The sequence below is a fragment of the Miscanthus floridulus genome, chromosome 16 (assembly GCF_019320115.1).
Source record: "Miscanthus floridulus cultivar M001 chromosome 16, ASM1932011v1, whole genome shotgun sequence".
NCBI classification, from domain to species: domain Eukaryota; kingdom Viridiplantae; phylum Streptophyta; class Magnoliopsida; order Poales; family Poaceae; genus Miscanthus; species Miscanthus floridulus.
Window position 1 is genome coordinate 9,057,799 of NC_089595.1, and position 72,089 is coordinate 9,129,887.

Here is a 72,089-nt window from a genome sequence, read left to right on the forward strand (position 1 = left end):
CCTTTTCTCATACAATGGCTTGGTGAATATATCGGCAAGTTGATCTTCGATGCCTATACTCTCAATGCAAATGTCTCCTTTTTGTTGGTGATCTCTTATGAAATGATGGCGGACATCAATGTGCTTTGTTCTTGCATGTTGCACCGGATTGTTGGTTAGCTTGATTGCACTCTCATTGTCACATAGCAATGGCACTTTCTTGAACTTGATTCCAAAATCACTCAAAGTGGCCTTCATCCAAAGTATTTGTGCACAACAACTACCGGCGGATATGTATTCGGCTTCGGCGGTTGATAATGCAACACTATTTTGCTTCTTTGATGATCATGAAACAAGTGATCTTCCCAACAATTGACATGTGCCCGATGTGCTCTTCCTTTCAACCTTGCATCCCGCATAATCCGAGTCGGAGTAACCAACTAGCTCAAACTTTGCTTCTTTGGGATACCACAAACCAACATTCGGTGTATGCTTCAAGTACCTCAATATCCTCTTTGTAGCCTTCAAATGACTTTCTCTTGGTGAGGCTTAAAATCTTGCACACATGCATACACTAAACATGACATCCGACCTTGATGCGGTCACATAGAGTAGGCTTCCAATCATAGACCGATACAACTTTTGATCCATCATGTTTCCACTTGCATCACTATCCAAGTTGCCATTGGTTCCCATTGGTGTGCTAATGACTTTGCTATCAATCATTCCAAACTTCTTGATCATGTCCTTGATGTACTTGCCTTGACTCACAAATGTACCATTCTTCAATTGCTTGATTTGAAGGCCAAGGAAGTAACTCAACTCTCCAATTATGGACATCTCAAATTCATTAGCCATCATCTTACCAAACTCATCACAAAATTCTTGATTGGTTGATCCAAATATGATATCATCAACATATATTTGTAACACAAATAGATCTTTTCCAATCTTCTTGATGAAAAGAGTGATGTCAACCTTGCCCATGGTGAACCCTTTAGAGAGTAGGAAGTCTCTCAATCTCTCATACCATGCTCTAGGTGCTTGCTTCAAGCCATACAATGCTTTCTTCAACTTGTACACATGGTTGGGCTTCTTATCATCTTCAAAACCGGGAGGTTGCTCAACATATACTTCTTCATTGATATAACCATTGAGAAATGCACTCTTGACATCTATTTGATAGAGCTTGATGTTGTGAGCACAAGCATAGGCCCCCGATGCCGGCCCACCCCCGTGCTAGAGTTCTACTCCCCGTGCTGCCGCCTGTGCGCCTCGCTGCATGGCCTCGTGCGCGAGCTCGAGGACGGTGCCGGTGGTTCTGCCAGCCTCGTGCTCGCTGACGCTGAGGACGACTGGTGGCTCCCCGAGGTGAGTCCCCCCTTGCCATCTTCTTTGGCAAATTCAGACAATTCGTCAAATCAGCTAGATCAACTAAGTCATTGTTATAGGACCAAATAAAATTAGTCTACTGCTCTCACTGCAATGCAAAACAATACTGATGGCAAGAAGCGTTTCTTTTGGAATGCCCAACACATCAGCTAGATCATTGTTCGACTACACAGCCATTTAGCCTGTTTAAATCTATTTCACAAATCGTGCATGTTGAACTTGCATGTTTGCTAAGATCATTATACGACTACACAGCCATTTAGCCTATTTATACACAGTGTAGATGCTACAATGTAGCTTACCATATCCGTTTAATCAGCCATTTATTCTGTTTAGTCCGTTTAAATAACCATTTATAGTCTAAATAATAGTTACAGTAAACCATATGTGACCATTTAATCCGTTTTAAACTAACAATGGGTAAGATGGATAGGCATGTAGCAGGTTGTTGATTTGCATGTATATGCATCGGCACTTAAAATACAGATTGGACCTATATGCATCGGCACTTGCAATACATATTTATATTGGGCCTCCTAAAGCTAGCTGTCAGTGTCCATAACTCTACCAAATACTACCATTCTGGCATGCACGCACACATAAATTAAGACAAGACTGCTCTTCTCAGATGGAGTAGTAAAATTGAAGGGCAAACTTGCTACCACACTAAATTTACAACTGTAGATTTATGAGCCGGTGACAACATTTACGAGCCGTTTGAAGGATTCATGCCTGAAATGAGAAACAAACCTCCAACTGATTTATCTGTTCTTGCCCTGTTTTTTCTCCCCGTTTCCTGCTAAACTTCCTCTGCTTCCTTTCTCTCCTTGTAAGGCTAGCCACCGGGGTTGAGCCACCGGGGCAAGGGCCAAGGGCAATCCGTTGTACCGCACCATAGCATGAGAATATGTAGAGTACGTCAGTGCTCCTCGGCCCTCGGCCATCACGGCCTCTACCTTCCCTCCCTCCATGGCTGCAGATGGCAACAAGCCAGTAACTGACTAGGATGGAAAATTACCAATTGTTGCTTTCTAAATTATAATCCCAATTGCATTGCATGTCACAGGAGTCTAGGATGGAAAATTTTATTTGAATCTTGTTTGTGTGAATTACTATAACACTTAAAATTTTTAACCTCAATTTGGGCGTGAGACTCTTTAAATTATGCAGATGTAATATGATCTTTTAGCCATATCTTTTCTTCTGGTATCTTTTTACTCGTAAACTTGTTTTAGATGTTTCTTTAGCATTTTGAATTGGTACTGTTATTTGTGTGTTCGTTGTCTTTTAATTGTGTCATACCATTTAGTTTAGTTTAGGGCTAGTAATATTTTTAGCTTTCGTTTATCCAGCCCCTCTCTTATCTCGTTTCTAGATCTGCCACTGTTGTCTTCGATTTCTGCTTATAAATATTTCATATGTTGATGTGAACCCTCTAGTTAACTACTAACAGTAGGGCAATCTTGTACAACTGTCTACTTGCTCAATTTACATTCATTGGTTAGAAACATGTTCCGCTTATGATATTTATTGCTGTGTGTGGTCATGCCACTATTTTTTTTAATGTAGTCTTTGTGTTATCTCTTAAGTTGGTCTTGTAGATTTTATTGAAATGTTTCCATTAGCTTATAGTTATTAGTGGTTTAGTTTTAGTAGTCTTTTTTTATTTAGTTTCATTCATTTCCATTTTTGAACAAACTTGGTATTCAAAACTTTTTAATTTGAAGTCATTTAGAGTTCATAATACTAGAGTCAAAGTGTTGTTTTTTCATTTGACCAAATTTGACTTGGTTAAACTTGCTCAAATGAGACACTACATGACCTCAGATGAAAAAACTCTGAATACCAAGTTTGATCATCTCAGAAAGATCTACAATTGTTACATAGCTCATTTTCGCATTTGAAAAAGTTTTATCAAACACTAGTCACAAATTCTTGAATCTCATATAGACTTTGTGAAACTATGTCACACACTTGTGAAATTTGAACTATATTTTGTTCAAACTTTCTCAAATGAAAAAATGGACCATATAAGTATTGTATATCTTGATGAGCTGAACAAACTTGGTATTCAAAACTTTTCAATTTGAGATAATCTAGGGTTCCGAAAACTAGTTTGTAGGCGTTGAAATTTAAAAATCACAAATTTGAACTATCCAAACTTTCTCAAATGGAAAGTTGACCAAAACAACAATTGTAGATATTGATTTGTTTAACAAACTTGGTATTCAAAACTTTTCAATTTGAAGTCATTTAGAGTTCATAATACTAGAGTCAAAGTGTTGTTTTTTCATTTGACCAAATTTGACTTGGTTAAACATGCTCAAATGAGACACTACATGACCTCAGATGAAAAACTCTGACTACCAAGTTTGATCATCTCAGTAAGATCTACAATTGTTATATAGCTCATTTTCGTATTTGAGAAAGTTTTATCAAACACTAGTCACAAATTCTTGAATCTCATATAGACTTTCTCAAACAATGTCACACACTTGTGAAATTTGAACTACATTTTGTTCAAACTTTCTCAAATGAAAAAATGGACTATATAAGTATTGTAGATATTGATGAGCTGAACAAACTTGGTATTCAAAACTTTTCAATTTGAGATAACTTAGGGTTCCGAAAACTAGTTTGTAGGTGTTAAAATTTAAAAATCATAAATTTGAACCATCCAAACTTTCTCAAATGGATAGTTGACCAAAACAACAATTGTAGATATTGATTCGTTTAACAAACTTGGTATTCAAAACTTTTCAATTTGAAGTCATTTAGAGTTCATAATACTAGAGTCAAAGTGTTGTTTTTTCATTTGACCAAATTTGACTTGGTTAAACTTGCTCAAATGAGACACTACATGACCTCAGATGAAAAAACTCTGAATACCAAGTTTGATCATCTCAGAAAGATCTACAATTGTTACATAGATCATTTTCGCATTTGAGAAAGTTTTATCAAACATTAGTCACAAATTCTTGAATCTCATATAGACTTTCTGAAACTATGTCACACACTTGTGAAATTTGAACTATATTTTGTTCAAACTTTCTCAAATGAAAAAAATAGACTATATAAGTATTGTAGATCTTGATGAGCTGAACAAACTTGGTATTCAAAACTTTTCAATTTGAGATAACCTAGGGTTCCGAAAACTAGTTTGTAGGCGTTGAAATTTAAAAATCATAAATTTGAACTGTCCAAACTTTCTCAAATGGATAGTTGACCAAAACAACAATTGTAGATATTGATTCGTTTAACAAACTTGGTATTCAAAACTTTTCAATTTGAAGTCATTTAGAGTTCATAATACTAGAGTCAAAGTGTTGTTTTTTCATTTGACCAAATTTGACTTGGTTAAACTTGCTCAAATGAGACACTACATGACCTCAGATGAGAAAACTCTAAATACCAAGTTTGATCATCTCAGAAAGATCTACAATTGTTACATAGCTCATTTTCGCATTTGAGAAAGTTTTATCAAACACTAGTCACAAATTCTTGAATCTCATATAGACTTTCTGAAATTATGTCACACACTTGTGAAATTTGAACTAAATTTTGTTCAAACTTTCTCAAATGAAAAAATGGACTATATAAGTATTGTAGATATTGATGAGCTGAACAAACTTGGTATTCAAAACTTTTCAATTTGAGATAACCTAGGGTTCCGAAAACTAGTTTGTAGGCGTTGAAATTTAAAAATCACAAATTTGAACTGTCCAAACTTTCTCAAATGGAAAGTTGACCAAAACAACAATTGTAGATATTGATTCATTTAACAAACTTGGTATTCGAAACTTTTCAATTTGAAGTCATTTAGAGTTTATAATACTAGAGTCAAAGTGTTGTTTTTTCATTTGACCAAATTTGACTTGGTTAAACTTGCTCAAATGAGACACTACATGACCTCAGATGAAAAAACTCTGAATACCAAGTTTGATCATCTCAGAAAGATCTACAATTGTTACATAGCTCATTTTCGCATTTGAGAAAGTTTTATCAAACACTAGTCACAAATTCTTGAATCTCATATAGACTTTCTGAAACTATGTCACACACTTGTGAAATTTGAACTATATTTTGTTCAAACTTTCTCAAATGAAAAAATGGACTATATAAGTATTGTAGATCTTGATGAGCTGAACAAACTTGGTATTCAAAACTTTTCAATTTGAGATAACCTAGGGTTCCGAAAACTAGTTTGTAGGCGTTGAAATTTAAAAATCATAAATTTGAACCATCCAAACTTTCTCAAATGGATAGTTGACCAAAACAACAATTGTAGATATTGATTCGTTTAACAAACTTGGTATTCAAAACTTTTCAATTTGAAGTCATTTAGAGTTTATAATACTAGAGTCAAACTTAGTATTCAAAATGCATTTGTAGGGGCGGCTAGATCAGGAACCGCCCCTATAAATGGATTTGTAGGTGCGGCTAGATCAGGAACCGCCCCTACAAATAGGAGGGAGTATAAATAGGAGAACCGATGCACGGGAGTCAGTCTGGGCACTGTCTTCTTCCATCGACGCCGTCAGGCTGCCCGCGCGCCTAGGGTTTCCGCCGCCAGTCCCGTGCCCACCCCCGCGCTCTCGCCCGCCCTTGGCGCCCGGCGCTCGACGTCCCGCACCCGTCCCCCTGCGCTCGGCATCCCGCACCCGGCCCTCGGCGCCCGCCCACACCAGCCCCCGGTCCCGTGCCCGTGCCCATGCCCGCCCCCGGCGCCCGGCGCTCGGCGTCCCGCACCTGGCCCCCGGTGCCCGCCCCCACGCGCCGACCCCCGGCGTCCCGCGCCCAGCCCCCGGTGCCCTCCTGAAAGGTCCTAATGGCTAGAGGGGGGGGGGTGAATAGCCAAATAAAAATTTCTACAACAACACTTAACCAAATGGTTAGACAATTATGAGGCGAAGCGAGTGTTGCGCTAGCCTACTCAAAATGCAAGCCATCTACCACAATTCTAGTTTAGATAGTGTCAATTCACAGAAGATCAATGACACTACCCTATGTTAGTGTGCTCTCAAAGGCTAACTAAAGAGCCACACCAACTAAGCATGTAAGCTCTCACAACTAGCTACACTAAAGAGCTTGTCAACTAGTTTGCGGTAGAGTAAAGAGAGTGATCAAGAGGGTTATACCGCCGTGTAGATGAATGAACCAATCAATCACGAAGATGAATAACAATGATGACCAATCACCTCGGAATCAATGATGAAGACAATGATTTTTACCGAGGTTCACTTGCTTGCCGGCAAGCTAGTCCTCGTTGTGGCGATTCACTCACTTGGAGGTTCACGCGCTAATTGGCTTCACACGCCAAACCCTCAATAGGGTGCCGCACAACCAACACAAGATGAGGATCACACAAGCCACGAGCAATCCACTAGAGTACCTTTTGGTGCTCCACCGGGGAAAGGTTAAGAACCCCTCACAATCACCACGATCGGAGCCAGAGACAATCACCATCTCCGCTCGACGATCCTCGCTGCTCCAAGCCGTCTAGGTGGCGGCAACCACCAAGAGTAACAAGCGAAACCCGTAGCGAAACACGATCACTAAGTGCCTCTAGATGCAATCACTCAAGCAATGCACTTGGATCACTCCCAATCTCACTATGATGATGAATCAATGATGTAGATGAGTGGGAGTCCTTTGGCTAGGCTCACAAGATTGCTATGTCAATGAAAATGGCCAAAGATATGAGCCACAGCCGGCCATAGGGCTATAAATAGAGCCCTAATCAAATAGAGCCGTTATACCCCTTCACTGGGCAAAACGCGCTCTGACCGGACGCTCTGGTCATACTGACCGGACGCTGGCCCTCAGCGTCCGGTCGCCCGATGTATGCCACGCGTCACCAGCTTCAAACGCTGTTCGTCAGATTCCAACGGCTATGAGGCTGACCGGACGCTCCGGTCAAAACTGACCGGACGCTGAAGCCCCAGCGTCCGATCGTTTCCAGTAAGCTCCCCGAGGCATGTTTTTCCGACCGGACGTGTCTGGTGCTCAACCCTAGCCTACTGTGCCGTCTGACAGCTCGACCGGACGTAGCCTTTCAGCGTCCGATCGCTGAGTGACCCAGCGTCCGGTCAGTAGACCGATGCCAGCATCATTTCGACCAACTCCATTTCAACTCTAACTTCTTCACCCTTGCTCAAATGTGCCAACCACCAAGAATTTTGCATCCGGCGCAATAGAAAATAGACATTTCATTTTTCCAAAAGTGCCGAATCCATCTCAACCCTGCAAACACCTTGTGCACATGTGTTAGCATATTTTCACAAATATTTTCAAGGGTGTTAGCACTCCACTAGATCCTAAATGCATATGCAATGAGTTAGAGCATCTAGTGACACTTTGATAACCGCATTTCGATACGAGTTTCACCCTCTTAATAGTACGGCTATCAAACCTAAATGTGATCACACTCTCTAAGTGTCTTGATCACTTAAAACAAAATAGCTCCTATGGTTTATACCTTTGCCTTGAGCTTTTTGTTTTTCTCTTTCTTCATTTCAAGTTTAAGCCCTTGATCATCGCCATGCCATCACCATTGTCATGCTATGATCTTCATTAGCTTCTTCTACTTGAAGTGTGCTACCTATGTCATGATCACTTGATAAACTAGGTTAGCACTTAGGGTTTTATCAATTCACCAAAACCAAATTAGAGCTTTCAATCTCCCCCTTTTTGGTAATTGATGACAACCCTTATACAAAGATATGAATTGAAATTCAATTGAATCCATGTTGCTTGGCCAAGCATATTTACTATGTGTAAAAGGATATGGACAAGTTTCATGAACCCTAAGTGGTAGCAATTGCTCCCCCTACATATGTGCTAAGAGTTTGGATTGAAGCTTGCACATATGCTTAGATAGGAAATGTAGGAGTCAATGTCTACCATATGATGCTAAGGTATAAAAGATGGACCTTTGAAGCGTGATACCAATCGGAGTGCACCAATATACCATCCTTAGCATCATGGTTAGCTCAATATCACTTAGAAATATTTGGAAGTGAAAGCACTAGATATCCTATACATGCTAGTTTGCATTTCATCATTCAAATCTACAACTAGCATACATCACACAAGCATGGATATTATAAATATGGAACTTATGCCATGCAAGCAAACATATGAAATGCACGTTCAAATGCACCATACAAGTTCATGAGCTTGCTCCCCCTACTTGTGTGCTCAAAATTTTAGTTGATCCCTTTCCTTTGTTTCTCTTATCCCCTTTATTTTTGTTTCTCTCATCCCCTTTATCTTTGTTTCTCTCCCCCTTTGTCATCAATGACCACAAAGGTTCTAAATAGAATTACTTGTAGGGTCGAGATTATCAATGTCAATCAATGGGGTGAGGGTCATTTTCCCAAATTTGGTTCAATTCTAGATTATTTCCCAAAGATATTTAACTCGGTTTGATCCAAGAACAAGCTTCTTCACACCTCCAAATAAGGGTTATCTTGTACCATGTTGAGTTAAACACTTATAGTTCATTTTCTAGATTAAACACTAGGTTTACAAGCCCATAAACATGTCATATGCCATCATTAGATCAAGTCAAGCATAGAAGCAATAGTGATACCATATCGACATCAAAATCATTTGATTTTCATGAATGAGCCTAATAAGATAGAACCACTTGCAAGGTCCTAATGAGATTGAAAATATGACTAAATGCACTAAACATGTCCTTAGCAAGGATGTATGTCATGCCAATCAACTTTTACCTTAGATTGCTCGAAGGAGAGGCATGTCATATGAGTGGGGGTGCATCAACACATATTTGAGAAATCCAATATGTTCAACTCATTCCTTAGCTTGCAAAACCTTTTCTCATACAATGGCTTGGTGAATATATCGGCAAGTTGATCTTCGATGCCTATACTCTCAATGCAAATGTCTCCTTTTTGTTGGTGATCTCTTATGAAATGATGGCGGACATCAATGTGCTTTGTTCTTGCATGTTGCACCGGATTGTTGGTTAGCTTGATTGCACTCTCATTGTCACATAGCAATGGCACTTTCTTGAACTTGATTCCAAAATCACTCAAAGTGGCCTTCATCCAAAGTATTTGTGCACAACAACTACCGGCGGATATGTATTCGGCTTCGGCGGTTGATAATGCAACACTATTTTGCTTCTTTGATGATCATGAAACAAGTGATCTTCCCAACAATTGACATGTGCCCGATGTGCTCTTCCTTTCAACCTTGCATCCCGCATAATCCGAGTCGGAGTAACCAACTAGCTCAAACTTTGCTTCTTTGGGATACCACAAACCAACATTCGGTGTATGCTTCAAGTACCTCAATATCCTCTTTGTAGCCTTCAAATGACTTTCTCTTGGTGAGGCTTAAAATCTTGCACACATGCATACACTAAACATGACATCCGACCTTGATGCGGTCACATAGAGTAGGCTTCCAATCATAGACCGATACAACTTTTGATCCATCATGTTTCCACTTGCATCACTATCCAAGTTGCCATTGGTTCCCATTGGTGTGCTAATGACTTTGCTATCAATCATTCCAAACTTCTTGATCATGTCCTTGATGTACTTGCCTTGACTCACAAATGTACCATTCTTCAATTGCTTGATTTGAAGGCCAAGGAAGTAACTCAACTCTCCAATTATGGACATCTCAAATTCATTAGCCATCATCTTACCAAACTCATCACAAAATTCTTGATTGGTTGATCCAAATATGATATCATCAACATATATTTGTAACACAAATAGATCTTTTCCAATCTTCTTGATGAAAAGAGTGATGTCAACCTTGCCCATGGTGAACCCTTTAGAGAGTAGGAAGTCTCTCAATCTCTCATACCATGCTCTAGGTGCTTGCTTCAAGCCATACAATGCTTTCTTCAACTTGTACACATGGTTGGGCTTCTTATCATCTTCAAAACCGGGAGGTTGCTCAACATATACTTCTTCATTGATATAACCATTGAGAAATGCACTCTTGACATCTATTTGATAGAGCTTGATGTTGTGAGCACAAGCATAGGCCCCCGATGCCGGCCCACCCCCGTGCTAGAGTTCTACTCCCCGTGCTGCCGCCTGTGCGCCTCGCTGCATGGCCTCGTGCGCGAGCTCGAGGACGGTGCCGGTGGTTCTGCCAGCCTCGTGCTCGCTGACGCTGAGGACGACTGGTGGCTCCCCGAGGTGAGTCCCCCCTTGCCATCTTCTTTGGCAAATTCAGACAATTCGTCAAATCAGCTAGATCAACTAAGTCATTGTTATAGGACCAAATAAAATTAGTCTACTGCTCTCACTGCAATGCAAAACAATACTGATGGCAAGAAGCGTTTCTTTTGGAATGCCCAACACATCAGCTAGATCATTGTTCGACTACACAGCCATTTAGCCTGTTTAAATCTATTTCACAAATCGTGCATGTTGAACTTGCATGTTTGCTAAGATCATTATACGACTACACAGCCATTTAGCCTATTTATACACAGTGTAGATGCTACAATGTAGCTTACCATATCCGTTTAATCAGCCATTTATTCTGTTTAGTCCGTTTAAATAACCATTTATAGTCTAAATAATAGTTACAGTAAACCATATGTGACCATTTAATCCGTTTTAAACTAACAATGGGTAAGATGGATAGGCATGTAGCAGGTTGTTGATTTGCATGTATATGCATCGGCACTTAAAATACAGATTGGACCTATATGCATCGGCACTTGCAATACATATTTATATTGGGCCTCCTAAAGCTAGCTGTCAGTGTCCATAACTCTACCAAATACTACCATTCTGGCATGCACGCACACATAAATTAAGACAAGACTGCTCTTCTCAGATGGAGTAGTAAAATTGAAGGGCAAACTTGCTACCACACTAAATTTACAACTGTAGATTTATGAGCCGGTGACAACATTTACGAGCCGTTTGAAGGATTCATGCCTGAAATGAGAAACAAACCTCCAACTGATTTATCTGTTCTTGCCCTGTTTTTTCTCCCCGTTTCCTGCTAAACTTCCTCTGCTTCCTTTCTCTCCTTGTAAGGCTAGCCACCGGGGTTGAGCCACCGGGGCAAGGGCCAAGGGCAATCCGTTGTACCGCACCATAGCATGAGAATATGTAGAGTACGTCAGTGCTCCTCGGCCCTCGGCCATCACGGCCTCTACCTTCCCTCCCTCCATGGCTGCAGATGGCAACAAGCCAGTAACTGACTAGGATGGAAAATTACCAATTGTTGCTTTCTAAATTATAATCCCAATTGCATTGCATGTCACAGGAGTCTAGGATGGAAAATTTTATTTGAATCTTGTTTGTGTGAATTACTATAACACTTAAAATTTTTAACCTCAATTTGGGCGTGAGACTCTTTAAATTATGCAGATGTAATATGATCTTTTAGCCATATCTTTTCTTCTGGTATCTTTTTACTCGTAAACTTGTTTTAGATGTTTCTTTAGCATTTTGAATTGGTACTGTTATTTGTGTGTTCGTTGTCTTTTAATTGTGTCATACCATTTAGTTTAGTTTAGGGCTAGTAATATTTTTAGCTTTCGTTTATCCAGCCCCTCTCTTATCTCGTTTCTAGATCTGCCACTGTTGTCTTCGATTTCTGCTTATAAATATTTCATATGTTGATGTGAACCCTCTAGTTAACTACTAACAGTAGGGCAATCTTGTACAACTGTCTACTTGCTCAATTTACATTCATTGGTTAGAAACATGTTCCGCTTATGATATTTATTGCTGTGTGTGGTCATGCCACTATTTTTTTTAATGTAGTCTTTGTGTTATCTCTTAAGTTGGTCTTGTAGATTTTATTGAAATGTTTCCATTAGCTTATAGTTATTAGTGGTTTAGTTTTAGTAGTCTTTTTTTATTTAGTTTCATTCATTTCCATTTTTGATGTGGCTGTGTGTGTTGACTGTGCTAACAGTAGGGCAATCTTGTACCTCTGTCTCCATTTGATTTCGTTGAAGGACCTGCTTGGATAGGGTCTTATTTGTTCTGTTATTTCAGTTTTTCAGAACATGGCTATTTTATTGATTTATTTGTTCCATTTGTTTGTTATGCCATGAGACCATGGTTGTGCTTCCTTGATTCTTAAGCTGGTAATTGAAATGTGAAAATCTGGTTGATAGACAAAGTCCTCTCTAGCTGCTGGCTCAACTTGGCTCAACTGTTGGCTGCTACTTCTATACTACTAAGTGGCTCCTGCTATACTACTATCCTACTACTCCTCTACTACTACTACTACTCTACTTCTACTACTAGCTACTCCTACTACTAGTAGTTGGCTGCTACTCTACTCTCTTCCCTAGCTGCTGGCTGCTACTCTACTCACTTCTCTATACTACTAAGTGGCTGCTACTAAGTGGCTCACTTCTACTACTCTATCTATGACTACTACTGTATCTAAGTGGTTGTTTCTCTTAACTACTGGCTGCTACACTTCTCTACTCCTCTACTCTACTCCTCTACTATTACTCTATCTACTATTACTCCTCATCTACTCTAATCCATTATTTACCATATCTAAATTACCAGATTTTGATCTACAGGGGTCTTCCAACCATGTGGCAGCAGTCAACTATTTTTTGGCTAATTTTCCTATCCTCTATGTTTGGGAAGCAGCAGCTGCTTGTTTTTATACCTTTTCCTCTCTATGTTTGTTAAGCAGCTATTGCTTTTTTTTTGCCAAATCTCCCCTCTCCTCTCCTTTGTTTTGCCGATGATGAAATTGTCTAAGTCCATACATTATATGGAATATGAGCTGATGATCAAGAACTTGTGAGGAACTTGGCATCATTAGCAGCCGCCCCTACATTACCTTCTCCTCTCTTCTCTGTTATGATGCCTTGATGCTCCAAGTTCAAGATCAGATGATGATTGACATGTTTCTGAGGCCTCTACCACTGCTACTTCTCGTTTTTTTATATTGTTGTTTTATAGGACTACTTTGGTTTATAGACCTTTTTGATTTCTTATACCTTCTCGCGTACCTAAAGCACACTTTCTTGCATCTTTTAGAACAAAGCGCGAAATAATGTCGTGGACAACAGACCGTGCAGCTCGATGCCCCGAGCATGATGAGCAGCCAACCCTTGAGGAGCAAGCACTAGAGGACCAGCTTACTTAGGAACAGTTCGATAATGAGGTAGAAAAGGATCTAGAAGTGATGCTTACTCAGGAGGAGTGTGACGAGGAGGAAGGCCCCGAAGAAGAGGCTGCTGAAGGCAAAGAAGAAGAGGATGATGAGTCAGAAGAGGGATATGAAAGTCTCGAGGATCCTTTCCCACCTGAAGCAAGAAGGAGGCCAACGGAGGAGGATTTGGACAAGGATTTTGACCCGAACGAGGAGGTAGGGAAGAAGCCTTAGCTTGTAAATTTTGCTAAAGCTTTGGCTATGTTACCTCTGCTAACACTTTGACTTGTCCTATATACAGGTCCCTCCTGAAACTCAGAAAAGACGACGTCGACATCCACGACATCTTGCTGGACAAGACGGAGTAGAGGAAAGGAGAGCAGAGGCAACAACCACATAGATGGATCACGATGCCTCTGCTCCACAAACTCAAGACACAACCACGACTACCAAGCCTAAGAGGAAACAAGGGGATAGAAAAGGAAATCTATATCCAGATAAGGTTTGCTATGTGATAACAGAGGTTGGGCCAGCAGGGGAGATCCTTGAGCCAAAGGAATTAAGAGGACGATTCTGTAATGCGATCGAGGCCCTAGTAAGAGATAAATTGAACCCAGCAATCCCTAACTGGAAAGAGGTACCAGAGAACATAAAGAATGCACTATGGGATAGGTAGCTGAAGGTCAATTTTAGATTTCCAGAGGGTAAGCATGAATTGGTAAAAAAAATGCTATCAGGATAATGGGAGAGTCATTTCGACGTTGGAGGTCGGAGCTTAACATGAAGTATATCCAAAAGGGGTTAACTCCCTTCAACGAGTTTGGCAAAATAACTCCTAGTCAATGGGAGGAGCTCGTGGCTCAGAAGATTTCAGCGGAGGCATTGGAGCTTAGTGCTCGTAACACCGAGCTAGCGAAGAGGAACAAACACCACCATCATCTAGGCCCCAGTGGCTACTATGCCAAGGAAGAGAAGTTTAGGAAGATGGATGAAGAGGCCGCAGCTGCTGGAAATATCGATGTGACAAAGTTGAAGGTATGCTCAAGGAACTGGATATATGCGAGGAGTACAGAACCATCCGACAGTAATCTTAAGTTTGATAAGCCGGAGACCCAAGAGGCGGTATCAAGGATACTGAAATATGCTGAAGACAAAGAGACGGGCTCATTCAATCCTTCCAGAGAGAGGGACGAGCTTAGCCTTGGCTTAGGAAACAAGGAGCACACAGGCCGCACCAGGGGGCTAGGGAAAAGGATGACTTGGAAGCAAGGATTTGAAGAGGACAGACACATGTACAAGAAACATGGCCGAGACCGGGAGACTAGTCTTGAGCTCCAAGTGAAGGCTCTAGTTGCGAAGGCGCTGGACGAGCAAGGAATGTCTATGGAGCCACGTATATTAGTGACGCCACCGAGAGAAGTGGCATTAGTTACCAGCCCTCCGAAAGTTCCTAGCAGCCAAGGTTCCACTGCAGCCACAACCTCAGTCGATCTCATATGGGAACCTACTAGTTGCACCTTGGTGTTTCTCAGCGGCCGGCAAAACACTGTGATTGAGGTGGCAACGGGTGTTGCACATCCTCCCGGTGGCTTACACCACAATAATAAGATACCGCCGGACTACACTAGGGTCGAGGTGCATACAGTGAAGCCCGAGTTCATGCAGTGGAGGATAGACTACGCAACTCCCGAGGGGCTAGTGTTACTCGGAGACGTTATGGGGCAGTTCATCCTCTAGCACAAACGGGACATTATATTGACTGCTTCTTCGCCGCCTCCCTCTCTCCCAAATTTGGAGCGAGTTGTTGAGGCCGGGGAGATATTTTCACCATCTCGTGACCCCCACATTCCTGAGATGCCACATTCTTCCCCGCCTTCTATCGAGCATGTGCCTGATGAGATGTCACAACCTTCTCTAGCTCGTACCGGGCAAGTGCATCATGAGATGCCACAGTCTTCTCAACAAGCACAACCGATACATGAACAACGAGTGCCTCCTAAAGAAGGTGATGCACAAGAAGATGAGGACGTGCCTGAATGGGAACTCTGAAAGAAGATTCCAATCCACATAAGGCCAGTTTATGTTCCAATCAAAGACGTCTCATCGGTGTCCAAGTGATATTCCCATGATCAGTTCAAGCCTGAAAACCAAGTTAAAAAAGTCCCATCACGGGGTTCTGAGGAGGCCGTCAGTAGCAAACTTTACCAAATTGCAAAGCAGTATCTAAATATTGATGCCATCGAATGGTCAAAGGATTGCCCGAAAAAATATGAAAGAGGCAAGCCCTTCCTACCAAACCGGGACATCCAGCGCCTACCACTTGGAATGAGAAGGTTCCATGATTGGTACTTGTGTGTTCTCCCAACGAGCATAGATATCATACAAGCATGCTTTCCCACCGGCACATTTGGAAGCCCAGCCGGGAAAATTGTCTTTGACTTCAATGACATGCACACATGCTTTCACCTGGGAGAAATGGAGATGAATCTAATTCGCACGTGGTGCCTGTAAGTCCTTGTCCTCCTGATATGATATGAATATAATCTTTGAATTTTGTTGTAACTAACCCACGCCGTGATTTGTAGAATGCAAGTGCACATTGTCAAACAAATGCCAAGTGTGAAAGCCGGGTATATAGACCCTCAAGCTATAGCCCAAAGAAATTTTAATTACCCTAAACGGTGGACACTCGATGCCAAAGAGCTAGCAGCTGCAAAGACTCTTCGGGAGAAAGAGCGCATTCGTAGTGCGAAGCTAAGGAAAGAGTCCCATAAGGTTGCGGCATACATTGCCTTGGCTTTCAAAAATCTCCAACACCACTCTACTATATGGCTACCATACAACTTCGAGTAAGCTCAACTCTATACTTAAAGCTTTGTTCGATATATTTCATTCGATGCAAAAGGGCTTATCTAGTTCTATGATTAAATCCATGCAGCAACCACTGGATTTGTATAGCCGTCGACGTCGGGAGGAGCCTGGCATGGGTCTTTGATTCATTAGATAAGAACACGGTGACATACAAAGACTTCATATCGATTCTCAAGACGTACACATATCGACAATCCTCATTAGCTTATATGTTTGTATACATACTTGTAACGTTCACTTTTGGATACTAACAAGTTGTATTTGCTAAAATAATCCAAACAGGGCATTTAGGTTCTATGTCACTAATCATCATGGAAGGCATGATCCAGCAAGGAAGGAAAAGCAGGCTATAAAAACACTATATGCGGTAAGTGTAACTTACTTCTTCAGTACTCCGTTACATGGCTGTCAAAAGCATTACTTAATATTTTCATATGTAAAACACACAGTGCCCCAAGCAGAAGCCTGGGAGTGTACATTGTGGATACTATATATGTTCTATGATGGGTAACACCGGTGCCTACAGGAGACACCCCTTAAGGGTAAGTTTGAACCTCTTCACCCGTAGTATAAAAACTTCGTAAATGGTATGAAATACTAAACTGAAACTTGTTTTCTTGTAGTGGAGAGAAGAGAAAGGAATGAAAAGAGACCCATACAAGGATGACCTTTGCAACTTCACATTGGACCAGATTGTACACGTCAGAGGCGCCTACCATGACTGAGAGTCTGACTTAGGTACAAATCCTCAGCACCAACACCTTCGTGAGACTGAAAGGCTAGCTCTAGGACATTGATAACAATGTGTATGGAATTTATATATTTAATGATGGATTGTATATATTCATGTGAATTGGACTTGTAATTGTAGTTTATAGAATACTTTTATGCTTGTAGTCGCGGTCGTGGGGTGTTCGGCAATGCGAACGTTGGTCACGGGACGTTCGGCAACGCGAACGCGGTTCGGAATGTTGGTTGTGGGGCGTTCAGCAACGCGAACGCTGTTCGGAATGTTGTTATGGGACGTTCGGCAAAGTGATTTTGAATTGAAAATTTGATTTTTTTTTACGGAAAAATGTACTGTAGGGGCGGTTCTAGATTGAACCGACCCTACAAATACCTGTTTGTAGGGGCGACTGGTACTACAGCCGCCCCTACAAATCTATTTGTAGGGGCGGCTGGTAATAAGAGCCGCCCCTACAAATATATTTATAGGGGCGGCTGGAAACACTAGCCGCCCCTACAAATCGATTTATAGGGGCGGCCTGAGAACCGCCCCTACAAATACATGATTTGTAGAGACCCTTGCGTAGGGGCGGCTGGGCAAACCGCCCCTACAAATAGTCTACAACCGCCCCTAGAAATGCTTTTTGACGTAGTGATAGCGCCTTCAATGGCCTAGGGCAACCAGATGCTTCGTCCGGAGCGTTGCCATCGTTGATGCGCCAACGTGTGTTGCTTGCATCCCCAATTCAAGAGCCCCTGCTCCTCCATCACCGCTGCCACGTCCTCCTCCACTAGACCACCCTCACTCCTCTCCGTACAAAACATTCCCAAATAACCAACGTTCATTTGCGGCTCGGTGATGAAGATCGACGTGATGGCGGCGGCGAGCAAAAAGCTTAGCATATTAAGGAAATATAATCCTAAGAGTGGGGCCAAACCTTCCTCTAATGCATGGAACGCTGGCATACAACCGGCGAGGTGAAGCACGCCAACATATACCCCATCTACGGCGGCGGTGACATCGCTATAGTAGGTTGCTCCACATCGGCGGCGCTCCAGTGACGGAAAGACAAGCGGCTTGAATCGTCCACTAGCTAGGATACAAAAGAACCCCTTCAACAGTTCAACTCATCTTTATCTTTATCTTTATCATGCTTGTGCATTGCAACGGGGAAAGAAGCTATCAAACATTCGATCTATGCGCGAGGCAATAGTCGGATGCAGGGGCGCCAGAGTCATAGTCACCGTACGTTGATACCGTCGTCGCCACACGCCAAGGAATTGCTCGCCGGCACCGACCGCCCAATCACCGGATCTTCCAGCGAGTTCGAACTTGTGATGCGCTAAACGCATCCGATCCGGCCAGAACTACAGCCACGTCGAGCGCGCGGCCACAATGGGTCGCGGTGCAGGATCACCGCGAGTGGACGCTGTGCGGCAACACAACAGTGGTGTTGGTGCAGGGCCAACTGCGAGACCATTGGTCCAGTATGTGCAGCATGTCAGTAACGCGCTAGAGTTGGGTAACCATCACCATACGCTTAAACTCTAACTAACTCAGTTCCATCATTTGAGCCAAGTCCTTAATACAAACATGAAATATTTGATATATTAAAAGATATATGCTTATTCGACTTCACTTATTTTTCTATTTTTTTTCCTTTTGTGCGAAAATTTAGATAGTAGTAGAAGAGTGTTAGGGAGCATTTGTTGTCTTATCAGTTTTCAAATTTCAAAGGCACATCCCAAGGATCAGGGAAAGCAGCTATATGTTTTTTAGATGGATACTATATGTTTGTTATCTGTACTAAGAAAAAAAAATATGATATGGGCTACGAAAATCAACTGGCTAGCTCCAGCATGGCACGACAAGCGCATGAAGGTTAGTGTCACCGTCCCTCACCTGGGCCGTCCCCAAGAGGCCCAATAGCCAAAGAGGAGTAACCGGGCTCGTCGTAAGAGTGCCAAGTTCCAGGGACCAGAATGGGCGTGTAACTGTTGTGTTGCCCTGAAGGGGGAGTAGTTGAGCGTAGAGTAGATAAGGGAAGGAAGAAGGGAGACGCAGGGCATCATCCAATTTGTAAGAACGTATTTGAGATTTGAGAAGGAACCGGGACCTCGTTGGTCCGCAGCGGCAGAGTTGCCGGAGTGAATTGAGTTGTAGTCGCCGGAGAGAGTTGGTTGTTAACATACCTGGTATCAGAGACAGGGCTCCTTGCGCTGCGGCGTCCTGGATTCTGCGCCGCCCACCCATTCCCACTTCACCCGCCTCCAGCGCTCGAGAGAAGTGATGGATCCCCTTTGCAAGTCGGCGTTCGAAGATCTGATCTCGCGATTCGAGGCGATGGATGCGCGCTCCGCCAACCGCTAGGAACGGATCGACCGCTGCCTTCAGGACGCAGCCTCCGCGCTCGAGCAGCGCGACCTCGTCGTCGAGTCCCGCCTAGAGTCGCTGGAGGAGTTTGCCTCCTCTCAGTATACCGCCGCCGTGGTAGCGGACAACTGGGGAGGCCACTTCGAGTCGCGCATCTCTGATCTCGAGCACCGGATGTTCGACCTCGAGTGCATCCGCATCGTCGAGTGCGGCGACAAACTCAACGAGCGAGTGGCCGACCTCGAGAAGGTGGTGGAGGAGCTCAAAGCCGGCCAGCCCGAGATCTACGCCCACCTCGACGATGTGCGCTTCGACCTCCGCGCCCTGAAGCACCACGGTAACCAGCGCCCGCCGCCTCCTTGGATGGCGGCGCCCCACGAGTTGACCGCCGCGCGCCCACTTGCCGGATCCACGATCGACTGGCCCAGCGGGCACCACGTCGAGATGACTACACGGGTGAGGAACTATGGTTCGGCAACGACCGTAGCTCCGACCCCGGCCAATGGTATGTTTGCCGCTCCTAACCATGATCCCCATTATTCTCTGCATTTTCCGCCTCCCAATCCACCCCCGCCAGCCCCAAACCCACACAATTCCAATTCAAATCACCCAGATCTCGGCCATCTATCGAAAATGCATTTCCCCAATTCAACGGCGAAGATCCTCAATATTGGATGACCTGTGCACAAAATTATTTCGATATGTATGGTGTTCACCCATCTATGTGGATCAAGTGTTCCACTATGCAGTTTACCGGTCCTGCGCGTCGCTGGCAGTCCGTTGAGCGCAATCTCGTCGGAGTGGACTGGCCCTCCTTCTGTCGTATGATCCATGAGCGCTTCTGCCGTGATCAGCACGAGCTTCTCCTCCGCACTTATCTCCACATTCGCCAAACCACCATAGTTCAGGACTATGTGGATCGTTTCGTCGACCTCATAGAACAACTCTCTACTTACACACCAAACCCGGATCATATTGCATATGTCACTCACTTTGTCGATGGGCTACGTGATGATATCCGCGCTGTTGTATTCGTTCAACGCCCCAAGGATTTGGACTCTGCCTGCATTTTGGCTTTGTTGCAGGAGGAGGCGATAGAACCGCGTTGGCGTTGAAAGCATCTAGGCCCCTAGTTGGATTTCGGTGATTAATGACAATACAAGATTACTATGACTAACGTGTGTTTTGCAGAGGCAAATAAAGTTAGGTCATGGTAACGGAGATCGATTGGGCAATCGAGGTTGTCATGCCCCTACGATGGAAATCGTTTCGGTTTTCAAAGGATTGGATGACAAGGTTAAGGATGACTAGTTCTAAGTGTCGAGTGGAGTTGGAAAGACACTTAGAGTAGTTTAGGACTTTGTTTTTCCTTTGGCCGTACTATTAAGGGGGGTATGGACGGGTAGCTTGACCTAGTTGAGTCTAGTGAGTTAGGTGTGGTGCACACTTGTTAAAACTAGCTCTAGGTAGCTCCTATGAATGCCTAAGATCCTTTGGAGCAAACTTCATTCACATATGATCGAGAGTTGGAAGTGAATGGAGGGTCAAATACTGACCGGACGCTGGCTCCTGTGCGACCGGACGCTGGCCGCAGGGTCCGGTCAGTTCATTTGACCGAGGAGAACAAGTCTGGTGTGACCGGATGCTGGAAGGTCAATGTGACCGGACGCTGAGGGCCAGCGTCCGGTCGACTCCAGTAAGGGTCCAGACTTGAGAAAGTGTGACCGGACGCGTCCGGTCAGTGGTGACCGGACCCTAAGTATCCAACGTTCGGTCGATTATAGTAAGCATCCAAGAGCGACCGGACGCGTCCGGCCTGTACTGACCGGATCCTGATAGCGTCCGGTCATCACATGAAAACTGTTGCACGGGTTGAACTGACCAGAGCGTTCGGTCAAAACGATCGGAGCGTCCGGTCACCCCGCAGAAGCTCATAACGGTTCATTTTTCAGGCTGCCTTATAAATAGAAGCTCCACTCGTGAGTGGAGTCACTTTTGCTCATTCCAATAGCTGAGAAACACGTTTGTGAGTGCCAAGAAGAGCAAGGTCCTAGTGAGGTATTTGTGATTTGAGAATCCAAGAGTGAAACCTCATTAGTGAATCAAGAGTAGACAAGTGTGCATCCATCTTCTCATTAGGCTTCGCATGGTCAAATGAGAGTTCGTGCTTGTTACTCTTGGTGATTGCCATCACCTAGACGGCTTGGTGGTGATTGGGAGCTTGGTGATCACCTGGCGGAGCTTGTGGGTGACCCAACTCAAGTTGTGAGCGGCTTTGGGTGATTCGCCACGACGGAGTGTTGAAGAATCAACCCGTAGAGAGCACTTGATCCTTGCGCAGATCAAGAGGGAGCTACACCCTTGTGCGGGTGCTCCAACAAGGACTAGTGGAGAGTGGCGACTCTCCGATACCTCGGCAAAACATCGCCGCGTTCCTCTCTCCATTTACTTTGAGCATTTACTTTGAGTATTTACTTTGAGCAATTCAATACTTGTCTTTACATTCATAGAATTGCTATGCTAAAATAAGTTTGGAACATAGGTTGCAAGTCTTTTGTGCGTTAATTTGATAGAAACACTTTTCTAGGCACAAGGAGTTAATTGGGCTATCCGTAGGATTTGATTATTGCAAGAAAATTTAGAATTAGCCCAATTCACCCCCCCTCTTGGGCATCTTGATCCTTTCAATTGGTATCAGAGCATCGTGCTCACGTTTTTAAGCCTAACCGCTTAGAGCAAGATGTCTCACGGGGATGGACCTCCTCCTATCTTCGAGGGGGATGATTTTCCATATTGGAAAATTCGCATGGAGGCTTACCTAGAAGCTCTAGATGTTGGAATTCTTAGAGCCGCCTCTCAAGGGTTCCCAACACCTAAGAATGCCACACAACTTCAAGGCAATGAAGTAAACTATGAAAAATGGATTGCAAAGGCTCGGAACACCATCTTTAGAGGCCTTTGCAAAGATGTGTTCAATCGTATAAGGAACCACAAAGACGCCCATGCACTATGGTCGGACGTTTGTGCGCTCCATGAGGGAACCAAGAGTGAGCGTGAGGAACGCTATCATCTTGTGATTAAAAAGCTAAATTCTTTTGAGATGCTTCCTAAAGAAAGTGCTAATGAAATGTATTCTCGTTTAAATATTCTTGTAGAGGAAGTCAATGGGCTTGGACTTACTCAAATGTCACCATCCGACGTTGTGAGAAAGATCTTGAGTGTCCTCCCCATTGACAAATATGGGCACATTGTGACCGTGCTACATCAAGGTGATCTTTCTGCCGCTACACCGACACAAATCTTGGGAAAGATCAATGCTCATGAGATGTACATGCACATCATGCCACAAGATGGCTCATCCTCTACAAAGAAGAAAGAGAAGGACTTAGCATTCAAAGCTAGCCAAGATAAGGGCAAGGCAAGACTTGAGTATGAGAGCTCAAGTGATGAAGATGATGAAGAAAGTCTTGCTCTCATGGTGAAGAAGACCGCCAAGATGCTAAAGAAGCTAAACAAGAGTGGCATCAAGTTTGACGGCAAGAAGAAGAAGTTCTTCACTAGCTCAAGAAGAAAGACAATCTCCGAGATGGATTGCTACAATTGTGGCGAACTTGGCCACCTAGCTCATCAATGCACAAAGCCCAAAAAAGATAAGTTCAAGAACAAGGGCAAGAAAGATGATTCAAGTGATGAAGATGAAAAGAAAAAGAACAAGCCATACAAGAAGAGAGATGGCAAAAAGAGAGACTTCTACAAGAAGAAGAAGAGTGGCAAGGCCTATATTATCGGTGATTGGCTCACGGACATTGATTCATCAAGTGGATCATCCGATGATGAGAGTGACAATGAGAAGGTGGCCGCCATTGCTATTGATCTTGCATCCTCACCGCCACCATCGCCATCATCTTCTACACACCTATGCCTTATGGCCAAGGGTGAATGCAAGGTAACTAAGAGTGATGATAGTAGTGATGATGAGCAAGCTAGTGATGATGATAGTGATAGCGATGATGATTCACCCACATATGATGATCTTGTCAAAATATTAAGAAAATACACTAAGATCATTAGAAAGAGTAGAGCTACAAATGAAAAACTTGATGCTAAAAATGATTCACTCTTAGCTAAGTGTGATACATTGGAAAAGGCTAATGATGAGCTCAAAGAAACAAATGACTCTATATCATCTAAACTCAAGGAGCTCAAATCTTCTAAGAAAGAGCTTAAAGATAAACATGATAAACTTGAGTGGGTGCACAATGAGCTTATCATTAGTCACAACAAGCTAAAAGATGAATATACAACTCTAAAGATCAATTATGATACCCTTGTTATTGCACAAGAATTCTTACCAAATGAGCCACATGTTGCTACTAACTATGTTGTTAAGATTGATATAGCTACCTCATGTAATGATTTAATTGATGAGAGCATTGAGCATAGATCTAGTAGCAAAGGCAAGCAAGTGGTTGAGTGCAATGACTATGATGAGTATGTCAAGCTCAAGAGTGACCACGAGAAGCTCATGAAAGATCTTGAAGAGATGAAAAGTCACAACACTATTGTGCTAGAAACTCTTGATCATGACAAAGAGTTGATCCTTGAGAATGAGAAGCTCAAAGAAGAAAACAAGAAACTCAAGGAAGAGAAGAACAATGATATTCTCAAGGAAGAGAACAAGAAGCTCAAGATGGAGAAAGAGCATCTCAAGGTGGGATTGAGCAAGTTTGCTAGAGGCAAGCATCTCCAAAGTGAGCTACTCATGAATACTGTCATGAAGATGGATAGAAGTGGCATTAGATATATGGCAAGTGTAGAGAAGAAGAAGGCTCAAGCTCAACACCAATAATCAAAGCCAAAGCTAAAGCCAAAGAGATGTTTTGAGTGTGGACAAGAAGGCCACTTTGCTCATGAGTGTCAAACTCCACCACCACAACCCTTGCCCAAGCATGCTAGACCCTTTGCTTTCAATGCTCACTACATGCTTAGAAAAGATTCTAGTGGAAAGATGAAAGTCATGTTCTTAGGACCCCCCAACAAGAGTAGGCCTAAGAAGATTTGGGTGGCTAAGTCACTTGTTGAAAAGGTGAAGGGCCCTCAACAAGTTTGGATCCCTAAAGCTTGAATCTCTTGTGTGTAGGTGAACTATAAGACCGGTGGAAGTTATTGGGTTATTGATAGTGGTTGCACTCAACATATGACCGGTGATCCTCGTATGTTCACCTCACTAGATGAAGAGGTAGATGGACAAGAGAAAATAACATTTGGAGATAATTCAAAGGGCAAGGTTAAAGGATTGGGCAAAGTGGCAATATCAAATGATCATTCCATCTCCAATGTGCTCTATGTTGCCTCATTGAGTTTCAACTTGCTATCCGTTGGACAATTGTGTGATCTTGGCTTCCAATGCTTATTCACCGAGAAGAAGGTTGTTGTGTCCAAAGTAGATGACAAACAAGTGATATTCAATGGATTTAGATACAACAACTTATATCTAGTTGACTTCACCTCCAAAGATGCAAACTTGAAGACTTGCCTATTCATCAAAACAACACTTGGGTGGCTATGGCATAGAAGACTTGCTCATGTTGGGATGAGCTCACTCAAGAAGCTTATGAAGAATAATTTGGTGAGAGGGTTGAAAGATGTGAAGTTTGAGAAGGACAAGCTTTGTAGTGCATGTCAAGCCAGCAAGCAAGTTGCAAACACTCATCTAACCAAAGCTTTCATGTCAACCACAAGAGTGCTAGAACTCCTACACATGGATTTATTTGGACCAACAACATATAAGAGTTTAGGAGAAAATCTCTATTGTCTTATGATTGTGGATGACTATTCAAGGTATACATGGGTGTTCTTCCTTCATGACAAATCCGAAGTTGCATCTTGTTTCAAGAAGTTTGCCAAGAGAGCTCAAAATGAATTTGAAGTAAAGCTCAAGAAGATAAGAAGTGACAATGGCAAAGAGTTTGACAACACAAATATTGAATCCTATTGTGATGAAGTTGGAATCAAACATGAAGTCTCCGCAACCTATACTCCTCAACAAAATGGTGTAGTTGAGAGAAAGAATCGGACTTTGATCACCCTTGCAAGGACAATGCTAGATGAGTACAACACCCCCGAAGCTCTATGGGCGGAAGCAATCAACACCGCATGTTTTGCATCCAACCGCCTATTTCTTTAAAAGTTCCTTGTCAAGACACCGTATGAGTTGCTCAATGGGAAGAAGCCGGACATCTCCTTCTTTAGGGTGTTTGGTTGCAAGTGCTACATCTACAAGAAGTGGCAACACTTAGGAAAGTTTCAAAGACATTGTGATATAGGGTTTCTTGTTGGTTACTCATTGAAGTCCAAAGCATATAGAGTATTTAATCATGCCACCGGCTTGGTTGAAGAAACATATGATGTGGAATTTAATGAATCTAACGGCTCCCAAGGAGTACATGAGAATCTTGATGATGTAGGTGATGGACCATTGAGGGAGGCTATGAAGAACATTCCGGTGGGAGACATCAAGCCAAAAGATGATGAAGATGATGTACAAGTCATTAACCAACCTTCTTCATCAAATGTACCACAAGATGGTGAAAAAGATGGGAGAGTGGAAAATGAAGATACTCATATCTCTCATGAGCAAATGGTGGTACAAGCACAAGATGTTGATGCTCCACAACCTCCTCCTCAAGTGGTCAATAGAAGAAACACACCTCTCCTACAAGATCATCCACAAGATCTCATCATAGGGAGTCCATCAAAGGGTGTGATGACTCAATCTCAAAAACTTACTTCATTTATTGCTCATCACTCTTTTGTCTCTTGCTATGAGCCTACCAAGGTAGAAGAAGCTCTTAAAGATCCGGATTGGATCAATGCCATGCATGAAGAGTTGAACAACTTCACTCGCAATGAAGTTTGGACTCTTGAAGAGCGACCAAAAGGTGCAAGAGTCATAGGAACGAAGTGAGTGTTCCACAACAAGCAAGATGATCAAGGTGTTGTTGTGAGGAACAAGGCAAGACTAGTTGCAAAGGGGTTCTCTCAAGTTGAAGGTTTGGATTTTGGAGAGACCTTTGCACCGGTTGCAATATTAGAAGCCATCCGTATCCTTCTTGCATATGCATCACATCATGAAATGAAACTATATCAAATGGATGTGAAAAGTGCATTTTTAAATGGCTTTATAAATGAACTAGTCTATGTTGATCAACCTCCTGGGTTTGAAGACCCTAGATATCCTAATCATGTTTATAGGTTGTCCAAGGCACTATATGGGCTTAAGCAAGCCCCAAGAGCTTGGTATGAGCGCCTTTGGGACTTCCTCATTGAGAAGGGCTTCACCATTGGGAAGGTCGACACCATACTATTCACCAAGAAGCTTGATGGGCATATCTTCATTTGTCAAGTATATGTTGATGATATCATCTTTGGATCATCAAATGAAGACTCATGCAAAGAATTTGGTGAATTGATGTCAAAGGAGTTCAAGATGTCAATGATTGGTGAGCTTACATTCTTTCTTGGTTTTCAAGTCAAGCAAATGAAAGAAGGCATCTTCATCTCTCAAGAGAAATACACAAAAGATCTTCTCAAGAGATTCAAGATGGAAGAATGTAAGCCAATCAAGACACCAATGCCTACAAATGGACATCTCAACCTAGATGAGGGAGGTAACCCGGTTGATCAAACTCTCTACCGCTCTATGATTGGTAGCTTGTTAAATTTAACCGTATCTAGGCCCAACATCATGTTTAGTGTGTGTATGTGTGCTAGATTTTAAGCTAGTTCTAAGGAAACTCATTTAATTGCCGTAAAAAGAATCCTTAGGTATCTTAAGCACACACCAAGCATTGGCCTTTGGTATCCCAAAGGAGCTTTATTTGAATTAATTGGCTATTCCAATTCGGATTACGCCGGATGCAAAGTTGATAGAAAGAGCATATCCGGAGGGTGCCATTTGCTTGGTAGATCACTTGTGTCTTGGTCCTCCAAGAAACAAAATAGTGTGGCTTTGTCGACCGCCGAAGCGGAATACATTGCCGCGGGTGCTTGTTGTGCACAAATATTATACATGAAACAAACTTTGCTAGACTATGGAGTAGTTTTAGAGAAAGTACCTCTTTTGTGCGACAATGAAAGTGTGGTAAAACTTGCAAATAATCCGGTTCAACACTCTCGCACCAAGCATATAGATATCCGCCATCACTTTCTAAGAGATCATGTGGCTAAAAATGATATATCACTAGAAGGTGTAAGATCCGAAGATCAATTAGCGGATATCTTCACTAAACCGCTAGATGAGGCTTCATTTTGTAGATTGCGGAATGAGCTCAATGTACTTGATTTTAGTAACTTCACTAAAAATTGAGCTTGTGTTGTCCCTTGCATTCATTGTAATATACAACATGTTTAATTTGTGGCAATGCATATAGGGCTTGTCTAACATGGTTAAGATAACCGCCCAAAAGCGTGTGAAGAAGCTTAACCTTGGATCAAACTTGACAGGTAACTAGATTTACTTACAAGTATTGCATATGCATGAATGTTGTTTTGTCGTTTTGTTCCATTTGCCCTCTTCTTGCCTATTTTCTTAAAAAGAATTATAGCCTAAGGCAAAATATTTTGAAAAATATGAGGGTTTGAGAGAGGTCACTCACATCAGTCCCAATTGGTGTTTATTTGGATCTTATTCAAGTTGGGACTTGATTGGGAACAGGCAGCGAGAAGGATGTTTGAAGATTTGCTGGAAAAGGTGCACCGGACGCTGCACCGGACGCTGTTGTCCAGCGTCCGATCAGTTCACAGGAGGTGAACTGCTGGTGAAGGAGTGACCGGACGCTGCATCTATGCGTCCGGTCAGGAAGGGTTCAGCATCCAGTCGATCGAAGGAAGACCAAGTTGTACTGACCGGACCCTGCCTGCGTCCGGTCATGGACCACCGGACGCGTCCAGTCCTAATTCTAGAGGATTTGGACCTCTCTGGAATCAACCGGACGCTGGGTGGTAGCGTCCGGTTGCTACCACCGGAGCGTCCGGTCAGTGGATCTCGTGCGGCTTCAGGACTCCTTTCTCCGTTTCCTTTTCTGTCGCGTTTTGGGGGATTATTTAACCATACCACCGCATCCTTTTTCTGCATCCCGCCGTGCCCTAGCCCGAGCCACCACCAAGTCGCGCTGCCTTTGCCCTAGCCAGCGCCGCCGCCTCCTGCGCCTCCACTGCTTGCCAGCCGTGCGCCGCTGTGCTACTGCCTCGCCGAGCCACTGCAACACCGCGCCGGCCACCTTGCGCCCACGCCGCCATGCTCCAGCCTTGCCGCGCCACTGCGTCCGAGCCTTCCCGCATGCCACCACGCTAGCACAACCCATGCCGCCGTCCAGCTAGCTCCACCATAGCTCGTCGGAGTTGCCTTGTTCACGCCCCTGCTCTGCCTCCTGCCGGAGTCATCTAGCCATAACCCTTGGTAAGCCTTTCTTTTTCTGATTCATCAGGCTACTCATCTTTTGCGCTGCAACCCGAACTTCGTCATTGTCACTGATCCACAGCCAATTCCTCATAGTGTTTCGATTACCCTAACCCTAGCTCGGTTCCGAGGATCCCCCACGTGATATCTTATCTTTTCTTGGATCGCTGATCGTCAGGTAGAAAGCCATTCGATTCAAGTTCACATCTACATTGCTTTCTCTATTAGGGTTTCACATCTATTAGACATATGGTATTTATTTGTATATCCATCTATTCTATTATGCAGCAAGTCGGTTCCGTTGTGGTTCTTATGGCAGTTGGCAGTCAACTCGGAGCCAAGCTCACGAGTAAGGATCGAGGCCAAGCCTCGAAAGCGGCAGTTTGACAGTTGATCTTCATCAGCGGCAGTTCACCATCTTGTCAGTTCAGATGGCTCATACCAAGAACGTTGGTGGTGGCCCAGGTGATGATGATCGGAGACCCCTGCCTCACCAGCCAGCTAGATCTAAGGGCAAGTCAACCAAGCAGGTGACATCCAAGAAGCGGAAGTACCTCGATGCAGAGACAGCGAGAGCAGCAGCTGTTGCAGAGGCCACAGAGCGTGCCGAGAGAGGTGGTGCCCGTAGCAGAGTTGTCATTGTAGATCAGCCGGTTTCTCCAGCAGTCAGAGCTGTGATTGAGGAGGTTGAGCGTCGTCACGGTAGTCCAGCTGGGACTGCCATGTTTGCAGGACGACGGGTTGCCATTGAGGAGGGTCCGTCAGCATAGTAGCAGCCCCCACCAGCAGAGCCTGAGCCAGTTCAGCAGACTTAGGAGGGCGAGCAGGCCCAGCAGACTTAGCAGGCCAAGGAGACAGAGCTGGCACCCCAGCTTCACCGCTCTAGACGGACCCGTGTACCAGTCTCGCCGAGGCCACCGACACAGCGGAGGGGATCACGTCCTCCACCTAGACCATAGGGTCCACCTCCAGTGGTACACCTCGACTTGAGGGCCGCTACCGCCAGGCAGGTTCAGCAGCTATGTTTTGTTGAGTTTGAGGTTTGGTTTCCTCCGAGGAGGGATGAGAGAGCAGCTAAGGGTTTCTACACGCCACTGCAGGAGGATTTCTACAATGCTTATCTCAACAGTGGGGCAGTGTTCAAATCTTAGAGAGTCTGTCAGATAGAGTCTATTGTGGCAGCAGCCAGAGAGAGTATTCGGCCATACTTATCATATTTGCCAGGACTGACAGATTTGATTGGACGGACGGAGATATATGTACCATCTTGGGTTCATCAGTTTTATGCTTCACTCTTCATCGATCCACATCACAGGTTTATTCACTTTGCTTTCAGAGGCAAAGACTATAGAGTGATGAGTGGTAGGGCTAGAGAGATACTGAGGCTACAGGAGCAGCCTATCAAGATGCATGAGGTTTGTTATGGACAGCAGGGACCTCTTAGGCGTCCTCATGGAGGGCTGGTGCCCCCTATAGATTTAGTGCGCCATTGCTTCAAGGAGCCCTTTGGTGAGGGGTCGAGCAGGAACACCAGTGACTTGACTCCTACAGTGAGAGTTCTAGAGGCCATCATCAGGAGGACACTGCTTCCCAGGTTGGGATACAGGGAGGGCCTGACTCGCTTACAGCTCTAGCTTCTCAATGCCATCATGCAGCAGATAGTATTTGATATTTAGGATCTCCTGCTTTCAGAGATGGAGGACACAATAGCTGAGGGATTCAAGGGTCGTAGGCAGCTTCCCTATGCTCACTGGATCACGTTCCTCATCCGCAGAGTTGTGCTTGATAAACCCCCTAGTATGATGGATGAGTATACAGGTGCCACCACAGAGTTCCCAGCTTACAACCTATCACAGAGGATCAGACACACCACTCCTTAGGCACCCAGACAGCCTAGCCGTCATCCTAACGTGCCAGAGTCCATAGCTCAGCAGGATGAGATCATTAGAGGGATTACAGCCACTGAGGAGGAGGAGCTAGAGGCACCGCAGGAGGTGAGCGAGTACAGTGACAGCTCTGACGATGACTACTAGTCTATACCTCAGATGCCTCCACGCAGACACGATGCAGAGGCTGGTAGCTCCAGTTTTGCTCCACCTGCTTCGCAGACAGACCCCGCTCTCATTGCTATTTTTGAGCGGATGCAGCAGGATCAGACACGATAGGCACAAGAGACAGCTGCCAACTTCGCATAGTTTTAGGCTTGTCAGGACAAGTTCTAGCGGCAGCAGCAGCTCCTTCAGCACCAGCAGTTACTTATGCAGCAGCAGCTCATGGGATTCATGCAGCATGTAGTGATAGCCATTGGGGTCCCACTGCCACAGCCTTCGCCCTAGCTTGCACAGCCTCCTACCACTTCGATGACTCCAGCAGTACAGCCTAGTGGGCTCCAGAGTCAGGGATAGCCTCCAGCTCAGTTTGCTTCACCTCTTGTACAGGTGTCCTAGTGGTTAGCCTCACCCGTGGTAGCCCCGCAGTTCACTCCACTTCAGACGGGCTTCACACCAGAGCAGTTTCCTCGCTATTCGTGCCTAAGACGTCAGTCTCTAGGAGTCTTGGAGCATCCTTCAGCGAGTTGATCGGCATGCCTACTCCACCTCATATGCATACCGCCGGTCCATCTACAGCAGCTCCAGTCGCAGTGACTACTCAGAGGCTCCCCTCGTCTGTCGCCTCGTCCGATCCTACGATAGACATACTTGCAGCTTCACAGGCAGCACCAGCCCCAGCTCAGACCCAGACCGCTTCAGCGACACTTCCTACCACAGAGGGTCAGTCAGTTCAGAGCTCAGGGTCAGATGATGATGGTGCCCAGTTCCAGCTTGCCCCACGTTCTTCAGCGCCCGGCTCGTCCGCTGCAGCTCCGCCGACCGATCCTTAGGTTTTGGTGTTTGACGCCAAAGGGGGAGAGGGAGTTCGAGTATGTAGTCTCAGGGGGAGCTACATTTAGGGGGAGCTAGTTATATAGTATTAGCTTATTATATATATTTGGAGTTTTATTTGTGTGATACACTATTACTTATACATTCGTGTGTTTACTTTCATGCATACTATTATATATATGTGATAGTACTATCTACGTGATTGTGATATATGACATGTGTGATTTCTACTTTGCATTATCTATATGTCATATCACTTGTGTTATGCTCATTTGCTTTTGCTTCCGCGTTTATACTTTGAAGCAAATGAGCTTTGTTACTTGTACTCATGCTTAATTCATATCCTTTGAGTACATTGTGTTGGCTTGGGTCATATAAGCTTGCCTAACTCTTTTGTTCTTATCGACAAAAGCTTATATGAACCAAGCCCATCAAAAACCTCACTCTTTAACATACTCAAGGTGGTATTGTCATCAATCACCAAAAAGGGGGAGATTGAAAGCATCTAGGCCCCTAGTTGGATTTCGGTGATTAATGACAATACAAGATTACTATGACTAACGTGTGTTTTGCAGAGGCAAATAAAGTTAGGTCATGGTAACGGAGATCGATTGGGCAATCGAGGTTGTCATGCCCCTACGATGGAAATCATTTTGGTTTTCAAAGGATTGGACGACAAGGTTAAGGATGACTAGTTCTAAGTGTCAAGTGGAGTTGAAAAGACACTTAGAGTAGTTTAGGACTTTGTTTTTCCTTTGGCCGTACTATTAAGGGGGGTATGGACGGGTAGCTTGACCTAGTTGAGTCTAGTAAGTTAGGTGTGGTGCACACTTGTTAAAACTAGCTCTAGGTAGCTCCTATGAATGCCTAAGATCCTTTGGAGCAAACTTCATTCACATATGATCGAGAGTTGGAAGTGAATGGAGGGTCAAATACTGACCGGACGCTGGCTCCTGTGCGACCGGACGCTGGCCGTAGGGTCCGGTCAGTTCATTTGACCGAGGAGAACAAGTCTGGTGTGACCGGACGCTGGAAGGTCAATGTGACCGGACGCTGAGGGCCAGCGTCCGGTCGACTCCAGTAAGGGTCCAGACTTGAGAAAGTGTGACCGGACGCGTCCGGTCAGTGGTGACCGGACCCTAAGTATCCAACATCCGGTCGATTACAGTAAGCATCCAAGAGCGACCGGACGCGTCCGGTCTGTACTGACCGGACCCTGATAGCGTCCGGTCATCATGTGAAAACTGTTGCGCGGGTTGAACTGACCGGAGCGTCCGGTCAAAACGATCGGAGCGTCCGATCACCCCGCAGAAGCTCATAACGGTTCGTTTTTTAGGCTGCCTTATAAATAGAAGCTCTACTCATGAGTGGAGTTACTTTTGCTCATTCCAACAGCTGAGAAACACGTTTGTGAGTGCCAAGAAGAGCAAGGTCCAAGTGAGGTGTTTGTGATTTGAGAATCCAAGAGTGAAACCTCATTAGTGAATCAAGAGTAGACAAGTGTGCATCCATCTTCTCATTAGGCTTCACATGGTCAAGTGAGAGTTCGTGCTTGTTACTCTTAGTGATCGCCATCACCTAGACAGCTTGGTGGTGATTGGGAGCTTGGTGATCACCCGGCGGAGCTTGTGGGTGACCCAACTCAAGTTGTGAGTGGCTTTGGGTGATTCGCCGCGATGGAGTGTCGAAGAATCAACCCGTAGAGAGCACTTGATCCTTGCACGGATCAAGGGGGAGCTACACCCTTGCGCGGGTGCTCCAACGAGGACTAGTGGAGAGTGGCGACTCTCCGATACCTCTACAAAACATCGCCGCGTTCCTCTCTCCATTTACTTTGACCATTTACTTTGAGTATTTACTTTGAGCAATTCAATACTTGTCTTTACATTCATAGAATTGCTATGCTAAAGTAAGTTTGGAACATAGGTTGTAAGTCTTTTGTGCGTTAATTTGATAGAAACACTTTTCTAGGCACAAGGGGTTAATTGGGCTATCCGTAGGATTTGATTATTGCAAGAAAATTTAGAATTAGCCCAATTCACCTCCCCTCTTGGGCATCTTGATCCTTTCAGGCGTCGTGAGGGGCGCCAGCTACATGCTCCGCCGTTCGTCAAGCCGCAAGTGCAGAGGGGCGCCCTCCCACTGCCCCCTCCACCTGGTCGTGCCGGTCCTCCACCTTAGGGTACTACGGGGCTGCTGGTCGAGCCTCATCGTCCTCAAGATGATCACAAGCCCCCTACTCGGCCGGTCAAAGAGCGTTTCTAGTCTCTTCGTGACTATCGCAAATCAAGAGGCCTCTGTGTTCGTTGCGGGGAGCGTTGGCAGCCGGGCCACAGATGTGCCCCTCAAGTTCAACTTCATGCCTTGCAGGAACTCTGGGATGTTTGTCAGGATGAGTTCGAGGTGCCTGGATGCTCAGCAACTACTGATGTTACAGAACCAATAGATGCAGTTCCAGCTCAGGCCTTCATGTTGTCTATAGCAGTTCATTCTAGGGCCGCTTCTGGGAAAACAATGCAGTTCCAAGGCTCTATTCAGGGTCATCCGATCTTGATTTTGCTGGATTCAGGCAGTACAAACTCATTCGTTAGTTCTTCTCTGTCTGATAGGCTGCATGGTATTTCTGATCTGTTGAACCCAATCACTATACATGTTGCTGATGGTAATTCTGTTATGGTCGGTACAGGGCTACGAGTTCCATTCTAATCTCAAGGTTCTCTCTCTCTCTGGGATCCTATGATATGATTATAGGCATGGATTGGTTAGAGGCCTTCTCTCCTATGAAAGTTCACTGGCTGTAGAAATGGATTTGCATCCCATATGGCTCCATTCAGGTCTTGCTCAGGGGTCAGCATCCTCATTCGACAGCAGATTCTTTAGTCCAAGTATATCACATTACAAGTAATGCATCTGACAGTCCTAAGTCTGACATTATGCCAGAAGTGCAGCTCATATTGGATGACTTTGCTTCTGTGTTCGCTGAACCGTCTGGACTGCCTCCACGCAGAGCTTGCGATCACAAGATACCACTTGTTCCAGGGGCTCAACCAGTGTCAGTTCGCCCTTATCACTATGCTCCTGCACTTAAGTCTGAAATCGAGCGGCAAGTAACTGAGATGCTAAATTCTGGTCTGATTCGCCCCAGTACAAGTGCATTTTCCTCTCCAGTCCTTCTGGTGCGTAAAAAAGATGGGGATTGGTGACTCTGTGTCAATTACCGTATGCTCAACGCCCTGACAGTAAAGTCTAAGTTTCCCATACCGGTCATTGATGAATTGCTCGATGAACTAGATCATGCCAAGTGGTTTTCTATGCTGGGTTTGAGAGCTGGTTTCAATCAGATCAGGCTGGCGCTCGGAGAAGAGTACAAAACGGCATTCCAGACTCATTGGGGTCAATTTGAATACTCTGTCATGTCATTTGGTCTCACCGGCGCACCAAACACCCGGAGTCAGCGTGGGTGCGGGTCGGAGTTGTGGCGATGAGGTTGAGGGCAGGAAGCAGGTGGAATCCTAGGAGCTCTACGTGAGCAGAAGCATAGGCGGTGGCGGCATTGCCTAACCCGAACGGGTATGGGGATGACGCCGCTGCTGAGCTCCGCTCCGCGAGAGTCGGCTCCTCTAGAGGTGGCGGGGTAGAGCTTGATGATGGGGCGTCGCTGCGCGCCGTCGGTGTCGATCCCCTGCCCAGGCTTAAGCCAGACAAGTCCCGGACCAGCGACTCTGTGCCAATAGCCGGATGTGGGATACTGGCGGATCGTGGGGCGTCGTCCTGAGCTCGTGTGATGTTGAGGTGGTTCCGGCCACGTCGTGCCTGGCGGGCGCGGCGAGAGCGGCGGCCTGGGCGTCGCCTGCACCTGGGCTGCTGGTGCGTGACGTCGTCATCGGTTGATGGGGCTCTAGGTGGAAGGAGTACCATGTTGTACTCGTATCCTAGAAACATGAACTCTAGGCTCCCGAACCAGATCACCGTGCCAAGACATAAAGGTCGCACGGGGTTTGCCATCCAGAACTTGTTGGGATGACTAAGCTGACACGCAGTAGATCCCCTACCTAGCGCGCCAACTGTCGGTGTTTTGGACTGGCGGGCCCTCAACCAACTAGTGAATATGTACTGCGTGTTCCCTAGTCCCGGATGGTGATGCAAAGAGACACAAGGTTTTATACTGGTTCAGGCAATAGATGCCCTACGTCCAGTTTGCGAGTGCGTGTTCTTGTATTTCTTGCATCGAGGTGCTCGTAGTAGGGGTTTACAAGCACGACGAGAGAGAGGGGTAGCCCTAGGTCTCTGTGTGGGGGTGGTGTGGATTGCTTGAGATGTTGATATCTAGCAATGTGGGAGCATGTGTGTTACAGAATGTCGTTCGTCACTTGCACAGGCGTGAGTACCCTACTAGTCCCATGTGTGGATCCCCTAGAGGCGGCCTGGTCGCTCCCTTTTATAGCCGAAGGGAGGTACAGGAGGTACATGTGTTCTGCTACATGGCGTTATGGGAGTAGAGGCGGTACGGCTGAGCCTGGTGGCTTGACACAATGGCGGCGTGGTCGGTGGAGCGGTCTTGTCTGGGCCATGCAGCTCGTCACTGTGGCGAGGTGGTCGGTGGAGCGGTCTTGTCCCCGGCGCACTGGAGCGATGCGCTGGTCATGTCCTATCCCGTGCGTCGCGGGAGCTTCCATGATGGCAGGAGTGCCTTTCTCCTATTGGTGGCATGCTTATCACTGCACGGTTGACCGACGAGAAGTGTCGAGGCTGGGTTGACGCGACTGCGCGAGCATGCTGGTTACGAGGTTACAGGAGCTTGGCCTTGTATACGACATGGGAGCTCTGCAGCCTGACGCAGGGCATGGGGTGTACTGCGGGTGACGCGCCGGTCCCAGCGTGTTGACGACGTAGAGTGCCGAGGCCTAGTTGATGCAGAGGCTGAGCCGTCGTGGGAGGCTTGGCGGATGCAAGTCCCGAGGCTACAGGAGCCCGTGAGTGGTTAGCCGAGGCTCGGAGGGAGCAGTTGGCACGTGCTCATTGATTTCGTGGTACAGGGACCCGAACGTGACCTCCCACGCCCTGCTGTACTTGGAGCAGGAGTTAGGCAGCACAGTGCGGCGCGGATATCAGTCGAGGGCACAGTGCCGAGCATAGTGGCCGGTAGCCCCTGCCCCGTCCTGTCCCGGATGGCAGGGCGTCGATGTGACCCCTGTCCCGTCGGCCACTCCGCTGTATCGGGCCGTCGTGCGGCTGACGTTGCGGGAGTGGTTGACGCTTTATTTGGATGTGGTGTCCTGTTAGAGAAGTCGATCAAGGTGGCGAGGTTGGTGCCGAGCCAGCCTCGAGCGAGTCGGTAACTGGGTGGTTATCCGAGGCCTTGCGTCAGGGGGCCTCGGACGAGTCGGAGAGTTGATGCTTCGGCCGAGGTCTCGGACGAGTCGGAGAATTGGTACTTCGGCCGAGGCCTCATGCGAGGGGCCTCGGACGAGTCGGAGGGTTGGTGCCCCGTCCGAAGCCTCGGGTGAGGAGCCTCGGACGAGTCGGAGAATCGGTACCTTGTCCGAGGCCTTGCGTCGTCATTTCTGGGCCGAGCCTGCGTCGGGTTAGCTTGGTCACCGTGCGTGGTGGGCTGTGCGGCCCAGCTGGGCCTCGGATGAGGTGGGAATTTACCTGTGGTTGTCTTTTGGCGCCGTCATTCACTAGGCAAAGTAATTTCTTCGATTTTTGCTAGGGGTACCCCTTTTTCTGGTAACCGATAAATTTGATGTGATGGAGATTTTTTTTTTTCATAGTGCAGCTTGCTCCGTCCGGTTAGGCAGCTAGCTAAAGCTACCCATCGGGAGTAGCTGCTGCAGCCTGCAAGACCACATGGCGCGCGGGCAGCAGGCGGTGGGCATGCAGGGCTGGCGCGCGCTACGCACTACAGGGACTAGCTGGCAGGTCCTGACGTCACGTCACGGCGCATTCCCCTTCATCCCTTCCCGCAGGGGCTGCATGCATGCACGCAGTCGCCGAGGCGCGCGCGGCAGGGAAAGCCTTTTTTGCCGGCAGCCGATGGCTAGCAGCATTAGCGTCGTCCATGGGGCAGCAGCAGCTAGTGCTTCGATCGCATTTCCATACGCGCATTGTTGGGAGAAAAAGCACGTACTACGTGCTCTCTCCACCATGCACTTGCAGTTGCAGACGTCGACCCCACCAGAGCGAGCGAGCGAGCGCTCTCATCTCGTGTCTGTCCTCTCCCCTCCTCGCAGACCGCTCTCTCTTCCCGTTTGAGTATGCGATAAAGCAGCGGGTGGCTTGTCTGTACATGGCGATCGACATGTTGGCTTGTGGAGCGAGAGAAAGCATGCAGCAGTCAAACGAGATTTTCCGTTTTGGAGAAAAAGTGTGTGGGTGTGCACTGGCCTTGTTGCTAGCTGCGATTTGAACCGAATTGTTGATGAATCGGCTAGACCTAGCTACTTTATTTATATGTATATATCGATTCGTCCCATCATGCATGCATGTTTCATGTTTGAGGCAGCTAGGTTCAGGAGGATACAGATCCGGCGGCCGGCCCGGCTCCCCTCCTCACCTTCTCACGCTTGGTGGATCGCATGCATGCAGAAGATGATGGTTTTGTATGTGTAGCTGTGTATCTCCTGAGTAGCCAGCCGGGATCACCACGGTACCTTAGCAAATACAGGAGTCGTCAGGGCCCTTTTCCTTTTTCCATTTTGCGTGATACTAGTACACGCGTATAGTACTACGCAGCGTAGCAGGCCAGTCCATCGTTCCCTGGTTCCATGGATTTGAATACTACTAGTACTAGCTACTTGTGTGAGTGCCACTCCGATCCAATCGAACATCAAATACATGTAATCATCACTAGTTGCACAACTGTAGTCATATATATAGCGGTCTCTTCCATCTTTCTGTCAGCTGTAGCACTTCTTTTTTGTTACTGCTCTCAGAGGGCATGTAACACGTACTCCTGTTTAGAGGTCCGGCTCTCTTCTATGGCCTGGTCAGATCGAAGCGCTTCTCCACTGTTTCGCCGTTTATTTGGTGCCCTAAATGACATGCGATAATGGGACCAAGCGTAGGCCTAATCTAACTAACTAGCTCGTATTACATATATAGGTCGAGATCGAGAAACTGGAGCATAAAAAACAATCTAAAGATTTGAAGTTTCTAAGCATGCAGCTCGCACTTAGAAGGTACAACTGTACGTTTTTAATTATACCTTCAAACTTTTCACAAACTATATATATTTACCACTGACATTGTATTGACAAACTTCATGATATTCATTCTTTCTTATAATTCTCAGCAATTTACATCTGCTACAGTGGATCGGACGGAACTAAACTTGGACGAGGACACGAGGACCGGCTCAAGCAAACCGCCGCGCCTGTACGTGTGCTAAGATGCATGGCCTTCTCGAACTTTCTTGGGCATGGCATATATATGTGTCTGCTATACTCATGTTCAATTTGCCAAGCCGGCCCCACCTGTCATAAGCTGACACTAGTGCCTTAGCTTAGGCACGGCATCCTCGAGAACACACGTTGGGGGGGAGAGTAGTTGCAGGGCTGCAGCCAGCGGCGAGCTTTCTTCTTCTCGCTTTATTACCCCCTCTCCGCTCCCATCTCTCTCTCACCACCAAACGACACAAACAAACTAGCACAAACACAGAAGAGGGATAGAGAGACTGGCGGGATGAACCCTACCTCCGTACCGGCTAAGGAGGTCGGGCAGGTGGTGGCGGAGGCCGCCGAAGAGGCAGGACTGCTGGCGGCGGACGAGGACATGGCGGGGGAGGAGGTGGTGGAAGCGGGGCAGGTGGCGGCGATCCAGCAGGACACGGCGGGGAACGTGGTGGTGGAAGCGGTCGAGGAGGCAGGGCAAGTGCCGGCGATCGATGCCATCATGGAGGTGGAGGAGGTGGTAGCAGCAGGGCAGGTGCCGGCGATCGAGGCCATGGAGGTCGAGGAGGCAGTAGCAGGAGGAGGCGGCGGCGGCGGGAGGAAAAGGAGGAGGACGGACGAGGAGGCGGCGATGATCGCCGAGGGGAAGAAGGTGGTAGCAGGAGGAGGAAGAGGAAGACGGACTGGTGCTGGTGATGGAAGCAGAGATTTGTGGCGGAGCTCCTGGCGCTCGTGGATGAGCCAGTGGGGGAGAGGTGGTGGCGCTCTGGGAGCGGGTGGCGGTACTGGAGGAGATGCGGCGGACGCAAACCCTGCTGCAAGGTAATTTTCTGATCTCAAATAACATGTGTGTTTTTGCCGTTGTGTCTTCACTCTGGAGAAATACGAGGGCGACGGAGCAGCGCCGCCGTAGCAGATACTTAATTAGGTGTTAGAAGGGAGGCGCCGTCGGCCGCACAACCGGTGGGCCGGGGCTAGACGAAGATGAACGGTCGAAGAGATTACCGCAATCCGGCAGAGACTTTTGGAGAGCGATACAAGGTAGCTATGTTATTATTCTTGATCCATCTCTACTCAGTTTTTTTAATGAGCATAACATCATTCATCTAATTTTATACAGCACTGATTGGCCTCAAGATGTGGAAATCTTTACAGAAGATATTCTTGATTATATTCGATTATACTTCCCTCGAAGCATCGGGTAATAACTATAATCACAACTGACCTCTATAAATCGTTGTCTGTCGTGATGTGTATAATTTTGTTTAGCTTGTTGAGCACATTAAAAAATACAATCTAGGCGGTAATAAATCACTTAATATGATAGTTAAGCCTGTGCTTGTATCCTAATTTCTGCATTTAATTTACATTTGGCTAATAAGTCTAGTTTTAGAATATGCTCAGCATATGCTTGTAGGCAGTTAGTAAAGTGTTGTACCTGGTAAGGGGAGGAGAGGCCACATGCTCTATAAAGCAGTGGCAAAGACCACTTGTATCTCAGATATTGCATTTTCAATTCAATCCCAGCGGCCAAGGGCCAAACCTCTGGCATTTGATCCCCTATTGTTCAATTTGGGACAACACTTAAATTTTTTGTCACGGTAGATATGATGAAACAGGTGATCTATTATGCAATAAGTCACCTAATTTTTTTTTGCTTAGGAACATTTTCTCAAAAAATTAACTAATCCACCATTCTATAAGGGTCACCATATGTGACAGTGGTAATCATCATCCTTATTTTGCGATAACCTCCATTCATGCGTTACATGATAATGGTTATCACAACACTTAGTTATATGTTCATCTGAAGCACCAAACTTAGTTTTGTGCAAACAACCTTGCATGAGTGGTAGCTCTTTTTTTAGAGGTGCTATGTAATTTGATGATTATTGTTAGTACACAGTTTTTACGGACGAGTGTTTTGTATTTTATTGTCCAAACATGACCAAGCTGAGGGTAGAAGGACAAGGAATCGTGTTTGGAACACAACACTTATACTCACAAATCAAGATGGAAGCGTCAGGAAACACAGTAACAAGATATGTTACACATGCCTCGCTTGCGGGGTGGGATAAGGGTTCTACAAGTGGTATCAAAGCTCAGTATACTCATGCTGTTGGAAGTGAGGGTCGCAAATCCTGTAACATGACCACTCCACGGGGTTTTGAGTTATTGGGAGTGCCAGAACTATTGGATGAAGCTCGGGTCTCGTGGTTGAGAGTGCCCATAGAGTGACAAGTAGTCTGGTGTTATACTCGTCGGCGCCAAATTCAGTCAGATGCTCTTGTTGCTGGCGACCAAGTGGACCACCCTCAGCTGACAGACTCCGGCCACCGAGAGGAGCACCCAGCGCTGCCAGACTCCAGCCAGCAAGAGAACTTGTCGTCGCTGCTATGTGTAGATGAGAGAGATGAGGACATGTCGTCGCTAGAGCCTGTTGCTGACTCAGGCCACCGAGAGGAGAACCCAGCGCTGCCAGGCTCCGAGCACCGAGAGGAGCGCCCAGCGCTTCTGGACTCCGGCCACCGAGAGGATCACTCACTGCTGCCAGACTCTAAGCACCCACCGTCGTCAGACTATGGCCGTCGAGAGCAACAGTCGTAGTTTTGTGTAGTCCTGTCGTCCCAAATTAACTTTGACATAGTTCCTGAGGCAATGTTGCTGGATTTCGGCCACCGTGAGGACGACCCACCACTACCAGACACTGGACGCTCAGAGCAGCCACTGCTATTTGACTCCTGCTGGCAAGACGATCTGTCACTACAAGACTTCGAATTCAGTCTAAATGTAGATGACTTGTTGGTTGACCAGGACGTGCCACAGCCATTTGTGGAGGAGCCGCAGCCATTTGTGGAGGAGCCGCAGCCAAATGTGGAGGAGGCACATGCTTCGGTGCTGCCAGGTGCAGAAGAGCAGCAGGATTTGGTGCAGCCAGTTGTGGATGAGCAGACTCTCACTGACGATCAGTTTTAGTTTCTGATGGCTAATGGATTTGTTGAGCCACCACCAACTTACTTGGATATTACTACAGTTCTGACTTGGAGAGGTGGAGTCGGAAGACTTATGGATAGATTTGTGCGACTGGTTCCGATTTCAGATCATGTGACCACATTGAGAAGTTCTTTACAAGAGATCTTTAGCTGCTGTACTACGGCTGCTATCTCGGGGGGGCAAGAATGATTCGCATGACCCTGATTCAAGCACAGGTACATTTTCTATCATTCAATTGCATGTATGTGGAAAATGAGAGATGCTTTCGGAATTAATACTTTTATTGTTTGTTCTTAAAGCTATGGAAAATGAGAGATGCGTTTGGAACAATGGTTCAAATAGCAGGCTATGATATTTAGCGGCGACCTTCTCCAAAAGCTATAAAAAGCTATAGCGGGATATAGCAGAAGCTATTCATTTAGCGGTTTTATAGAAAACATAAAATTTCTTAATAAACTATGCGTGGAAATATTTAACTAAACAAAAAAATTTATGAACACAAATACTCAAATACATGTAGAATATCTAAGAGAATATTTTTTTAAGTCCATTATATTGAAACCAGCGGCACATGTAGGATATCTAGGAGAATATGTTTTTAAGTCCATTATATTGGAATCGGTTATTCTGAACAGTTGGGAGAGGGTGGAGAGAGCACGGCTTTGGAGAGGGGACACACCGGGGTTTCAACAAGTGGAAATGAGTGGGAGGCTAGTTCCCTTGCCTTCATGCCCTTGGGGCACTTATATGAGCAATGACTATTTACATGTGGCCCTTTGGTGGAGTTGGATTTCACATGACACCACTCTGGCTACTAGTTGGGTCTCTTCTAGGGGAGGTCTCCCCCAACATCACCCCAGCAAACACTTCAGTGGGAGGGGCTTCTCCAACACTTCAGCTTATACAATGACTCACTCACACCAACACTTCGACGTGAGGGGCCTCAATATCATCTCCAACCCCACCAAGGGAGCACTTGTAAATAGCCATTACCTATATAAGTGTCCAAGGGCATGAGGGAAGGGGCCTCACCTCCCACTCACTCATTTCCACTTGTCTCAAATCCTAGTTTGTCCCCTCTCCATCACTGAGCTCTCACCTCCCTCCCTCCTCCCCCTCTCGGCATTCAACATGCTATTATGATAAATGTTAAGTAAATCATCAGTTCCAACACACTACCTAACATTTATCATATGAATCAACATGCTATTGTGATCAGCACTCGACATTCAACAATTCAATAATCATTTAGTGGTTTATTACATCATTTAATGAGTAGAGAACATAAAGCAGAGAGAGAGGCATAGATTATAGTCCACCTCAGTCAGGATTAACGGTGCTAAAAATATATCACGGCGAAACCAAATAGTGGTGTTTAGTGGAGCTAAAATGTCATTAGCGGCAATAGCAGAATAATTAGCAATAGCGTAGCGGTAGATAGTCTGAAAAGCTATAGCGAAGCTATAACGGAGCTATAGCGGGCTATTTAAAACCATGGTTTGGAACGATGGATGATCAGCCGTTCGTGGAGAGAATGTTGGAGAACCCTCTTATTCTCGAAGTCTTTAGTTCGATTAATCGTCAACTGGATTCATTGGAGCTGTTGTGTTCGAGTGCAACACCATTAGGTATGTCATTTTAGTTAAACTTTGTTTTTTTTAATAAAAGAAATAACTTACAAAATCAATTAACACCTCTAGCACCAGTGGCACCTTCAGCAGCAGCTCTAGCTCCGGCATCTCTAGCAGCACCCGCACCAGCTCCGGCGACGGCACCTCCAGCAGCGCAGGCACCAGCTCCAGCGACGGCACCTCCATCAGCACCGGCAGCAGCTCCGGTGGCACCAGGAGAGGACCTACCCTCCACAAGGTAATTAATACTATCATGCTGCATCTGCTGCTCGATCGATCTCTTGATTTATATAATTGCGTGAAGAAATAAAGAATCGCTTGGTCTATCTGGTGCTGACAGATTCGTTTTATTTTTTGTTGATTTACAAAAAGGTTACTACCAGGGGGAGCTGGTGATGGCGCTGCTGCAGTAGGCCGCACCAACACCCAGGAGGGAGCCGAGCTTCCTTGAAGGCTGGTTCGCACGCACACTCTTTTGAACTTCTGCCACAAGCTTAGCTCTGTCTGTCACTTTATGGTTTCAACTTTCAACTGACGCTCACTTCTGCGCCATCTAATCTGCAGCCTGGTTGCGCTTTGCTGCTGCTTCATCGACGAGTGTTGTCTCAACGTCAGTGCAAGTGCCTGAGCCAGGACAGTAACCAGAACCAGTAGCAATGTGTGCTGCTGTGATAGCAGTATGTCTGGGACGATACCTGAACTTTTGCTCGACCGCATGTGGTCGTGATGAGAACTATCTTTTAATAATAACTGAATTCTTATGTTAGGTCTGTCTCGGTAGGCCCTTACAAACTGGGTGATCGTTAGCATGTTTCTGACTAGAGGAACAGTTCAGAACTGCCTAGTAGCTTCGTTCTCTGCTTGCTCTCTTGTCCCCCAATCTAAACATGATCATGTATTTCCGTTTGGTTTAAATGGAAATGGGGCTTGCCTTCGTCTAGAAAAAAAAATCGATGAGTGCTGTGGCGACCCCCCTATCATCGTCATCAGCTAGAATCCAATAAGAGAGGATCCGAAGAAGTCCATGTCTGAAATCGAAAAGAATTGCCTGCCACTGAGTTCTTGGTCCAGTGAAGTGCAGCGGTTGGGAAGGGAACCTATTCTCCACCTTGTTAACCACTGCAGTTGAGCATTTTGAAAAGGCGAGGTAATGGATGGGTAGAGAATAGTGATTAGTGAACCGGACAATAGGAGCAAAAGTGACGAAGCAGACGGATGATCCGGGCAAGAAAAGCCCCGGATGCGTGATGCATGCCTCTCATCTTTTGCTTCCAGTGGCAAACCACAACTGAAAGCCCGGCGGCGGCGGATAGAGACACTCCGATTATTTATCTAAAACGAATTACTGTTCCCATCATCAATAGGAGCACTTACATTAAACACGGATCAAAAATAAATGTATACCAAAAACGCCAATGTTACTCTCCCTGCAGAATATATAATAATATAGCATAACATCTCTTACAAGATTCCAAAATCTATATAACCCAAACTGGAGCATTATACATTATAAACCTAAATCATTGTGTGCCTGGTCCACAGTGGATAAGACAACAATATATATGTAAACCTCTTGACTTAAATTCCTATGAAGCTAAGATCCACTAGCACAACCTCGTGAAGCCTCCGTTTCCGTTCCCCAACCTGGGCATACGAACTGAACTACTGAAGAGCCATTCATTTTCCGTTGGTGATTTGTCTCCCTCTATCATATCTACTCTGATGATTCCCCATGCGCTGCACGGCAAACCAAAGGTCGTCATAGTCACAGGACGTCGCTGCAATCCCAAGACGAAAGGTCGTCGCTGCAGTAGTTTAAATAACTCCGGCACTTCGCTTCACAGCCATCCCGGATACGGTGGAAGACGAACTGAGTAGATGAGAGGCGTCCACGTCCGCGCTTGAGGTAATGTTGCGCTGCTTTCTCTTCTTTTTTACAGGACGGCAGCTTTTTTCGCCATGAGATAAAAGGCATTTTTTTTCTGTATTTATATAACAGATATAGAAGGCAGTTTTGACGACAGGGGAAGAAAAATGGAGATATGACGAGTGCTCCAATACGGAAGAGGAGTCCTTTAAAAAGTAGACCTTGTTACCTTTATCCTACGCTCACACTATTAAAAATTGTATACCAGATTTATATTTATCCCTTAAAATCTAACGTCAGCACACTATGGTGTTATTAGAATATTAGATGGTGCTGTCCATTCTCCCTGGTATTTTTTCTCATACCGTACAAAATAATTCTCACAACAACACGATAACATAAGATAACTTTTGTATTTTCTTTAATTCCTCTATGTATTGTGCAAGTGACCCACGCAAACCCGCGGGGTATTCATCCTTTTTGCTGAGCTTCGGACCTATATGGGCTTATTAACAATGAACATTGCCAGAATGCTAAATCCTGAAAACCATGAGATAGAAGGGCGAGCAGTTCAGCATCCAGCACAACACACCAGTGTTCATTCTTCCCTCCTAAATCCCCAAATTCTCCTTTTCTAGCCTTATCCTCAAGCAACCTGAAATAAAAGGAAATTTGTGATGAAAGTTTAAAGGTTTTAAATCCTGAGGAAAGTGTCTGATGTTATATAGAAACCCTTCCTTTTACTATATTTGATAACCTTAAGACCTATGAGCATAATAGTTAGCTTATAGCTTATTAAGGTAACATATTAATCTTAAGTGTGAACAAGATACAACCAGAAATAGATGCAGCTCAAACGCGCAATAATTTGACCAAATAGCACTTCACAAAGGCAACAACATGTTTCCTCTCTCAGAGACAAAGACATTGGAACCTGAAGCTACAAAACTCATTGAGGATACTAAAATATTATGCCCAAAAGTACAATGTACCTCTTATCAAAGGCCGGTGGAGCGGCAACATTAGATGTGTAAATCTAGTGCTCTTAAAATCTTATTATCATCTTATTATGATTCATTACTGTATGATCATAATTTCAAAAATAATGCACAATGCTCTTAGAGACTTCACCCCATTGTGAGCAAACCATTGTTAGATGTCAAAACCTTGATCTTACAAAAAAAAATATAACCTGGTCCTGAAACTCCATTTATGTTTTTCCCCCTTTTGCATCAGTGTAGGCAAAAGGGGCAGATTGTTTTTTTTTTTTTTTGACCGAAAAAAGGGGCAGATTGTGTGGTGCCCAAAATTACAACTTGTACTACTGTCCATACTAACACAAAACTAGATACTGTAGCAAATAGAATCATAAGGAAAACCATAAAATGCACTCATATGCATGAGTTTGCACAAGATAGACAATTCGATGGCCTTAATTCTAAGATCTCTGATTCTCATTGCCGCCTGGGAAATATGGAAGATGAGGAACTGGAGAATTTTTTACAATGAGAACTTTAATGTCCACAGATGGTTTGTGAACTTTAAGTTCCCGTGTCCAATCTGTCTGCTTCAAGGATGATGCTAGATCCTCCTTTTTGTGTATGGTTAGATGCATTTAGTTAATTTCCTTGTTGGAACCGTGTAAGAACCCTGTATGTTTCCCTAAATTTTTATGAATGAAAGTCATTGGGGATCTCCCCCACAGATTTTGCCCTCAAGAAAAAAAAGGATCTCCAATAAGTTAGCATGCAAGATATCAGGATCACCCAGTGCTCCCACAAAGGTATGACCCAAAACCTAGTAGCAAAAACACATGAATAGATATGTTCTGAGAAAGGCATCTTTGTTTTTCCTTTTTGACCTACCTGCAACAAGTGTATTACTGAGTTACACCCATTTGCATCTATGGAAAATGATCTATGAAGATTGACATTCATAATAGGCATGAAGTCAAGTCAAAATTCATCATCCAGATTCTCCTTAAACGGTGTGTGGAATGTTAAGGAGCCTTTGTTTTTGGCCTATAAACTGACTAGAGCAAGTGTTGTGCAGAGTTACACCCGTGTGCAGCTCTGAAAAATGATTAACGAGTATCGAACATTCAAAATGGACAGCTGAACCAACACTTGTACATTTCCTAATGTAAGCAACAAATTCCAACATATTGTGCCAATTACTAACTCAATCAAATCGTTCGAACATGCCAACGTCACATAAATTTCACCAGTGATTGAACAAGAAATTTCACCAGAGTCAGAGTACAAGTCATTTTTTGCTCAACTGTGGTGGTCATATTGCCAAATATCATGCTCTAAACAGCGATCGCCAACATATGAAACTAGAACAGATTTATTTGATGCTATTCAATTGAAGCTGACAACGCAATGGAATGTTACATTCCTCCTCTCAAAGAGAAAAGGAAACTCCATTCCATTTCAATGAAGTAGTCTGATACCGATCTGTGTACATTTAGATGAACATCCGGACTCCAGCCACAAACCAGGACCACAAAACAACACAAAATCGTACGAGGGCAACCCCGCAACCGCGTACCTCAATCGACGTGTTGGTGGATGCCGTCCCCGTCGTCGTCCTCCTCATCCGACGAAGAACATGAGGAGGACGAGTAAGCGAAAGGTTGCGGCGCAAGCTCGGGGGGCCGGAGGACGAGGAAGCGGCGGCTGCGGCGGAGGCGGAGGCGGAGCGGGACGCGTGCGGGCCCGGGGAGGAAAGGGACGCAGAGGAAGGCGGCGAGGCGCGCGAGGAGGTGGAGCGGCGCGCAGCAGATGAGCGCGAGGAGGGAGCGTCTCCGGGTTGCACGCCACGCGCTGCCACGCCGCCGCCGAGCCCCGCGCCACCCACACCACCCACCCCGGCCGCACCGTCATGAATTGGAAACCCCACCCCAATTCAGCAATCCGCCTTCGCGTGCGCGGGGAGCGAGGGAGAACGGAAGGGAGGGGAGGCGCGCACGGCACGAAGGCTGGCGGCTGCCCCCGTCCGCCTGCCGCGTGGATCTCGCCGCCGGGTTTGGGTTTGCTGCTGTGAATTCGCTGGTTGCCGTTTGCCGCGACGGCGACGGCGACGGCGACCGCGATTCGCAGTTGGATTCATAGCCCGGCTCTAGCTTTATCTACTCGGCTGTATACGTGGACATGGCAGCTGACTCAGCGCCTCAGCGGCTGCCAGGTGGAGCCCGCCTCTCAGTGGAACATTTCTGCTGCGAATTGAACGCTCGGGCTCGCTCTAGGATCGCATCTCCGCATCGGACTTCGGACCCGATGATTCGCATCTGTGTAGGCAATTCAGAGATCAACCCCGGCAACCTCTACATCGCGCGGGTCGTGGGTGGATGGATACAAGCAACCAAACAAAAGGTTGGGCCTGTATGGCTGTTCGCTGTGAAAGACAGGCTGTATAGGGGGGAAGGTCGGAAGGAAATCAATCACGCCCGTACGGTGATACAAAAATTCGTGATTAAAGAACATTACGATAGTCACCCAGCAGCTGAAAAATTCACAAGTTAATAATGGTTGAATAAAAGTTTGCTCCCAATAATTAGTCATGAGATTGGGAGGAGGGAAGAAGCATGGCCGCATGTGGATTGCCGACGGTGTCATCGACTCGACCGTTGTGCCCGCCCTCTCCATGATCCGAGCACGGAGCACGAGCGAGAGCCCCGACCATACGCCCACAGCCGACCGTTGCACAGCAGCAGGTGGATGTCCTTGAGGTAATTTCTGTTTTACTCGTCGTATATTGACCTTTACATACCGTAATTAGCTATGCATTACTGAAACATTGGACTGAAATGTTGCAGGCCCGGCTGGAAGAAGAAGCAAGGCAACGTCAACAGCTGGAGGCGCAGCTGATGTCCCAGCGAGAGACCTATGAGAATAGGTTGACGAACATCACGGAGTTTCTACAAAGCCTTGGGCAACATACGGGTCTAGCTGTACCACCTGCGCTGCTCGCTCCACCTCCACGTCCTCCTGTACCCTCACCCTGGGCTGGACATACACCTGTGAGTATGAAAGTTAATTGCAGTCTCTTACATGCAAGTAATTCCTAATTAGCTAGCCAAGTAATCATGTCTAACACATGCAATATATTCTCCTTTGTGCAGCCTCAGTCGGCGGGTTCGAATAATCCGCCTAATCCTCATGATCCTTATCAGTCACCACAATCTCAATGACGTCCTTGGTAATGAATTTGAACTTGTGAATGTTGATGGAATTGTGGTAATGAACTTGATGTTTGTCGATGCACTACTTTTGAACTTGTGAATTTGGTTGTGATATTTGATGTTTGTGACTTATAAATGGTGTTTGTGATATATAAGTGATGGATGTGATGATTGTGATGTGATGTTTGGGAGTTCCCATGCAAATTTACTATAGGAGACTGTTGGAGAAAAACAAAATTTAAATTTGCTATTCCTTCTATTAATTTACTAGATCTATTAGTTTACCAAGTAAATTATACTCCCTCCGTTCCTTAATATAAGCCATATAGTTTTTAGCACCAATATTAACGCACGACTCGTAGAAGGATGTGAGACCGAGGAAAAAAAGGAAAATCAGGCCATCTTCTCTCTTCCAATCAGATTGCTTCCTAAATCTAAAGGATTGGTTGGGGCATTTGCTTTGTACGGTGGAAAGGTTTCCAAACTAATTGACGTGGGAGTTGATACGTACCTATATTTTGGAATTTTCTTTAAAAATCTATATGGCTTATATTAAGGAACGGAGGGAGTATCAAACTTCTAGGGATGCTCTCGCTTCCACTTAGCCTGTTTTCTAGATAAACCCTTCTAGAATCACCAAAACTCGTGAAAATACTTAGTTTAAACTACACTAGACCTATGTTGGTGGTTGATTTTGAGAATAAATATAAACCATATTGACGGTTTATAGTTGACTTTAACAACCATCAACAATAAGTTCACATTCAAAAAAAAGTCCACTCCACCCTATAAATATTAAGGGTCGTGGATTATTATCTACCCTACTAATGCACCAATATTTTCTTTCCTACATCCACACCATAAAACGTCCCCCCCACCACCCGCTGAGGAGCCTTCTATTTATACACCAGAAAAATGTACCAAAGAAAAACGACACCTAATAAAAATTATTTTCATTTAATTCCGCAAAAAAATATGATTTGATATGATTAATATATCTTAGAAAAATTATATTATTTTTTTTGCGGAATTAAATGAAAAAAAATTATATGAAAATTATAGATCTCGACGAGATCTACAACTTTCTAGTTTTGAGTTTTTTCATTTGAAGTCGTTAAGATGCTAAAAAAAATTAATAACATATTTAAACTTAAGGGCATTTTCGTCTTTTCACACCTGCAGTTTGACGGCGTTAGAGCCTAAACTGACGGAAGTGGCATGGAGGACACGAAAAAGTTGGAGTAGTGGCGCTGAAGACCGCTGAATTTTTTCAGGGGCACACAGGGGATTACGATCTTTTATAATGGCACACAGGGAAAAGTCTCTATGTCAATTTGGTCCATCAAGTTTGAAAGTGTATTTTTTTTATCCACAAACTTGATCAATGGTGCATAAAGAGTCCATAACTCTTCGTTTTTTGTTTATATTTATAAAAACCCCCATATATTTATCTTTCTTGCGCAAGATTACCCTTCAGAAAGGAGAAAGGAGTCAGGTGGGCGACAAAGTAGCGCGAGGTGGCGAGCGTAGCGCGGAGGCGTGTGGGCGAGCCGCGATCGCGAGCGAGATGAAGGCGGACCTGAGATGGCTCCGCCACAACGCTGCCCAGCCCAGGTTGGCCGTCCGCTCCTTGTCCGCCGCCCGCCGGCCTTGTCACCTACATGCGGTGCAGCCCGGAGTCGTCGGACCGCTCAGGTAGATGCTGAACACGGCTGGGTTCGCCGGGTCGTGACGGTTCTACGAGAACGCGATCGGGCTCCCGTCCGGGGACCAGCTCGGCATCGTGTCGATCCCGCTCGCCATCCGTCAGCCGCCAGACACCCCGTCCTCACCGCGCGTTGTATCGACGACGTACAGGTTCTCGTGCCTCGCCCAGCCCGACCGGAACACCTGCCACCGCCGGCACAGCGACACCGCTGGGAACGCGTCGTTGTCGGCCTCCGGCCTCACCTTGGCACCACCCACCTCCACGCGGTCGTCGTCCGTAAGGTCGGCCAGGTTGAACTCGACGCGCGATCCGTGACCGTGAGGTCAGCCCCGGCATGCAATGTGTCCCCGGCCAATACAATATATATACGTGTGTGTGTATATATATATATATATATAGAACTACTATCTTGTAGCTGGCTACAGAATAACTTATTCTGTAGCCACTTTGAGTTACGATAATTACTATGTTATTTTACGAGATTATAGTAACTCCTTACTAAGTGGTTTAATATAACGTTATGGTAAATATCCCCATGTGTTATAGTAACCCAACTATCGTAAATATGTATTTATATTATGGTAAATTAGTATATAAAATTATAGTAAATGGAGGTGGCTACGCGAAAAGGCTAACGAAGAATGGACGATCGATGGGCGAGCGGACTTGCAGCCTTTCCAGTTTCCACTGCCACGGACGTGAACACCACCCCACGATCCGTCGGGCACTCGGGCTCCAGGTGCCAGTACGCCTCTCAGTCGGCGTCGGCGTAGATCCTGACGTGGACGCGCTCGAAGATCCCTTGTCCAGCGCGCCGCAGGTAGCCGGCGGCCGGCGGGAACTCGCTGCGCGGCGTCAGGTGCAATGGCTTCCCTGGCCCGCCGCGGATGTTGTGCTTGGCGAGCTCAAGCGCCAGCGCGTCGTACCGGTCCGCCACGGCCGTGCTCCAGGAGCAGGTCGATCAATGCCGTCCCAGCCATGCGTCGCCGAACGGGACAGGTCGAAGGCACTAAGTGGCGGCACAGGTCGCGACGGGGGCACGGGGCGAGTGCGGCGGCATGGGTCAGCCGTGGCGAGCGCCACCGAGCCCGACGCGTGCATGCGGGCAGCGACTGCGGGCGGCAGTTAGCGACGGCCAAGAGCACACCGAACGCAAGTGGTCGTCGGCGGACGCGCCAAACGCCACGCGGCGCATGGGCACGAGCGCCGCCAACTGCCAGGTTGCGTGTGTGACCGCCACACGTTCGGCACCGCGCGCTACGCCGTCGCTCACCTGAGACGGCGGCGGCTCAACATACGAATTGCCGCTGGACGCTGTAAACGATGGTTAAATATATATATATATATATATATATATATATATATATATATATATATATATATATATAGGGAGAGGCTATTCAGTAGCCGGCTACAGAATAAGTTATTATGTAGCCACCTCCATTTACCATAATTTTATATACTAATTTACCGTAATGTCAATACATATTTACGATAGTTGGGTTACTATAACACACGGGGATATTTACCATAACGTTATATTAAACCACTTAGTAAGGAGTTACTATAATCTCGTAAATTAACATAGTAATTATCGTAACTCAAAGTGGCTACAGAATAAGTTATTCTGTAGCCAGCTACAGGATAGTAGTTATATATATATATATATATATATATATATATATATATATATATATATATATATATATATATATATATATATAGTATAGGATGGATATACTTCCGTGCGATGAAGCCTTTTAGTTTGGATGCTTCTATTTCTATTATGTAACCGTGTAATACTCCCTCTATCCTAAAATATAACATATACTAAATCCATTCCAAATTATAAGACGTCTGACTTTTTTGACCCCAAATTTGACCACTCCTCTTATTCAAAAAATCATACAAAATATCATATCTTTTGTTGTAGCTTGCATTATTAATAAAAGTTTTACAAAAATACTTAAATTTGGCTATGTTTGCACAAATTTCTTGAATAAGACGAGCGGTCAAACTTTGGGTTAAAAAACTCAAACGTATTATAATTTGGAACTGAGGGAGTATATCATACGAATTTTTAACAAACTATAGGATAATAAAGAAAATGGTGCATGTAACCCTCCCTTAATCATGGGGAGATCTTGTGCTTAGCATAGTGGCCCCACTACATAAATGATTTTGCAAGACGGGACCCTTGGATTTTTGCTGGTGGCCACAACGGTCTTGGCTTATCCTAAAATATGCAGTGATTTTCATAGGCGTTTTCGGAGTGTCGTAGAGATGGCGGATGTCGATGCGGGACCCATAGGATACCCCGCAAAGGACAGAGAAGATCTAGTCCAACTAGGATTCTTCCCCTGTAATCTTAGTAGTATAACTATTAAGCAATCCTACTATGATATCTCATTATAAACCGACTAGGACTCTGGCCTCCTGACTATATAAAGGAGGGCAGGGCTCCTAAGACAACGACAATTGTACAACACAACACTGGACAATCAATCCAACGCAAAGGCTAAGGCCGACTGGACGTAAGGTTATTACTCGATCTACGATCGAGGGCCTGAACCAGGATAAATCGACTGTGTCTTGCGTTAACCATCGAGTTCAGCATACGCCGAAGCCCGAACATACTGCCCCGGGTACCCCCGTGGCAGGCTATCGGTGGTAAAACATCGACAGCTGGCGCGCCAGGTAGGGGCGTTCGGCGACTTTGCATCCAAGAATTCGATGGACCTCGACAACATAATCTTCCCAACGGAATCAACTTTCATCTTCGGCTCATGGATCTGCGAGGCGGACAACAACGGCAAGCTTCAGGGCCATCTCCTCAAAGATCCAGATCATCATAAAGAATTTCATACTTCACCAAATACAACGGATCAGCTCACCAGAAGATTCGCACAGCTCACAGTATCCGATTCAAATCAGATTTCGCGACCACTCGTATCCGATTCGAGTTCAAACATCAAGGCGAAGTTTTATCCGAGTGCTTTCAAGAATCCGCGTTCTTTTTTGGCAAGATTCCAGAGCACATCCCAAAACAACTCGGATTGCCCTCAGAATTCTTCCAAAAAGACGAGTTCTTTTCCATTTGAGCTCGACAACATGGCAAAATCCTATCAAGGACAGTTCGAAAGATCTTTCAATCCAAGATGCGGGATACCACTGACAGGAGCTCAGGAGGGCCTCGTGCTAACAATAACATCCCAAGACTGCATCATTCATTGGCCAGGTTCTATTCCTGAGGACAGCAGTACCCAACTAGTCGGCACGACGACGACAGCAATTCTACCCTACCAAGAAGGAGACTCGATCTACGACACCGAGGCATCCACTAAAGTCATTAGCAACTCTGACAGCATGAAAGCTAACGCCAATAACAGAGCGACTCATGCGCGAGAAGTGCTCATGGTCCGACGACCGCGGTCACCACTAAATCCCCCAGAAGCACCCGATGTCAGATCATCAGATGAATCAGAATCCAACATATCACCTTTTGCCCAAGGCTACGACGGAGAAACAGATAGTCAGAAACACGCTAGAGAAAGAAAAAACAAGTTAAAGCAAGGGCGTCAGCACCGTGCTAGGCAGCGCAAGGAAGCTTGGATCAGATACGAGTCAGAATTGGCTGAGTACGACAAAAGAAAATCGCAACGAGAAGTAGAGGGGAGACGCACGGCGAATACACCTTACGATAAGATTCGAGAAGCATTAGAAGAACTCGGAAAAACTTCACACCCCAGTGAGAAGTATGAACAGCTCCAGGACTTGCTCCGATCGACGATCCCGAAAACGCATGGAGAGAGAGTTCGATCAAGACTACCCGCAAGATCAACAACCCGCAGGCAAGAAGATCAAAATCAAAGGAAATCCGCTTTCGAAAGACTTGGGCCGAGTGGAAGCCGTGACGAAGGAAGTAGGAAGGAACATAATCAGAGCCACCGATTTGAACAACCAAGGAAGAATAGGAGTAGGGTACCTACCCAGACAATCTCGCAAGATTATTCCCGTCAAAACGACAGCTGGCCAGAAGAAGGTGCCGAATCCGAATTCAGAGAAACCAAGACACACGACAGATTCCCCTGCTTCGCAAACAGGCTTGCAATGGCACGATTACCTCACAAATTCAAACCATCTAACCACTCCAAGTATGATGGCAAAACTGAACCAAGGCAATGGCTCAGAATATATTCACAATCAATCGAACTAGCCGGAGGAGATGACGATATCAAAACCCTGTTCTTTCCCATGGCACTGGAAGCCATGCCTCTCCAATGGTTCGACAAACTGAACCCAGGATCTATCAGAAATTGGGAGGATTTGCAAAGAGCTTTTTGTGAGAATTTTGCAGGAATCATTACACATCCAATCACCCATGCGGAATTAAAAGGACTCAAGCAAAAGGGAGGTGAAAGTCTCAGAAATTATTATCGACGATTCGGCGAACTACGAGCCCAAGTGCATGACATAACCGAACGAGAAGTAATTGAAGCTTTCTCTCACGGAATCATGGCTAGGTGGCAATTTCAAGACTTCTGCAAAGAAAATCCGAGAAACAATGAGGAATTCAGACGAACAGTAGAAAAAATGATTACCGCAGAAGAAAAAACCCGAGAAAGATTCCCGGACAGAAACAACCAGGACAACTCGGACAGGCAAAATCATCGAAATAGCAGACATCAAGAAAGAAAACGTAGACCAGACAATATTGTGGCAATGGCCGACAAATCAAAGAAGTTTACCAAACCCAGAAGATATGATGACATTGAAAACATACGTTGCCCATTGCACCCTAATGGGAGACACACCATTGGAAATTGCTATACTTTCAAAGATCAATACACAAGAAAAAATAGTAAGGAAGACACCAAAGAAGACAATCAGAAAAGAGAAGGAGACGACCACGAGGACAAAGGATTCCAAAAACCTAGGGGAACGGTAGCAGTGATTTTCTCAGGGGCTCCGGATTGCAGAAGCAAACATCAAGAAAAACTAGCACTACAGACCATTATGACAGCAGAACCGGCTACACCAAGATACCTCAATTGGTCACAGTATCCTATCCAATTCACCAGGGAAGACCAGTGGACTAGCGTGGGAAACGCAGGCCATTATCCATTGGTTCTGGATCCAACTATAGCTGGTATGACTGTCACCAAAGTACTAATCGATGGAGGAGCTGGGCTTAACATCATCTTTTCAGAAACACTGAGAAAAATGGGACTACAACTCGCCGGGATGATTACACCAACAAGCACACCTTTTTACGGAATAGTACCCAGCAAAGCAGCCATGCCACTCGGACAAATTACTTTACCTGTTACCTTCGGAACTCCTTCAAACTACCGAACAGAGTTTATCAAATTCGAAGTCGCCGACTTCGATTCATCATATCATGCAATCCTAGGACGTCCGGCACTGGCCAAATTCATGGCAATACCACATTATCCATACTTACTACTTAAGATGCCAGGACCCCACGGTATCCTTTCTCTTCGAAGCGATTTAAAGCGCGCTTTTGACTGCGACGTTCAGGCAATCCAAATTGCAGCCAAAGCACAAGCTGACAATGGAAGAAAAGAAATAGCCACAATCGCGGCAGAAACAAACCAAGAAGAATTAGAAATACCAGCTAAAAGACCCAGTATCATCGCACCACCAAAAGAAGCCGACGTCAAGCAAATCGACTTAGGCACGGGCGACACCTCCAAGACAGCAACCATCAGTGCTCACCTCTCGGAAAAATAGGAACTCGCGCTCACCAACTTTCTTCGGGACAACAAAGACATCTTCGCTTGGAAGCCAGCCGACATGCCAGGAGTCCCAAGAGAGTTGGCTGAGCACAGAATTGATGTCAACAAAAGCTCCAAACCTGTAAAACAGCGGCTACGACGATTCTCACCCGACAAGAAGGCGGCAATTAAAAAGGAAATAACAAAACTGATGGCAGCCGGGTTCATCAAGGAGATCCTACATCCAGACTGGCTAGCAAACCCGGTCCTTGTACAGAAGAAAAACACGGACGAGTGGCGTATGTGCGTCGATTACACAGATCTCAACAAACATTGCCCAAAAGATCCGTTCGGGCTACCACGCATTGACCAGATAGTTGACTCGACAGCAGGATCTGCGTTATTATCTTTTCTCGATTGCTATTCAGGATATCACCAGATCGCACTAAAAGAAGAAGACCAGAGCAAGACATCTTTCATCACCCCGTTTGGTGCCTACTGCTACAAGACCATGTCGTTTGGACTAAAAAACGCTGGCGCCACGTACCAAAGAGCTATCCAGACTTGCCTTGGGAATCAAATCGGTAAAAATGTGGAGGCATACGTGGACGATGTGGTAGTGAAAACAAAAAACCCAGACACTCTAATTGAAGATCTAAAGCAAACTTTCGAAAACTTGAAGAAATGGAGATGGAAATTGAATCCAAACAAATGTGTATTTGGAGTTCCCTCAGGACAACTACTCGGATTCTTGGTCAGTCAGCGCGGGATTGAAGCCAGCACCAAGCAAATTCGAGCTATAACAGAAATGGGCCCACCTAGAAGTGTCAAAGATGTGCAGAAACTAACAGGATGCATGGCGGCCCTCAACCGTTTCATATCAAGACTCGGCGAAAAGGGGTTACCTTTCTTTAAACTACTAAAGAAGACAGACAAGTTCGAGTGGACAACAGAAGCCGACGAAGCTTTCAAAAAACTTAAAGAATACCTCACTTCATCGCCTATCCTGACACCTCCAAAGAAAGATGAAGATATGATGCTATATATCGCGGCAACTCCCACCGTAATCAGCACAGCAATAGTCATAGAAAGAGAAGAACAAGGGCGCGCGTATAAAGTGCAACGTCCAGTATACTACATCAGCGAAGTACTGTCAGAATCCAAAATCCGGTACCCACATGTACAAAAACTACTCTACGCTTTACTCATTACCTCTCGGAAGCTTCGCCACTATTTTGAAAGCCACAAGATTACCGTAGCGACAGATTTTCCACTCGGAGATATCCTACACAATAAAGACGCCACAGGGCGCATATCCAAATGGGCAGTTGAAATTGGAGCTCTGGACATCAATTTCACCCCACGGAAAGCAATCAAATCTCAAGCCCTCGCCGATTTCGTGGCCGAATGGACAGAGATTCAACAGCCCTTATCAGATACCATCCTCGACCATTGGAAGATGTACTTTGATGGATCACTCAAACTAGGCGGGGCCGGTGCAGGCGTTCTCCTCATTTCTCCAGAAGGAAAACAACTCAAGTACGTCCTTCAGATATTATGGCAAGCTACAAATAACGAAGCAGAATATGAAGCCCTCATCCACGGGCTACGAGTCGCGATTACCCTCGGAATAAAAAGATTACTCGTATACGGCGACTCAGCAGTGGTCATCAACCAAGTCAACAAAGATTGGGACTGCACCAAAGAAAACATGGGTGCTTATTGTGCTGAAATACGAAAACTTGAAAAACACTTCCAAGGATTAGAAATTTTACACGTTTTACGCGATTCCAACATTGCAGCGGATGTCCTTGCCAAACTCGGATCAGACAGGGCAAAGGTTCCACCCGGCGTGTTCATAGAAGAGCTATCAGTTCCTTCTATCAAACAACCCGGTGAAACAACACATGAAATTCAGGCTAAAGGCGTTCAGATATTGATAATCAACACTTCATGGACTCAAGTTTTCATCGACTATATCAAAGAAAACAAATTACCAGCAGATAAGGCAGAAGCCACCCAAGTTGTTCGCAGAAGCAAAAACTACGTTCTAGTAGGAGATAAACTTTACAGAAGAGCAGCATCATCAGGAGTACTCCTAAAATGTGTTTCGTTTCAAGAAGGAAAAGAGATCCTAGACGAAATACACTCAGGTTGCTGCGGAAATCATGCCGCTTCAAGGACACTGGTTGGCAAAGCATTTCGCACCGGATTCTACTGGCCAACCGCTTTGAAAGACGCAGAAGAGCTTGTCAGAAAATGCAAAGGTTGCCAAATGTTTGCAAGACAAGCCCATGTACCAGCTCACAATCTTATCTGCATACCACCCGCTTGGCCTTTTTCCTGCTGGGGGCTAGATCAAGTAGGACCCTTGAAAAAGGCAAAAGGCGGTTTCGAGTACATCTTTGTGGCAGTTGACAAGTTTACTAAGTGGATTGAATACAAACCGCTCGCGAAATACAGCGCAACCAAAGCAGTCGAGTTCATCCAAGACATTATGCACCGTTTCGGCATGCCAAATCGAATCATCACAGATCTAGGCTCCCCCTTCACAGCTACAGAATTTAAAAGCTGGGCACGAGACTGTGGTTTCAGCATAGACTATGCGTCTGTTGCACATCCAGAAGCCAACGGACAAGTAGAAAGAGCTAATGGACTCATACTAGCCGGATTAAAACCAAGGTTATACGAAGAACTAATGGACTATGGGTCCAAATGGATTGATGAACTACCGAAAGTAGTATGGGGGCTACGAACTCAAATAAGCAGAGCAACAGGCCACTCACCTTTTTTCCTAGTTTACGGGTCAGAGGCCGTACTACCCGCCGATTTGATCTGGACATCCCCAAAAATAGAACAATATGATGAAGGAGAAGCAGAACACACAAGGAGATTAGAACTCGACAGTTCAGAAGAAATCAGAATAAACGCTACCCTCCAATCAGCTAGATACCTACAAGGTTTAAGACGGCACTACAACAAGAGTACCCAACCTCGATCACTACAAGTTGGAGACTTAGTGCTAAGAAGGATACAAAAGACTGATGGACGACATAAGCTACTCAGTCCTTGGGAAGGCCCGTTCATTGTCACAAAAATCACCGGACCTGGCACATACAAGTTAATGACCGAAGATGGAAAAGAAGTCAGCAATACATGGCACATCAGCCAGCTAAGAAAATTCCATGCGTAAAAACAACTCAGGGAAAAGCAGACATGCAAGCCACAAAGGACCTACGTTCACAATCAACGAAAGACAATACTATTCAAAAACATATGTATTAGTTTATACTCATGATCAATAAAGATGATATTCATCCACAGCATGTCTTGTCATGACTTCCAACGAGTTGTTCTCCCGAAACAAAAAGCAAAATGGCTGAAAACATGCCTGAGCATCCCGGCCGAGAGCAAAATAGCTGAAAAGATGCTTGAGCCCGCCGATGAGGGTAGCTAAAAGCTAACACCCGAAACAAAAAGCAAAATGGCTGAAAACATGCCTGAGCATCCCGGCCGAGAGCAAAATAGCTGAAAAGATGCTTGAGCCCGCCGATGAGGGTAGCTAAAAGCTAACACCCGAAACAAAAAGCAAAATGGCTGAAAACATGCCTGAGCATCCCGGCCGAGAGCAAAATAGCTGAAAAGATGCTTGAGCCCGCCGATGAGGGTAGCTAAAAGCTAACACCCGAAACAAAAAGCAAAATGGCTGAAAACATGCCTGAGCATCCCGGCCGAGAGCAAAATAGCTGAAAAGATGCTTGAGCCCGCCGATGAGGGTAGCTAAAAGCTAACACCCGAAACAAAAAGCAAAATGGCTGAAAACATGCCTGAGCATCCCGGCCGAGAGCAAAATAGCTGAAAAGACGCTTGAGCCCGCCGATGAGGGTAGCTAAAAGCTAACACCCGAAACAAAAAGCAAAATGGCTGAAAACATGCCTGAGCATTCCGGCCGAGAGCAAAATAGCTGAAAAGACGCTTGAGCTCGCCGATGAGGGTAGCTAAAAGCTAACACCCGAAACAAAAAGCAAAATGGCTGAAAACATGCCTGAGCATTCCGGCCGAAAGCAAAATAGCCGAAAAGACGCTTGAGCTCGCCGATGAAGATAGCTAAAAAGCTAACACCTGAAACAAAAAGCAAATCAACCAAGTCAACCGAAATCTATCTTCAAAAGACCCTCCAGCACTTCGTTCCGAAAAGCAAGAGGCTCGGGGGCTACAACCAGATGGATGTACTTCTTCTTCAAAAGAGCACAAGCACCATTCAAGAAAGCACTCGGACGCCGAAGTTTATCAAAGCTGCATTCTATACCGAGTCGTTTTACATAGTGCAGGCGAAAGGTTGCTAACGCGAAGATCTACATCTAACAAAGTCATCACACGGACAAAGCACTCGACGAATCACAGAGGAACGATAAAAGAAAAGTACCCGACAAATCAAGGGGCCCCGTAAGAATAACACATAGAGCCGTTTCGCGGAGCAGAGACGGAAACAGAACAAGGTACTCAACAAGTCAAATAACTTCAACAAGAATAAAGAATCTTCATTTAGAAAAGGAGTGTAATATTACAAGGGGATGCTCAAGCGAGTCAGGCATTGTCATCAGAGAGGGAAAGGTCAATATTTAGACCATCTACAATCCTACTGGCTAGATCTTCGACCTCAGGCTCCATCTTTTCAACGGCGTCAAGATATTCTTGGCTTTCAGCTTCTTCCGCTATCTTGGAGAGAGGCGCCTCCGGAGCAAGGACCCGGACCTGGGCCAGCACATTTTTGGTACATACTTGGGCGCACCTCTTCGCGAACTCTTGGAAACGAGTCGGAATCCGAGGAATGAACTGCGCCCAAGATTGCCCGTCATCCGCCGAAGTCCGGAGGGCGTCGGCTACCGAACGAAAAGATTTCCACAGGGCATTCCAATTCTCGGTAGCCGTCACCAGCTTCCCAGATAGGCCTTCAATAGTTTTTTGAGCCTGCACAAGATCTCTGTCAGCTCCACGCCTAATCAGCCTAGCAAGGGCGAGTTCTTCCTCAGCATGAGCATTTACCTCCTCAGCTCTATTACGACTAGAACGGACAAGGGCCTTCATTTCATCAATACTCTCCGAGAGCTTTTGTTTCTCAACTCGGAGAGCTAGAACAAAACACCAAAGAACAAGTCAGCAGAAAAAGAAGTCAGAATACAAGAAGAAACAGACAGAACCCGAGGCACCTTTGCTTTCATTCTTCGCAGACTCCACCGCAGCATCTCTCTGTTTCTCCGTCTCCACAACCCGGGCGCGAAGGGCTTTCTCCTCCTTTTGGTGCAACTGGCGCTCCGTCTCCAACTCAGCCCGGAGAAGATCAAGATCGGCTTTCAGAGCGTCTACCTCCGAAGACAACTTCCTCTCATTTTCAGATGAGAAAAAGAAGCCAGAATGATCACGAGAAAAAGACTGAGCAGAAAGAGGCAAAGAGAAACGGGGCGTAAGGATAGAAGAAAAACAAGCATGCAAAAGAAAGGTGGCAGAAAAATTTACCTGGAGCTTTTCACCAAAAGAAGTCGCGAGGGTCGACAAGCTCCCCCAGGCTGCGGTCAGCTCCGATAACCGATGAGTGGCATCGAATTGTTGCACCACATCATCGGACAGAGAAGGGCCGCCGGGGGCAAAAGAAGGGGAAAGAGAAGCCGGCTGGGGCGAAGCAGGAGCGACCAGAGCAACCTCCAGGGAAGCCGGAGCCAAATCCCCAGAAGAACCCGGCGCGACGGCCACAGTTACCTCCGGAGCGACCAAGCCCGCAACTCCGCCAGGAAGCTCTGAAGCCCCCACCGCGACTTCATCAACAGAATGATGTGAGTCTCGAGGCTCAGAACTCGTTGGCACAGCAGGAAGCAGAGAAGAAGTCGGTGGAGAAGTTAGAGAAGACGAAGCGCTGAAAAGTGATAAAAAGAAGCACCAATAAGAACCAGAGGAAGGAAGATAAAAGACAAAAAGACGAAGCAAGAATCTACTCACCCGACTACTTTTTTCCTTGCGAAGCCAAGAGAAGGCCTCGCAGGGGGAACCACGACGGCAAAGACGTCCCCGTCACCCAACGACGGGAGCGGGACAGCCGACAACGGAGCCACAGAAGAAGCCGGAGCCGGAGCCGTGGAAGAACTCCGCACCAAAGGAGCAATACGGCTCGGGGCAGAAGAAACTAAAGAACTCGACCCCGGAGCTTCGGAAGAAGTCGGCGTGAGAGCATCGGAAAAACTCACACCCAACCTCCGATTACTTCAAAAAAGTTCAAGACTAAGATTAAAAACAAAGAGGAAAAATTCAATGTGACAAGAATATGAAAAACAACTCACCGCCGCGTGATAAGAGGAACTTCATCATCCTCTTCTTCCTCAGCCAGCGAAACCAGAGCACCCGCTGAAAAAGAGATGAAAAGTACTCGGTTCAAGAGAGAGACATGAAAATAAAAGAACAAAGAAGTACTAAATGTGCTCACCTAAGAGCATGCTAGCAACAACTGGAGTACCTGAAGGAGTACTTGGTTTACGAGGCTTCTTGGAGACAGGCAAGCCAGATGAAGACCCGTCCATCCGCCCCCTCTTCGGGACGCTGCGAGGTCCGCGAGGGACTAGACGAGGGACATACTCTTCATATAAATCATCAGACCCGAAAGATACCCCAGGAAGGGCTGTAAAAGTTTGAGACTTACTAATTACAGAAGTACCGGCTGGATGATCCCCAGCCTCCGCCACAGCAGGGAGAACATCAAGGCGGATCGGATCGACAAAGTTCCGACCAAGCACCTACAAAGAAAAGACAAAACACCAAGACAAAGAAGAACTAAGCAAGAACGGACGCAGAAAGAGTACACAAAGAACTCAAATAAAAAGAAAAAAGGAGGATAGACAACTCACAGCTGGTGGCGGGTTGTTGGCCGAGTACTCAAGGACGGCAGGAGGAATGACGCTCACTCCTTTCAGCATTTTCTGGAGACGCTCGAGCACCTCCTCACCGGTCAGCTCAAGAGCTGGGACCATGCGCGAAGAATCCTCAGCCCCAGAATACTCAAAGCCGAGATGTCCCCGCTCTTTCAAGGGCTGAACCCGACGACGAAGAAAACTTGAGACAATACCAAAGCCGGTCAATCCTTGCTGTTTCAGCGTACTAATCCTATCAAGGAGAGGTTGGATCGCCTGAATTTCAGCAGGAGACTCAAGCTTTTTGTCCCACCGGTCGTTCGCCACAGGACCGGATCCAGAGTGGACAACAAGAGAAGGGATCAAATTGGCAGCATAGAACCACTCGGCGCGCCAATCCTTGACAGAATCGACCAGGTCATAATCAAAAAACTTGATTTTGAGACCCTGGCGAAACTGAATCCCGCAACCGCCAAGGACACTGGTTTCCTCGCGGCGGGGTTGAGGTTTCAGGCGAAAGAAAAAACGAAAAAGAGATAGAGAAGGAGGAATCCCAAGGAAAGCTTCACAAAGATGGACAAAAACAGAAAGATGGAGAACGGCATTGGGGGTTAGATGGTTCAAACTAACCCCGAAATACCCAAGAAACTGATGAAGGAAGGCAGAAGCAGGGAGACAGAGGCCAGCGCGGACAAAAGAGACAAAAAGGACAATCTCACCAGGACCCAGGGCCGGAACCCGATGCTCGCCCGGAACTCTCCATTCAGCGATGACTTTGTCCTGGATCAAGCCATCACTAACGAGCTCGCGCAGCTGGTCTTCGCTAGTTGTTGGAGCCGGCCAAACCTTCTGAGCTGCCCTCATGGCCACGAACTCCTGGTTTTCGATCAAAGAAAGCGACGACTCCTCGTCCACAAAGGTCGCCTGAGATTTGCTTGCGGTTTTCTTCTTTCCCATGAATTGGCGGAAGCAACAAAGGCGCTAAGAAGGATGGAGCAAGAATGGTGGTGCTCGGGCGATAACGACAATGACGGCGGCGGTTTTCTGAGAACTAGGGTTTAAAGGAAAAAGCTGGGTGACAAGGGAAAGAAGATAAAGGGTCTTTAAATAGATTTCTCAGTGATACAAACGGCCCATAAGGCCCGTTAAAGCACATCATGGGAGAACAACGGTCCATTTACCGACGCAGCTAAAACGACGGAGGGCACGAATCCACACAACGGTACGAATCAACGGGCAGATTTCAGACTTATCCGCGTAGCAACACAGCAGGGTTATCAGATAACCACAGGAACAACTCGTTGAACCAAGAAGAAAGAAAGGGCTACCTCACGAGTAACAAAAGAACCCGGTTATGTAAGAAAGAACTCGGTAGTCTCATGAACGACAGGGATCACAACAGAAGAGTCAAAGACAACTCAAAATACAAGATTCATTACATTACAAGCAACTTCAAAAATAGAAGATTACAAACCCTACAAGACCCAACGAACTCGGCACCACGAAAAGCAAAGTAGCAAAGAGGAACACGGACACGACTAGGCTCTAGAACGACTACGTGTCCCAAATTACTACTCGGAAGGACAGACCGCCATCAGCTACACTGTTTTCTTCAAAGGACGAACGCAGTGCATCCAAGGCGGAAATCGGCAGCACGGCAGGGCAACATGGAGCAGAGAAGGCCGGCGGGCATCTGTCTACCCAAGATCGATGTGATGCTGGATATGGTATTGATCTGCACCGGACGGTCTCAAGACAGGCGACGAGGATCAACCCAGAGCTGCCGGATGAAGGAACGAAGCCCACATCACAAGACTTCCTCCAACTACCACCATGTACATCCTGGCACAATGCTGCCGCGGGACTAGCCTACCTCTAATCCCTATCACAAGACTTCCTCCAACTACGACAAGACACACAGGAACTACAAAATACGCCCGGGGGCTGCTCAACTTCACAAACTACCATGTTCACAACCAGGAAGGTTTCAACAGAATGTCCAATGGATGAAAACAAGCACTCCGGGACGGTATTTATAGGCCAAAGGATCGGCGCACATGGACCAGGAGCACCAACGAAATAAGCCCAACAAAGGACATAGTGAAGAGACAGGACTCAATAATGGATGACTCAGGCGAGAAGAAACAGTACTCGAAGACGGGCATATTCGGAAGAATATACTAGCACAGTACAACCCGTGAAAAAAAAGGGGCATTTACGCTCAACCACCACAATACGACTACATCTGGCAATGGCAGACTATCAAAGAATACGCCAAGACCTCACATCCGAGTTCTTCCTGAAACAAAAAGAACCCGGATATAAGCTCAGAGGCTACATGCCACGAAACTACTCGGATAACGAAATAATCCAAGTCTCGAGGACTACTTCAGAACACAAATTCTTCAAACAACATAAAAGATCAAGACCCTCCAACTTTTTGTTCCAAACAGCAAGAGGATCGGGGGCTACACTCAGTGAGTGCACTTTTTCCTCGAAAAAGCGCACGTCACCAAAAGATTTCCTCAACACAGACCACTTCAAGACATTTCGACAAAAAGAACCCGGAACGATCCATATTCGAGTTCTTTTTAAAACTTCAGCGAACAATCAGAGAAACTTCAAGACAAGATCCTCCAGCTCCTTGTTCCAAATAGCAAGAGGCTCGGGGGGCTACAACTAGACGGATGTATTTTTTCTTCAAAAAGCACTCGCGATTCAAAGATCCCAAGAAGCGCTACAAGGTTTCACTCCAGAAAGCACTCGGATGACATTTTGTTCCTACTCAACAAGACTTGAAGGAGCAGAGCGAGACTTTCAGAGCTCAACCATGAAGTGCTCGGGGGCTTGTCGATGCGGGACCCATAGGATACCTCGCAAAGGACAGAGAAGATCTAGTCCAACTAGGATTCTTCCCCTGTAATCTTAGTAGTATAACTATTAAGCAATCCTACTAGGATATCTCATTATAAACCGACTAGGACTCTGGCCTCCTGACTATATAAAGGAGGGCAGGGCTCCTAAGACAACGACAATTGTACAACACAACACTGGACAATCAATCCAACGCAAAGGCTAAGGCCGACTGGACGTAAGGTTATTACTCGATCTACGATCGAGGGCCTGAACCAGGATAAATCGACTGTGTCTTGCGTTAACCATCGAGTTCAGCATACGCCGAAGCCCGAACATACTGCCCCGGGTACCCCCGTGGCAGGCTATCGGTGGTAAAACATCGACAGCGGACTAGAGGGGTAAGTAGACCTTTTTAAAACTAATCGCTCGGCTAACCGAAACAAGTGCGGAAAATAAACTATCGGTCTAGCCAAAACTTCACCCATTTATCTAAGTTATAAAACGCCTTATAAAATATCCTAATAAGGCAACAAAGGTGCCGGGCTAGCCAGTGCTCACCTAACCGGTGTCTGGGAAGTAAATAGCTTTAAGAATCCGAGCACTCAGTTTCATCTCCTAGCAATCTCCATGCTTGTTTCGATTAGAGTGCTAAGTTAAACATCTCCGTATCTCGGTAGCCAAGACCACCAAAATACTTTGGCCCCGTTCGCTTCTCTTAAAAATGGCTTGCTCGGCTTCTTTTTTCAGCCGGAACAGTGTTTTTCTCTCATAATAATTCAGCCGGAACAGCGTTTTTCAGCCAGTTTCAGCCAAGTTTCAGACCAGCGAACGGGCCTTTGGCTTTGTCATGTCTTCCCACGCCACGCCATCCAACAGGTCTTCCTCCCATTACTGCAGCCACACCAAAACTTACGGAGTAAACCATCTAAATGTTGGCACAATCCGTGAGGCAGCTTGAAACAGAACGTAGAGAAGGTAGGAATTGCTTGCACTACCGATTTGATAAGGACCTCCTTACCACCGGCTGACAAACACTACTCCATCCATCCTTGTACCCTACTCCAGACCTGATCTTTTAGAAATTTGAAAGCGCCATTTATATCTGAACCAACGTCAGAAGACATTCCCAAATATTTCTCCATGAGAGCTTCAGTGTGCATAGCAAGGATATTCTTGATTTCCCCTCTCAAGCTTTGGCTGCATCCCTTAATTAGCAAAATGAATTGATGATTTTTCCATTTTATTTGTTCGCCTGAAGCTCGACAATAAATGTTCAGAACTCCTTCACCTCCCGACCACTCTCCCCATCTGCCTTGAAAAGCAAGAGGCTATCATCTGCAAAGAGTAAGTGACTAACCGTCGGTGCCGACGACGCCACCTTAATACCATTGAGTGCTGAAGAATGATTTCTTGATTTCAAGAGGCATGAAAGGCCCTCTATTGCTAACAAGAAGAGATAGGGGGAGATCGGGTCACCTGAGATGGAGAAAACGACTCCAAATAGTCGCCATTGAGTTGAACAGAAAACCATACTGATGATGTAACCGATCTCATTATCGTCTCAACCCAAATCTGGTGGAACCCCAGTCTAAGCATAATTGCTCTCAAGTACGGCCATTCCACACAACTACACGATGATAAGCTTTCTTCTTCATGTCCAGCTTGAGAGCACAGCACTGCAAAGATACTCATTTGCTGAGCGAGCGTGAGAGCATTTGCGAGAGAGGCAGGCTGGCCTCAAGCGAGCGTCAGGCCCACGCAGTCAAGCGGCCCATGCGGCCAGCGGCGGAGACGCATAGCCCAACACGGATGGAGGCAGCGACGCCGTATATACTTTGAGTCTTCGACGCTCGACGGTTCGTCTTCATCACGATTCACGCGTGCTGCGTGGCTGCGCGCCTGGATCACGCACGCTCACGCACGACGTCCGCCGTCCGCCGTCGGCTGTCTCCCGCGGCCCGTTGTTATCCAGTCGTGCTCGTGACCTCATCCCGTTCAGCACTTCGGCCTTCGCCCTTCCGGCCTTCCCGTACGACCGCATCAGGTATCTAGGTGAATTTGTGATTAAAATTGTTCAAGTGAGATTCAAGTTTTGTTCTTCAGTTTTTAAAATAAAATTCATATATACTTTAATTGGTAATTGCTTAGCGTTAAAATCATAAAATCAACTATCACACAGCGAGGTTGAAGATTTATCCAAACATCAGAGTCAGATCAAGATTTATCAATTGTTGTATACACGTATCATGTATGTCAGCTTTCAATCCTTCTAATTCATTTGAGTCTTTGAAGTTGACGAAGATGATATGATCGATACATTTATGTCTCTTCGAAAGTGCTGAATAAAGTAATCAACAAATTAATTGTAAGTCTCTAGGACCCTATTATGCATATATATTTCAATTATCGGTATGGTTTTTAAACTATTTGTTGTTTCTAGTGAATGATTTCAACTTAATCCATGAATTTAAGCCTTATTGTGTTACTTAGTGCATTAATACCGAATTAAGTTATTAATTTTACAATTATTACCGAATCGGTAAAACGGATTTAGCGAAATGTATATGAATTTTTTTGGCTGTCATACCCTAAATTAAAATCCTAGATTCACCACTGTAAGATAGGGTCGTACATCTATGGTTGGCCTTTGCCATTATTGTGGATTAAAAAATGGACAAATATGAATATGGTGCTACGTCCATTGTTCCATCCAATCAAGAACTAAATGTATTATCGAAAAATCCCTCAAAAAATTTATTAACAAATATTTCTGGATGTCATTGGATCTATTTTAATTCATACAAAAATTTAACCACCTCTGCCATTAGAAAAAGTACATAAAGTAAACCGATAATTTTAATTAAAATATTATGTCACATCAATATTGATAATTTGAATTTATGCATTCTAGATATACAAAACAATACTACACATACAATCCCATGATATAACAAATTTATTAGGTTTAGTGTGAAAGTCCAATCCAAGTTTCAAGTTAGTAAGAATGTGGGAAACCGTACTGGACCTATAAACTCTTTAATAAGAAAAATAATTTTTTAATAAAATATAAATGCACTAGAGTTTCCACTTAACATGTGAAGATAATTGCACAAGTTGATTAAAAGTCAAAAGCTGAACTATGAATCATGAAATCATAGAAAATTGGTGCAACAAGTGTTTATATTTAACTTAAGATTAGATTTCAACTAAATATATATCATGGTGGAATATTAGAAATTCTAACCATGGGTTCCTAATGAAGTCTCCACGTTAATCCTCATGAGATAATGTAGGAAAACAAAAGATAGATCCTAGAAATTCTCATAAAATTCCAAACATTTGACCATGAATTCGGTAGAAGCTAATCATCGTTGATGATAATAATATATATATAGCTATTGGATCTATTCAACATCAACATAGCCTGTTAGTCCCGAGCAAGTTGGGGTAGGCTAGAGTTGAAACCCAGCAAGATACCCAAGTCATGGTTCCGGTACTTCGATAGCTGCTTTCCAGGCAATCATATCCAAACATAGATCTCTAGATATATCCCAAGCTTTTATATCCCTTTTCACCGCCTCCGCCCATGTCAACTTCGGCCTTCCTCTGCCTCTCCTTATATTATTAGCTTGGCTTGGAACTCCACAACGCACTGGTGCAGCTGGCGGTTTCCTCTGGACATGGCCAAACCATCTCAACCGATGTTGGACAAGCTTTTCTTTAATTGGTGCTACCCCTAGGAGATCACGTATATCATCATTCCGAACTCAGTCCATTCCTTCGGCATTCCTCTGCCTCTTCTTATATTATTAGCTTGGCTTGGAACTCCACAACGCACTGGTGCAGCTGGCGGTTTCCTCTGGACATGGCCAAACCATCTCAACCGATGTTGGACAAGCTTTTCTTTAATTGGTGCTACCCCTAGGAGATCACGTATATCATCATTCCGAACTCGGTCCATTCTTATGTGACCACAAATCCAACGCAACATGCGCATTTCTGCAACACTCATTTGCTGAACATGCCGAGCCTTTGCAGGCCAACATTCGGCTCCATACAACATTGCAAGTCTAATTGCCGTCCTATAGAACTTGCCTTTTAGCTTTTGGGGTACCTTCTTGTCACATAGAATGTCAGAAGCTTGACGCCACTTGATCCACCCTGTTTTGATTCTATGGCTAACGTCTACATCAATATCTTCATCCTTCTGTAGCATCGATCTCAGATATCGGAAATTATCATTTTTAGGCACGACTTACCTTCCAAACATCTCCCTCATCCTTGATTTTCAAAAAAAAAAAATATCCGTCTATGCTATAAAACAACTTAAAGTAACATGTTATTTTAAAACTCGATCTAATGTATACCTACATCAACCATGTACTCTTATCATGATAAAATAACTGATGTAACCTAATTGTCATCTCTTATTGGAAAAGTTAAATATCATCTTAAATCAACATCTATAAATTATCTACGTCTTCTAATAAAAAGTTTTTTTAAATAACCATACAACATGTATATGTTATACGTTACCCATTTATATCAATATTTATATATATTAAGATTTGAATAAAGTAAGCATACACGTCGTGCCAACATGCATTAGCGATAAATATATATGTTATGTTTCATCATAACAAGAATATTTTTTATCAACTCTTATACTAATGACACTAGCATATAGTTTAAAACGATATTAGTAACTATGACATATAATTTATTTAGGTTGTTACTTTGTATATATTTAAATAGTTTAACTAAATAGTTGATACGTCTATATCGATAGTATAACCGTGACTGCATATATAATTCTGTAACACGTCAAGGGGCCTTTGGCCCATGTGGCTGGCCCAAGAGGGCCGCGCGGCCATGCTGCCGCTGCCGCCGTCGCTTCCGTGGCGAGGTAGGGTTAGATCGCTTAAGGGCTAATAAGCTAGGGTTTGGTTGCTTAGGGGCTAAGTCTTCCCGAGACTATAAATACAAGGGGCCTTGTA

The 72,089-nt window shown here is 45.4% G+C and overlaps 1 long non-coding RNA gene and 1 pseudogene across 1 annotated transcript in view; one reads left to right on the forward strand and one right to left on the reverse strand.

The window, feature by feature from the left end:
- Positions 1-46,102: 46,102 nt before the first annotated feature.
- Positions 46,103-48,794, reverse strand: LOC136513944 (uncharacterized; annotated as a pseudogene).
- A 22,829-nt stretch (positions 48,795-71,623) lies between these two features.
- The window catches only part of LOC136514370 (uncharacterized), a 3,580-nt gene continuing 3,114 nt past the window's right edge, over positions 71,624-72,089 (forward strand). Inside the window, exon 1 of the long non-coding RNA XR_010773628.1 lies at positions 71,624-72,089. This exon is cut by the window's right edge and continues 1,697 nt beyond it. This is a non-coding gene — a long non-coding RNA (uncharacterized lncRNA).